Raw genomic sequence first — 72089 nt, 5'->3', positions numbered from 1 at the left:
CTGGGGGAGGGGTGGCCTGGGGCTCCCCGTGTCCTGGGGGTTTTGGGGTGCTCTGGTGACCTGGTCCTGACCTACCTGCCATCCTGGACTGGGGGTGCGATGTCCTGGCCCCCCACATCAGCTACAGCCAGCTACGCACAGCATCCAAGACAAACCGTAGCACACACACATACACATACACACGCGTATACACACATACACGCATGGAGCGCAAAACTGACCCATAAACACACACTCAGACATTTATCTTAAAATTACATTAAACCAAATGGTAAGCCTGCACCAGAAATTCTGCAACCATTGTTTTTTTTTTTCCTTTTTCTTTTGTTGTTGTTACTTTTTCTTTGTTTGTTTATTTGCTTTTTTGTTTGTTTTTATCTTTGTTTGTTTTTGTGTTTTTGTTGTTGTTGTTGTTGTTTTCTGCTATTGCTGTTGTTTTTTTTGTCTCCCCCCTCCTCCTTGTCTTCACTGTCCTGTCCCTGTTCTCTCTTCCTGTCCACTCCTGAGCCTCAGTCCGGTAGCTTCATCAATGAACCAACACCATTCCTTATAAAATTAAACATAAATGGCGATAGGAGGAGTTTATCATATTCCTCCTATGCAGAATAAAACTGCTTCAGTACAACAATGCACCAGGAACACTGATGCTGCTTGCCTCAGCTACTGAACAGGACAGGTAAAAAATAAATAAATAAATAAATAGTATTAAAATGAATAATAAATCAAACCAATCCATGTCAGAGATGTGTTCTAACACCCCTCAGTAATGGTCAGAAAACACAACAACCTTTTGTTTATTTCTATGATTTTCTTGAGGTTCATTTTACCATTTTTTTAATTGAAATCGAGGGTTTACTGATGAAAAAAAGGTCCAGAGGCCCACAACAAAATATTCAAATCAATATTTCCATGGATAAGGAAGCCTAACAAGGTAACCAAGAGATGGGAAACAACTTGGATGATAGAAAATTGTTTTTAGTTTATTTTACAGCTGATTGAAGACGTGGGTCAAAACTGACCTGTTAACATCAGAGATGGGAACAGAAAGCTAACACAAGAGGAAGGTTGAAGCTATGAAAAAGGAGTTTGATAAAAATCTTGAACTGACAGTAGAAATATCCTTTTGTATGTTTACCTTTGTTGACAGAAGTCACTTTAGCTTGGCAGTGAAAAGAATCTCAGCTAGCTTGACAAATAAGTGCACAAACTGGGTTCAAGCTGGACTTTGGACACTGGTATCTGCAACAACTCCCATCAACTCCTAATCTAGCATCTCTGCTGTGCTCAAACTATTTTACAGAACATTTGACAGACCTGTGGAGCAGTGAGGACAGACATGAGTTGATCCACATGATCCACTGAAGCGCCATTTTCCCCTGCCACTGAGGTCACCAACATGAGCTGGAGTTGGGACTCTTGAACTGAACCTGGTATCACAGCGACACCTACTGCTGCAAAATGGAACAGCAACATTGACCCCAAGTACAGGATTGGAGGGAGACTGATGGTCGCTGTTTGGGTTTTTGAAGAACAAGGAGGGTGTTGATTCAGATGTTTGAAAATGCTTGATGATTTGAAGATGAGAAAGGAAGTGAGAGACCGAAGTGAAAGGTAGGAAAGGTTTTTCCAATCTGATGGAGCTTTGAATACAACCGGTCAAAGCAGAAGGCCGTCCCCACTGATCCTGGATCTGCTCGACATTCCTGTTTGTTAAAAGGAAGGTTTTCATCGCCGCTGTTGCAGGATGTGCTTGCTGATGCAGAATTGTTGGGTGTAGATTCATTGAAGGAGTTTGGTGCTGGACCTGCTCTACTAGTAAAGAGTCATGAGAGAACTTTTGTTGTGATTTGGTTCCATACAAATAAAAATGACTTGACTTGATTTGGTGCCTCATGAGGAGAAAATTTGGGCACAAAAGTTGGACAAGAGTGTTTGTGGAGGGGTGATTTTTTTCTTTTTGCAGTGTTGTAAGTCACTGTAACTGCAGCTGAATGATTGAACTTTCTCCAAATATCCTCAAGATGGTTTCCAAATGATAAAATTGACTTTAGGAAAATATGAATGTGCAATGACCAGTTTCTTTGCTGATTCTAGGAAGATATAGAAACAAATGATCTCTACACTCTAGGTTGCATTGTGAGCTGAAAGGAATTGAAAGTTGTTTCAAGTATGAAGGGAAAATCAAGCAGACACATTTGAAAATAAATACTGATCAATGGAGTTGTCTTTGGGACTCCTACATTAAACAATGATGGGTTCAATCCAAGCACCTGAGCACAAATCTACAAAGACTATTATATCAGGCATTGAGAGGACAAAGATTGATGTCTGAATGTGTTAGGACCGGCTCAGAGGTGCAGCAAAACCTGGTAGCAGCAAATCACCATTTATTAAAGTAAATAATCAACCATGTGAGGTGTGGAAGTCAGTGTCAGCAGTGGAGGTGAGTGTGTGATGTGATGTCAATGTGTGCTGCATGTTGTTGGTGGAAAACAAGGAAAAACAAAAGGACAACAACAGCACGCCGGCTGAGCGCAGAAGGGAGACAAATGTCTGGGAAGGCGTTTGTGTCTTTGCAGGTCTGGAGCAGCCTGGTCATCAGGCTGACTGGGAGCACCAGGCCAGTGTTCCCGGTGCTCCCAGTCAGCCTGATGACCAGGCTGCTCCAGACCTGCAAAGACACAAACACACCCACCAACAGGACCCTGCACACACAACGCTGCATAGGACCCAGGCCTGGGGCCGTCACCAGTGTTCCCATAGAAACCACCAGTGTCGTCCAGTATTGGGAACATGAACTGTGTTAACATACTTTTCCAGACTTCTCATGGAAAAAGTCAACAGAAGGACAAAAGTAATTTTAGCCCACCAGATATTTGCTTGGACACTGAGTTCATGTGAAATTTAAATGACAGCTGAGAATCACGCCAGAGGCCTGGATATTCAAAGTCTTCAACTTTTGCTTTTGTTGTTCCATCAAGAAAGCCAATGAGCAGTTAGTTGACAACCAAGAATCAGGTCAAACGGAAAACAACAAACAATATGAGGTTTTTCTTGTTTCTTGATGGACAGCCAAAAATATTTTCAGCATTGGATCATTAAAGTCTGTTTCATTTCTGATGTCGTGTTCAAAAATAATTGCTCACCTAAGAGGATTCTAAAAAGTCAGACTTTCTCAGTGATATTCTCTTCTCAGGCTTTCAAATCTTTTAAATTTCCATTTTCCACAAGTGAGTAGAAAGTTGTTACTCTCTTTGAATCCAGGATTTAAATCTAGGGTTCATTTCATGAGGCTTGAACCCAGGATTAAAAGCACATCATTAAATGACTTGTAGTGATATTCTCCTGTTAACATTCCAAATTATTCATTGAGATTTGGACTTTACGGAAACATTTTTCCAGATTTTGGTGGGCCAGTACAGCAGGAACTGGGGCTCATTCATGTAGTGGTTTAAATTTGAGCCTGGGTTTCTTCCCCTGCAAGATAAATCTGGAAAGCATTTTGTTCAATTCAGAAACGGTTTTGAAGGCAATTTCTCCAGTTGGTCCTGGAACTAGAAAGAGATCTTGTGGTAGGACATTTATTTTTACTCTATCAACCCTGTGACTCAGACTCAGAAAGGAAATGGAGTTCCATCTTCTTCTATCATCTTCAAGGAGTTCTGGCCCCAATCCAGGTGGAGGGTTTCCTCCATGTGTTCTGGAGGTGAGTGATTAAAGGTCAGAACCTGTGTTTTAGAATGGAGAATTTATATCCAGCAGAGCTTCCCAGTGTTTCAAAGAGTTTTATTAATGCAGGTCCTGTGTTAGGGGGCTCACTTCAATATGTTAAAACATCATCAGCGTCCAGCGCCACCTTGTGTTCTTCTCCATTTATGTGGACACCTTTAATATTTGTGGTCTCTCTCAACCACTGTACGAGGGGTTCGATATAAAGAGCTGGAAGCAGCAGGAATTGGGGGGTCATGTCTCATGGTCTCTCTTATTTTGATATCCCATTTGTGTCCTGTTCTTCCTGTTTTAGTTTGATGTCGAACCTTCCCTCTCATTTTCAGGTTACTTCACTTCCCCTTGTCTTCTGTTTGCCTGAGTCTCTCGGTGCATCCGAATAGACGTCAGGACTCTGACAGGGAACGACCTCAGCAGAGACTCCTCTATTTAGAGGAAAGGAGAGCTCAGAGAACCCTTTTTTGACATCATTCAACATCCTCAGGGACGATCGTTTACAAAGTTCGATTCAATATAGGACACATAAAATCACACCACATGAAGCAGGCTAATGAATAATAAATCAAATATAAAAATGCTTTATTTTAAGATATAAAATATCTTGTGAATATCTGGAGCTTAATTCCAGCAGCAGACCTCCTCAGGTGATGGAATTTATATTTGACATGTTTACCATTAAATGAGACACATTTGCAGTCCATTGAAATCTACTTGTGTTCATGGTGAGTTGATTTCAAAACATGAGCTGACAGAATCTACGTTTAGGTAGGAACCACCATATCCAGGGGTCTGGACCTTTTTGTAGTCAGAGCCATCAAAGTAGCAGACTAAGCTAGCAGAAATTAGCATTGAGAAGAAACTGATACCTGGAGCCTACTTTTGGGTCTGGTCAAGTGATAACAAAATAATATGACATCATTGTCAGACTGACGCCTGCTCAACACTGACCAAACACCGCCTTATTGCATTGTGGGAAATTTCAGCTTGGTTTGTGTCCATCAGTACACGCAAGAAATTTGTCTCATGCTGCCGTGACCTGGAGCCGAACCGGGGTTGCTGCGGCCACAACACAGAGTATTAACCACTATGGGATCACGGCCTCCTCAACACCAGATTGAGCTTCCATGTCTTTGAGATCAAAGAAAGAATTCTAAAATCAAACACAAAACTCTTAGATCAAAGGTTGAAGTTCCTCAAGGTTCAATTTTAGCTCAGACACTCTTCAAGGTGGAACCAGCAGAGGAGCTCAGTAGAGACAACTGGACAGCAGCAGGACAGAACAGAGGCTCTGCACAATGGCAGGAGACAGGAAACAGGTTTGGACCATCTGGGCTTCTGTCCACTTTGATGGTTTTTAAAACATTGAAGGAAAATGTAAAAATCAACATTGTGTTTAAATCATGATTTCTAGTTGAGTGTGTTTGCTCATCTGTTACAAAAGCTTCTTCTAGAGTTGACCCTGAATGAGTGGAGGGACCTTTTTGATCATCAGGACTGGTTTTTGATGCCCTGATGGTGCATCGGGGTCATCATGGTCCTCCACCATCTGCAGGGGTTCCAGGACTGTTGTGGTGTTTGTGGGAACTGCAGGGAGAAGCTGAGACCTGGAGAGGAAGTCCTGGACAGCAGCAGACCTCTCAACACCTGCAGCATTTTTTCAGCTCCACCAAACCCAACATTCACTGCCTCCTCATCATCTGGGCATCAAAAGCAGCTCAGACCTGCTGCAGCTCAGCAGACCTCAGCCATTTTTAGGATGTCTCCATGATTCTCCTTCACAGGATTTTCATTCAGAAACAATAGAATTGTCAAATACCACAACAGTTTTCATCTTGCTGGTAAACAACACACACACACACACACACACAAATAGTTTGTGTTTGTGAGAAGATTAAAAAAATCGACTGTGCTTCGATGAAGATGAAATGTTGAATATCAATCCTCTACTTATGTTCATGGGAGTGTAGTTGTTGTGGCCGAGTGGTTAAGGCGATGGACTAGAAATCCATTGGGGTCTCCCCGCGCAGGTTCGAGTCCTGCCAACAACGTTAAACTGCTGTTCCAGAGGAGACAACATCTGCTCCTACTGTAGGTCCATGTGTCAAAGGTTTTCTTTCAAGGGCTGTAGCAGCTGATGATGAGGGAGAGAGAGAGGATTGGTAGCATGTTGTCTTGTCTCAACCATTCTGGTGTTGACCAAAATCTTTGTTGATACTCCAGTGGTGGTGAAGGTGATGGAAATGTTCCAAGTGGGACGGTTCCATGTTCAACCAGTTTCATCTGGAACTGAGGTGGAGCTTAGGGTTAAGTAGGAATTGGTTTGGTTTAGTCCCTTGGTTTGGAATCCATCTTAGTCAGGACATTTTGAGAAAATTCTATCATGTCGTTGTAGTTATTTTGATTTACAACACTGGAAAAAAAATCACCTCCCCTCCAAAAACCCTCCTCTTCAACTTTGTACCCAAGTTGTCTCCTCATCAGGCACCACAGGATTCAGTAGATTCAGTTAAAACAAGTCATTAGAGATTTAAAAAATGTCCATCAAACACAAAATAAGGCTTCAAATAGGTTTCCAATTTTATTTCATGTTGACACATTTTGTCCATTTAACATCAGGACTGCTCCCAGATCGTCTCCATGACCTCATCCCAGCACCAGAGTACCGCCCAAGTTCATCAAGGACAGCAAACATGAGCAGGTCTAGGTTCACCTCCATCTTTGGAGGTTGTTGAATTTCCTCCTGAGGACCGTCAGGCTGTTTCCTTACTTTGCTGTGACACAACAGCAGACAGCAACAAGGACTGCTGCAGTGCACTTGGTAATTGGATGCACTGAAGTCATCCATTCATGTCAGTGATGTCACTTGGCAGGACTGTCATTGCCGTCACTTTCTAGAAAAGAATCCAGACTCCACATGTGGCTCCCATGATAACTGATGGACCTCTGGTTGGGGGCTGGACGATGATGTTTGGTCTGGGGGGTTAAGATGGTGGGGGCTGTTTCAGTTCTAGTGCTGAAGGCTTTCACCATGACAGTCAGACTCTCATCTATCCTTCATGTTCCCTCAAATGTGCAGTGTGGACCTCACACTCTGAAATTTAGCCTGAAAACTCTTCATGAAAAGCAGGAGACTCAGAGTCTCTGTGGCTCAATTGGTCAGCGTGCTCGGATGTTAACCGAGAGGCTGATGGTTCGAGCCCACCCAGGGACGATGAACAGGTTCTACTGGTGCTTAGGACTCTGTTGATCAGCTGCTGAGTTGCTACTTGATGTCAACATTGGTCTGTTTCATCCTGAGTAGTTTGATCATAGCACAGTTTTTGCATCAATGATCTGAATGTGGACAGACAGATTGACCCTCCACAGCAGACGCATGTGACAGATCTCTTGATGAGACACTTTGTGGTAAAGCCAGATTCTGCCAGTCCCACAGACATATTTCAATCACACATGTTCAGAGATTTTTTTTTTCATTTATTATTTTCTGATCACCTTGTGGATTTTTCATCATTCTCCTCATTACCATACTTTAGGTTGCAGTATGTACACCTTAGTTAGTCTTGGGTTTCATAAATCACACAGCATACAAATAATAGCAGGTTGAAATATATTTATTTAAAAGAATTTAACATGGTTACACACACACACACACACACACACACACGCACACACACACAGCCTGTCTTTGTTATAAAATGGTCTGTCACGTTCTCTCACATTGCACAACAACAAAACAAACAAAGACGGCCATGTCCAGTGTGGTCCAAGAAAACTAGACCTGAGCTGCCTGCTGAAATCTTGCAGGTGAAGGACAGAGCTCCACCTCTTTGACAGACACCACCACTGTTGGCTCATGTTTTCAGTTTTTGACACACACGAATCTGAACACACACACATACACATGCATGTTCTTGCACACAGAGCCTTTTCCTCTTTTTTTGTTTTTTACTGGTTTTGGACCCAGTAGTTGGTTTCTGTTGGTTTGATTTGCTTGACTGGTTGTTGTTTGTTTGACCTTGCAAATCCATATTTTGGGTTCTGGCTTGTTCTGCTTTTCATTTTGTGTTTGTATCATGTGAAAGTGACATAATTAAGACAAAAGACACTGTTAGAACAGGGAGATCCAGAAAACCCACCAACAAGAGGTGTGTCTGGTACAGATGTGGAATTATTGGCTCACACAATGTTGAGGCATCTGGGACGAAGACAAACAAAAAAGGCTTGTGTGATTCAGACATTCATCAAAAATGGTCCTGTAGAACTGTTCAATGTGTCATGACTTCAGAAGCTCAAATCCTCTCTAAGTTCTAGTGAGAGTGGAAGAGATTATAAAATGAGAGAAGCAGGGCCCTCACTCAGAGCTGAAACAGCTCAGTTGGGAGAGCGTTAGACTGAAGATCTAAAGGTCCCTGGTCTGATCCCAGGTTTCAGCAGAGGAACAGCATTGTCTTTACTTTCCAGTGGAGGAACTGCAGACATGAAGGAAACTACCATCTTGTCCTGTGCATTCTTATGACATTCAAGACATTTTTGGAGCCTCTTGTTGGATTTTGCCACAGAGAATCAGAGCCAATCAAAAGCATGGTGGACTTTAACATGGAGGATTGAACAAGTCAAGAAAGCATCAGTTTGACCTTCACAGGTGTTTCTTTTCCTGTCTAAATGCTGTAGAAAGAGCCTGAGTAGCTCAGACGGTACAGCATCAGACTTTTAATCTGAGGGTCCAGGGTTCAGGTCCCTGTTCAGGTGCTGTGGATGTTCCAGTGGTTGACAACATGGTACTGGATTAAGTTTCGTGTTGAACAAACTGTCATCATCAAAAGTAGAAGTGTTCTTGTCTTGCTACTGTGAGACTGTTGCTAGAAAAGTGACCAAAAATAATTTCATGTGCCATGCAATTAACAAAAGACCACAAATAACACTGGTCAAGTTAATTTTATTTATTTTGCACCAAATCACAACAAAACTTATCTCATGACACCTTACAGGTAGAGCAGGTCCAGTACCAAACTCCTTCAATGAATCTACACCCAACAATTCTCCATCAGCAAGCACATTCTGCAACAGCGGCGACAAAAACCTTCCTTTTAACAGGCAGGAACATCAAGCAGATCCAGGCTCAATGGGGACGGCCTTCTGCTTTGACCGGTTGGGGGGAAAGAGAGCAGGAGAGCGGGGCTAATTCTTGCTTTTGGAGCTTCCTTCAACAACTACCAAGCCTCCTGGGTACTGTAGGAAACATGGTCAGGTTCTTCTTACTTCTCAGTAACGTCCTGCTCACATTGGTCTGTCTTCATTTTGACTCCTCCCACTGCCACAATGACCAGCCTTTATACACTTGGTGACTGGGGCCCTGGTTGCTGCAGGCCTCAACACCAGCCTGTGGTTGTGAGCAGGGCAGAACAGAACTGACAGTATCTCACATGCAGGACCTGGGTCAGATCCTGGTGCCAGCTGGGGCACCGCTTTAACCTGGACCCCCTAGAAGATCTTCTCCAGGAAGATCCTGGTTCCTGGTTCCATCAAGGCCTGTGAGGATGGTGAAGAGTGATCCACCACCAGGCAGCACAGTCAGCAGCAGCCATTTTTTTCCACTAGACCCAAATATGATAGTGCAAGACTGGTGAGTGCTTGCTAACTAACACTTCCTGTTTTTATTGCTATTCTTCCATGAATGTGCTCTTGTTGGCTTGTCCCCAACCACAGTTTCAAAGCCATGATGACATCTTTCATTAACAATCAGACTTATTTTTTCTCTATTTGGACAAATAAGGTTTCAACTGACACGGCTGGCCAACGTCCTGGAGTTAATTCAGCCTGTAGAACCAGGTGCTGGTTCCTTCTTTTACCAGGCAGGAACAGGCAGCAGATCCAAGATCAGTAGGTGCAGATGTCTGCTTTGACTGGTAGGAGGAAAGAGAGCAGGAGAGCTGGTCAGAGACAAAGACAGATAATGAAGAAGGACTGCTGTATTCTGCTAGCACATGCTAGTCACAGTCAGAGATAATGAGTCTCAGCAGGTAAAGATTCATCACTGATTTCAGAAGATAATTGGACGTTCACTGGAAGACTATGAATGTTTGTGGGTCAGAGGTGAAAAGAGTACAAGTGCACCTGTTGTGTGTGATGGGGCACCAACATGCAAGAAGTTGTCAAACATTTCCAGCATAACAGCATGAAACTTCAAGTAAAGAATTAAAATTATTGAATTCAGTGTTTAACTACCAGGCCTCTGGAATAAAACACCAGGAACAACTGATTACCTCACCATTGACTTCACACTGATAACCAGGAGGTAACGTGGTTGTCAGAGCAGTGATGCTCAGATCTGTGGACTCAGAGGAGGATTCTTCTTCTGGTCCTGGGTTTGAAGACATCAGCAGCCTTGTTTGAGTCAACTGGGATGTTCCTCTCAATAGACAGCAGCATTAAATCAGAGAGCCTGTCTGCTCCATGTCTCCTCCTGGATCAGCTTCAGTTTGGAGAGTCACCGTTACACTGAAGCAGAGGTCACTGGCAGTGTTACATAAATTGGGAGGATGTGCCCATGTTGTTGGCTTGAAGGTAGCTCAGCATTACTGCACATTGTTGTTTTGGAGAGTTCAAGATGAAGAGAACTCTTCCAGTTCAGGATATTTTCTTCCCACGAGTGAATATAGCAGCCAACACCTCCCCCACAGAGAGGCTGTGAGAGACCTGCCACACCTCTCCAGTAACCTGGGATATGATGGCAGTGGTGGGATTTGAACTCACACCTCCTCAGACACTGGAGCCTTAATCCAGCCCCTTAAACCGCTCGGCCACACTACCTCAATTTGCTCGTTAGTGAGTTGGTCTGTGAAAGGCATGTTGAAGAGGAAGTAACATAATGATATAAAACTTATTCTGAAGGGGGACCCCTTTCCTCCCGCGGTCACAGGAAGTGACGACAGCGCCGCTAGAAGCACCCAGGAAAGAAATGGTAAAAGGACTCAGTTTGTACAGCTCCTTTCTACCTCAGCACGCCATGCTAGCAAACCCCCTTTTGTTTGGTTTGGTTGTTGTTCAGTGACTGTGGATGAATACACAGGAGATGTTGAGCATGAATTTGTGTTCCCTGTTCACTTGAATATATGCAGGAGTATGAGGTGGAAATAATACTGTTTATTTTTTATTTTTTTATTTTTTTTTTAACCTGTCCTATTCAGTAGCTGAGGCAAGCAGCATCAGTGTTCCTGGTGCCTTGTTGTACTGAAGCAGTTTTATTCTGCATAGGAGGAATCTGATAAACTCCTCCTATCGCCATTTATGTTTAATTTTATTAGGAATGGTATTGGTTCATTGATAAAGCTACCGGACTGAGGCTCAGGAGTGGACAGGAAGAGAGAACAGGGACAGGACAGCAAAGACAAGGGGGAGGGGGGAGACAAAAACAACAACAGCAATAGCAGAAAACAACAATAAAAAACACAAAACAAACAAACAAACAAAAACTAACAAAAAACAAACAAAAACCAAATAAACAAACAAAGAAAAAGTAACAACAACAAAAGAAAAAGAAAGAAAAAACATTGGTTGCAGAATTTCCGGTGCAGGCTTACCATTTGGTTTAATATAATTTTAAGATAAATTTCTGAGTGTGTGTTTATGGGTCAGTTGTGCGCTCCATGCATGTATGTGTGTATACGCGTGTGTATACGCGTGTGTATGTGTATGTGTGTGTGCTACGGTTTGTCTTGGATGCTGTGCGTAGCTGGCTGTAGCTGATGTGAGGGGCCAGGACATTCGCACCCCCAGTCCAGGATAGCAGGTAGGTCAGGACCAGGTCACCAGAGCACCCAGAAACCCCCAGAACATGGGGAGCCCCCGGCCACCCCTTCCCCATGAAACAGCCACAGGCCCAACCCATGCCAGGACCCATAGGAAAGCATAGGAGCAGCAACCCCCACTCAGAAGCAACCCACAGAGAGACGGGGCAGAGATGACCCTGTTCCCGCCGGGCACCCCCCCCCACACACACACACACACAGCATGAGCAGAGCCCAGGGGCACAGGGCCCCTCTGGCCCGAGACCCGACCAGAGCCCCCCAAGAGGTCCGCCAGCGGCGAGGCCGACACCCACCCACACCCCACACCCAGGCGGGGCAGCCACAGCCCACCACAACGACCAGGCCCACCGCCTCCGAACAGAGGACCACCTCCCCCAAAGAGCCCCGGCCAGGCCCCCAGGCCTGCAATGGTGCAGTTAGCAAAGGAGGCAGCACTGGACCCACTCCCTGCCCCAGCTGCCCCCCCATCCCAACATGGTGCAGGGTGCGTGTTGTGCATGGGAATGTAGATGTGATGATGTGGATGACTAGAATGTAGTTAAAATTGGCGGAGGCACCCAGGGCATGGGAGTCCCGCCGGTTGCAGACGGCAGAGTTTCCCAGTACATCCTCATGCACTCCCCCAAGCCCTAAATGTCTACGATGTGATTAAAATTGGGGGGTCCAGCCCCTCAAGGCCTAGTGATACATAAGATGTGATGTGATGGGACAGAGAGGCAATGAGAGGAGCTGAGGAATGGGCCAGACCTGCAGGGGGCCAACTTCCAGACTGGCCCCGCTGACCACCCCGTCACCACTGCAACCAGCCGAAAGGGAGTCTAGCCTCCCTGGTCCAGGGGTCAGATAGGAGCACCAAGGGGCACTGTCCGGAGATCCGGGCAGAGGGCCCACCACCGTGCAGTGCAAGGGCAGGGAGGGCCCAGGCCCCCAGTGCACAGCTGAACCCCCAGCCAGCAGCCCGTGGTCAGGGCCCCCAGTTCGATCAGCATCAAGGAGGTCAGCCCCCATCCCTCAGATGTCCCCCAGCATCCTCCCTTTGTCCGGAGTGGCGGCAGTCCAGGACACCGCGCCAGGGCCCAGCCCGCCCGAGGATGGGCCGAGGTTAGCAAACCCCTCCCAAATGTGGGTGCGACCCCCCCCCCCCCACGGGGGAGCGGCAGGGCCCCAGGCCAGCAAGTCCCAGGCGCCAGGCAATCCACCTCTACCTCACTCTCCAGCCCCTTACCTCCCTCCCTCCCGACCCCCCTCCCCCTCCCCCCCGACCCCCCTCCCAGTCAAACCCCACCTAACCTTCCTTCCCCACCCTCCTCCCATCGTCTGGGGGCAAATATGCCCCAGCCGCCACGGCAGGCCCCAGCACGCCCCGCCAGTGCCCGGTGACCTGGCGACCACAGCCCCCCCCACCGCAGGACCCCACCGCAGGACCCCACCGGGGGACCGGCGCGAATCCCCGGCACCAGAGCCCAGGGCCCCCCCCCCCTGCAGGGTCCCAATGTCACTGGTGACAATTCTTTTACCAGCTATGACCTTGGACAAGGACTTCTCAGGAGGAAACTTTTCATGGTGGCACAGTGAAGAAAACTGGACCTGAGCTGCCTGCTGAAATCTTGCAGGTGAAGGACAGAGCATCACCTCTTTGACAGACACCACCACTGTTGGCTCATGTTGTCAAAAAAAAGTGTGTCAGGTTTTGACACACACGCATCTAAACACACACACATACACATGCATGTTCTTACACACAGAGACTTTTCCTCTGTTTTTGTTTTTTACTGGTTTTGAACCAGTAGTTGGTTTCTGTTGGTTTGATTTGCTTGACTGGTTGTTGTTTGTTTGACCTTGCAAATCCATATTTTGGGTTCTGGCCTGTTCTGCTTTTCATTTTGTGTTTGTATTAAAATTCTGTTGCTGAAAAAGACACTTTTTTTCCTTTTTGTTGAAGTAAATATATGTGGGTCAAAACTGACCCATAACACCATGGATGTCACAATAGTTAATAATATTAAAATGAAACAATAAATAAAACCAATCCATGTCAGAGATGTGTTCTAACACCCCTCAGTAATGGTCAGCAAACACAACAACATTTGTATATTTCTATTATTTTCTTGAGGTTCATTTGATCATTTTTTAACTGAAAAAACTTGGGAAAAAACTTGGATGATAGAAAATTGTTTTTAGTTTATTTGACAGCTGATTGAAGACGAGGGTCAAAACTGACCTGTTAACATAAGAGATGGGAACAGAAAGCTAACACAAGAGGAAGGTTGAAGCTATGAAAAAGGAGTTTGATAAAAATCTTGAACTGACAGTAGAAATATCCTTTTGTATGTTTACCTTTGTTGACAGAAGTCACTTTAGCTTGGCAGTGAAAAGAATCTCAGCTAGCTTGACAAATAAGTGCACAAACTGGGTTCAAGCTGGACTTTGGACACTGGTATCTGCAACAACTCCCATCAACTCCTAATCTAGCATCTCTGCTGTGCTCAAACTATTTTACAGAACATTTGACAGACCTGTGGAGCAGTGAGGACAGACATGAGTTGATCCACATGATCCACTGTAGCGCCATTTTCCCCTGCCACTGAGGTCACCAACATGAGCTGGAGTTGGGAATCTTGAACTGAACTTGGTATCACAGCGACACCTACTGCTGCAAAATGGAACAGCAACATTGAACCCAAGTACAGGATTGGAGGGAGACTGATGGTCGCTGTTTGGGTTTTTGAAGAAAAAAGAGGGCGTTGGTTCAAGCTGGATTCTCAGAGACTATTTCCCCAACCTCTACATTGGAATCTACACTGTCATCCAGTCATGTGACTGAAGTCATCCAGTCATGTCACTTGGCCACACATTCTAGAAAAGAACTCAGACTCCACATTTACTCCTATCTATTATTGTGTCCCACCCTCCTGGTCCTTACTCTGAATTCTGAAGTGGAACATCCACAGCACCTGAACAGGGACTTGAACCCTGTACCCTCAGATTAAAAGTCTGATGCTCTACCGTCTGAGCTACTCAGGCTCTTTCTACAGTATTTAGACAGGAAAAGAAACACCTGTGAAGGTCAAACTGCTGCTTTCTTGACTGCTTCAATCCTCCATGTTAAAGTCCACCATGCTTTTGATTGGCTCTGATTCTCTGTGGCAAAATCCAACAAGAGGCTCCAAAAATGTCTTGAATGTCATAAGAATACACAGGACAAGATGGTAGTTTCCTTCATGTCTGCAGTTCCTCCACTGGAAAGTAAAGTCAATGCTGTTCCTCTGCTGAAACCTGGGATCGGACCAGGGAACTTTAGATCTTCAGTCTAACGCTCTCCCAACTGAGCTATTTCAGCTCTGAGTGAGGGCCCTGCTTCTCTCATTTTATAATCTCTTCCACTCTCACTAGAACTTAGAGAGGATTTGAGCTTCTGAAGTCATGACACATTGAACAGTTCTACAGGACCAAACTGAACGAACTGAAGAAGCTTCTTGGAACTCTAAACTTCTTAACTCGCTTTCTCCAAAAACTGTGCCTGGACGAAGGCCGTTTCCAGCTGTCCTTCAAGCTGACGAGGGCCAAGTTTCATGACCTGTTTGGAGGATATCAAGGATGGACACCAACTACAGGCCCCAGGTCCGTTGACATGACTTCACTGACACCAGGGGAATGTCAACGCTGACAGGCTCTCTGGACTCATTGTCATGAGAATTTGTCACATAAGTTGAACATCTTCACATACGTGAATTCATTGAAGGAGTGTGGTTCTAGACCTGCTTTACCTGTCAAGTGTCTTGAGATAACTTTTTTTGTGATTTGGCACAATATCAATAACATTGACTCGACAATAAATCGACTCTTCCCCCCCAACCGTTTAAAGCAAACAGCCGTTCCCACTGATCCTGGATCTGCGCAACGTTCCTGCTTTTTAAAAGGAAAATTGTCATCATTGCTTTTGCAGGATGTGCTTGCTGATGGAGAATTGTTGGCTATGAACTCATTGAACTCACTCCAAGTCATTATTTTTGAGCAAACTCATGACTCCTGATGTTTAGCCACGTTACCGGTCTTCCCCATGACGGGTCGGTGGCAGCACTCGTCTACGTTCTCCCGCAGACTTTCTGCGGTTCCATCTTCCAGATTTTATTGATGAGGATTGTTGGTGGATGAGAGAATTGAAAATTTCTTACTGCAGTTTGAGGTTTGTATGATTGAAACTGTGTAGATTGGCGTGAAGAAGTTAGCTGGTTTGGATAAATTCAGGTATGAGCCACCACACTGAATCAGGCACAGGTATGACGTTCACCCTGACATAGAACATCAACAGCTTAACATTGTTGGCAGGACTCCAACCTGAGCAGGGAGACCCTAATGGATTTCTTGTCCATCGCCTTCACCACTCAGCCACAACAATCACATTGACACACATTTGTAGAGGATGGATATTCACAAAATTATCTTAATTTCTGTCACAAGCCCATTTGTGTGAGGTCCTATTTTCTCTTTTTCAGCATTCCTTTGTTTCCAGGTCTCTAATAAGTGCAGAATTACAAAGACAAGCAAGCTTGATCCATCCTGGGCAGGTGATAGGAGCCATTGACAACTGGCCAGAGACCCTGGCACAGACGTTGGGGTGGTGATAGAGAGCATTTATACAATTATATTCTATATTTATAGAATTCTAATATCCTACAATTTCATTGAGCAAATGCTTTTGTCCAAAGCATGTACGTTTCTCACATGTATAGAATATATATGTTACTCTTTTATCTACGTATTAACCACAAAATGCAGTCAAATGCCAGTAAATTCTGAGTATTTATTCATTATTTATTGTTATTTATTATTTTTGAATCCATTTTCATTGTCACTCTTCTGTTCATTTTCAGTTTGATTCATAAAAATGAACAAACTTTGACGTGTTTTCTTCTCTTGTGTGTCAACAATTTTGGATTTGGAATCTCCTGACAAACAGACCACATGACCAAGATGAAGTGTTTTTGGTGAGTTTGGCTCCTGAGCTCAAGACAGTTGTGACTAATAAAGGACAGCTTCAAATGCAGCTGTGAAGCCTCATTGTCAGCTGGGAGGAACGACAGGTGTCTCCCTCTAGTGGCTCCTCACAGCAACACGAGCCTCATTTCATTCACATGCATCCACCACCTCACTACCAAAGGCCAGTTGGGCCTCGACAGACAGGTGAGTTTCAAGTGTTGGACAAAGGTCTTTAAGATGTTCTTATTAATTCTATAAAACCTGAGATTAAAATCTATGGAATTACAACCAACAAGCAGTCAAACACCTGATTGACTGACTGATTGGATGACATGGACCCACCTGATCCATGTCAGCCTTGTTGGAGCAGAAAGAGGTGGATCAGAGGAATCAGTGGATCAAGACTCAGGTGTCAGATGAAGAATCTCTTTATTCACAATGGAGTCAGAGAAATCTTCCAACGTGAGAGAACCTGACAGACCATTTTATACCAAAGACAGGCTGTGTGTGTGTGTGTGTGGGGGGGGGGGGGGACAATGGCTTAAGGGAGCTCCAGGTAACTGGTTTGAACTGGTCCCTCATCTCTGTGAGTAGAAACCATCTGAGGTGGAGGGTGGAGATCTGCTTTGACCTCCTGATCTCCCAGTAAAGCCAGTATAGATGTTGAGCTTGGAGGAGTTGATGGCCTCCTTCATCTTCTTGTTGGAGATGTTTGCTAAACTCAGCGCCACCACAGATCAGAGGAAAGTCCACTTGTCAGCTGGACACTGGAGTTTCTAGTGACCTGCAGGATCTTAGTTGTGGTGGCAGCAGGCCTGTTCCAAGAGCTTTGCTCACATTCATGATCAGGCTTCAGAATGGTTCTGGACCACTGAGTGATAGAAGCTGATCCTGGGGCAGCAGAAGACAAATATAGAGAAGAAAAGACAAAAGACAGAGAGAAAGGAGGGAGAGAATGACAAAAAGATGGGAACAAGATGAGGGTGAAAGACAAGCAGAGAGAAAGACAGGGGGATGGAAGACAGACAGACAACCAACAACAGCAACAGCAACAGCAGCAATAATAGTATTGATATTCTCCTGTTATTGATGTTTTCATGTGAAAGTGGCATATTTAAGATAAAAGACACTGTTAGAATAGAAAGATCCAAAAAAAACCACCAACAAGAGGTGTGTCTGGTACAGATGTGGAATTATTGGCTCTCACAATGTTGAGGCAACTGGGAAGAAGACAAACAAAAAAGGCTTGTGTGATTCAGACATTCATCAAAAATGGTCCTGTAGAACTGTTCAATGTGTCATGACTTCAGAAGCTCAAATCCTCTCTAAGTTCTAGTGAGAGTGGAAGAGATTATAAAATGAGAGAAGCAGGGCCCTCACTCAGAGCTGAAATAGCTCAGTTGGGAGAGCGTTAGACTGAAGATCTAAAGGTCCCTGGTCCGATCCCAGGTTTCAGCAGAGGAACAGCATTGACTTTACTTTCCAGTGGAGGAACTGCAGACGTGAAGGAAACTACCATCTTGTCCTGTGCATTCTTATGACATTCAAGACATTTTTGGAGCCTCTTGTTGGATTTTGCCACAGAGAATCAGAGCCAATCAAAAGCATGGTGGACTTTAACATGGAGGATTGAACAAGTCAAGAAAGCAGCAGTTTGACCTTCACAGGTGTTTCTTTTCCTGTCTAAATACTGTAGAAAGAGCCTGAGTAGCTCAGACGGTAGAGCATCAGACTTTTAATCTGAGGGTCCAGGGTTCAAGTCCCTGTTCAGGTGCTGTGGATGTTCCAGTGTTTGACAACATGGTACTGGATGAAGTTTAGTGTTGAACAAACTGTCCTCATCAAAAGTAGAAGTGTTCTTGTCTTGCCACTGTGAGACTGTCGCAAGAAAAGTGACCAATAAGAATTTCATGTGGCATGAAATTAACAAAAGACCACAAATAACACTGGTCAAGTAAATTTTATTTATATTGTGCCAAATCACAACAAAAGTTATCTCATGACTCTTTACAGGTAGAGCAGGTCCAGTACCAAACTCCTTCAATGAATCTACACCCAACAATTCTCCATCAGCAAGCACATCCTGCAACAGTGGTGACAAAACCTTTTAACAGGCAGGAACATCAAGCATCAAGGTGATACCTTCCAGGGTACCGATCTCATGAGATAAACTTGTAAAGTGTCATGAGATAACTTCTGTTGTGATTTGGCACTTTATAAATAAAATTGACTTGACTTGACTTGGAAGTTAGAATTAAATTTAAAGTAGAAAAGTCTTCCCTCTTCAATCCTGTCACTAAGTGTTGTAAACTGTTTCAAACAAATTCTACTGTTCAACAGTTCAAGTGTTTCTAATGAAGCTGAATGTGCTCTCTTATACTTTCCTCAATTGTGTTTCTTTCATGTCCACCTGAGATCAAAGACAGAATTCTAGGTACTGTCAAAGCCCTGATGACATCATCAGGAATTCTGACTTTGATCTGGAGACTCTTGCTTTAACCTGAATTTGATCTGACTAATGTTTTAGTTTAGGTTGCATGATACCGACCACCTCATTTCTCCTGATGGACTGGTGACCTGTCCAGGGTGAACCCTGCCTCTTGCCCAATGTCACCTGGGACCCCCCCCCCCCTCGTGACCCTTAAAGGATAAGAATAGAAAGTGGATGGAGGGATGGACTTAACATTAAAATCAGCTGATCTGATCCACATTCTAATTCTTCCTTTCCCTCTTTAGGAGTATATACAACCTTGTAGTATCTTTCCAAAGCTTTTAGTATTTCTTCTTGTTTCTACTTGTAGTTTTATTGTCTGGATCTTTTCTTTTTATATCCTGCTGTCTGCTCTTTGCTTTTGGAGCTTCCTTCAACAACTACCAAGCCTCCTGGGTACTGTAGGAAACATGGTCAAGTTCTTCTTACTTTTGCAGTCACGTCCTGCTCACATTGGTCTGTCTTCATTTTGACTCCTCCCACTGCCACAATGACCAGCCTTTATACACTTGGTGACTGGGGCCCTGGTTGCTGCAGGCCTCAACACCAGCCTGTGGTTGTGAGCAGGGCAGAACAGAACTGACAGTATCTCACATGCAGGACCTGGGTCAGCACCTGGTGCCAGCTGGGGCACCGCTTTAACCTGGACGCCCTGGAAGATCTTCTCCAGGAACTCGCCTTTTTCAGTCGAAACAGCATGAAACTTCAAGTAAAGAATTAAAATTATTTAATTAACAATGAGGTCTCTGTAATAAAACAAAAGGGACAACTGACTACATCACCATTTCTACCTCTTTTTAACAGACTCACATTTCAAAACAATCAGGTTTATTTTGCTCCTTTCTTTCAGCAGAGGATGGTTTTGTTCCATCAACCTCTGGGTTCTGGGCCCAGCACGCTTCCTCTGCTCCACTCTGCTCTACCATTTATTGAACAGGCCTTGATTGAGGAGAGCAGGATTGTGACAAGAACAGGAATGTGAGTGTTGAAGGTTTCATAATTTTCTCTGAAGCAGGCCTCAGCAGGTAAAGATTCATCTCTTATTTCAGAGGAGGATTTGAAGAATTCATTGTTGCTGAACTGTTTATGCTTCAATTTCTGGACGTTCACTGGTGGAATGTTTGTGGGTCAGAGGTGAAAAGAGTACAAGTGCACCTGTTGTGTGTGATGGGGCACCAACATGCAAGAAGTTGTGTCTCCTCAGAGACTGGAGTCTTCATCCAGCACCTTAAAACCACACCACCTCACTGTGCTATTCAGGGAGTTGGTCTGCTAAAGGCATGTTGAAGAGGAAGTAACATAATGATATTAAACTTATTCTGAAGGGGGACCCCTTTCCTCCCACGGTCACAGGAAGTGACGACAGCACTGCCAGAAGCACCCAGGAAAGAAATGGTAAAAGGACTCAATTTGTACAGCTCCTTTCTACCTCAGCACGCCACGCTAGCAAACCCCCTTTTGTTTGGTTTGGTTGTTGTTCAGTGACTGTGGATGAACACACAGGAGAAGTTGTGCATGAATTGGTGTTCCCTGTTCACTTGAATATATGCAGGAGTATGAGGTGGAAATAATACTGTTTATTTTTGTTCTTATTTCAGAACTGTTGACACAACGGTGTCAGATTAAAGCACTTCACCTTCCAGATGCTGGTCTCCTTCTGGTGTCCTGACTGACACCCATCTTGTGTTCTGGATCCACCTGAACGAAGCAGCTCCAGATCCCTGAACTCCCTTACAGGGATAGAAAATGGATGGCTGGATGGAAGTCCCCCAACTGTGGCTGTTCTGAAACTCTTCTCCTCAATCACTCCTGAGTTGACACTCTGAGATGGGAAACTCTGAGTATCTGGTTCCAGAACAGCTGATCTGAGTTGCTTCAATCAACTGTGAGTACGTTCACCTTGAGTTGCACACGTGCACAACCACGACAAAATGCCAACATCAGTGGAGCCCCGACACCACGAGTCACCCTGACAACCACGAACAAAATAACAAGTTATTTCACACCAATTCATTGAAACAAGACCTTCCTATATTTATGGATCCATCACAAATATGAGCCTTCCCAGTCTGTCAGGTGGTAGAATTCAGTCAGCACCAATAACAGGAGAGTCAGAGTTTAGAAACCAAAGACAGACATTAAAGTCTCTCTGATAAAACAAAAATATAGTGAAGTATACTGGAAAAGAATATTGCAATATATTAAATATGATATTTCCATGGAGGGGCAGTTTTACATTTTTATTCTTGGATGCATTATATTTTAGAATCAGAAAGGCAGTTACAATGACATCATCAAGACTAAACCTGGTGCTGACAAAGGTGAGGTGAACAATTTTCACAATCAATCCCAAATTTAGGCCTGAAGTTAGAAAATAATATTAGCTAGCTAGCTAACGTTAGCTAGTTAACGTTAGCAAGCTGGCAATATTTAGCACCATCAAATAGTTCAAACAAGGTCAACAGCTGTTATAATGATGGTCACATGATTTAACCTTCCTCCTGTGTGACCTGTTTGGAGGTTTTAAATGCATCAAAGAAGCACATCAATTTGTTTATTGCATCAAGGCTTTCTGACTTTGGCAGGAACCTCTAGTTCAACAAAATAAAACAAACAAATGTTTTTCACTGAATGATAAAATAGTGAGGGTCTGTCTGGACCCAGTGATCAAAATAAGACGATAAAGCAACAATTAGAGCCAAACCTGAAGTCAGAAGTGCACTGTCAGCAACCCACTGACAGCAGCTCCTCTCCCAGTCATGGGAGCTTCAGGGGATCCTCATTTGGTTTTCCCATCGACCTGCACAACAACAAAACAAACAAAGACGGCCATGTCCAGTGTGGTCCTGGATATGACGACTGGACTGCAGGGTCCCAGTATCACTGTGACAATTCTTTTACCAGCTATGACCTTGGACAAGAACTTCTCAGGAGGAAACTTATCATGGTGGCACAGTGAAGAAAACTGGACCTGAGCTGCCTGCTGAAATCTTGCAGGTGAAGGACAGAGCTCCACCTCTTTGACAGACACCACCACTGTTGGCTCATGTTGTCAAAAAAATAAAGTGTGTCAGTTTTTGACACACACACATCTAAACACACACACATACACATGCATGTTCTTACACACAGAGACTTTTCCTCTATTTTTGTTTTTTACTGGTTTTGAACCAGTAGTTGGTTTCTGTTGGTTTGGTTTGCTTGACTGGTTGTTGTTTGTTCGACCTTGCAAATCCATATTTTGGGTTCTGGCTTGTTCTGCTTTTCATTTTGTGTTTGTATTAAAGTTCTGTTGCTGAAAAAGATACTTTTTTCCTTTTTCTTGAAGTAAATATATGAGGGTCGAAACTGACCCATAACACCATGGATGTTACAATAGTTAATAATATTAAAATGAATAATAAATAAAACCAATCCATGTCAGAGATGTGTTCTAACACCCCTCAGTAATGGTCAGAAAACACAACAACCTTTTGTTTATTTCTATGATTTTCTTGAGGTTCATTTGATCATTTTTTAACTGAAATCGAGGGTTTACTGACTAAAAAAAGGTCCAGAGGCCCACAACAAAATATTCCAATCAATATTTCCATGGATAAGGAAGCCTAACAAGGAAACCAAGAGATGGAAACAATTTGGATGATAGAAAATTGTTTTTAGTTTATTTGACAGCTGATTGAAGACGTGGGTCAAAACCGACCTGTTAACATCAGAGATGGGAACAGAAAGCTAACACAAGAGGAAGGTTGAAGCTATGAAAAAGGAGTTTGATAAAAATCTTGAACTGACAGTAGAAATATCCTTTTGTATGTTTACCTTTGTTGACAGAAGTCACTTTAGCTTGGCAGCAGTGTTAATTTTGAAAGGAAAATTTTTCATTGACTACACTTTATTTAACTTAAATACTATACTATACTAATAAGTACTGACAACGAAAATTAAAACAAAATCGCTGTTCACTATAAGCTGACGAGTAAAAACGTGATGAAAAGGATGACGGCGGCCGGTCGGACTCTCAGGGTTACAACCATCCTTAATGCCTTGATTTCTTTTCTTTTTAACCAATTAATCATCTCAAAACTAATTTGACCTCTCAGTCCGACTTTTTGATTGGCGGCCCCGACCCCACACCCGCCCCGCCCTCCGCGGTGTGTCAGTGCACGTTGCAGAGACGCTGTGTAGACGAGCAGCAGACCTTCACCTGTGGCGGCAGCGTGGAAAGTTGGAAGAAAAAGACGAGCGGATTTATGGACGCATTTCTGTTATCATCCTGCTGAACAGAAGACGGAGTGTGTTGTTCCTGACAAGGATGGGGAGCGTTGTGGATCTTAGATTAGTGGAAAAAACACGACCAGTTTGAAAAGACACCTGAAGGCCCGCCATCCCGCAGCTGGAGCTTTACTCTTGTGGCTTGTCAGTCAAATACAGAAAATAAACAAGAACTTGCACTTTTTCTAACAGGCTTCTGACGTTTCATTATTATGATCATGATCCTTATTGACAAGAGCAATGTGCTTCAATCTCAGTTTAAATGACAGTTTCATGTTTGCTTTGTATGGAGGTTTATAGAACATCACATATCCCTTTGCAACATCTCAGGAAAATAAAACATTGCTTCAGACTAAAATGAGACTAAAACTTAAGACAAAAGACTAAATTTAAACTAAAACTTTTCTAAACTAAAAGGCTAAGATGGGAATTTAACTGAATCCAGTCTTTGATGACTGACGATAACTAAGACGAAAGTAAAAATTCTTGTCAAAAAGAATCTCTGCTTGCTTGACCAATAACTGCACAAACTGGGTTCAAGCTGGACTTTGGACACTGGTATCTGCAACAACTCCCATCAACTCCTAATCTAGCATCTCTGCTGTGCTCAAACTATTTTACAGAACATTTGACAGACCTGTGGAGCAGTGAGGACAGACATGAGTTGATCCACATGATCCACTGAAGCGCCATTTTCCCCTGCCACTGAGGTCACCAACATGAGCTGGAGTTGGGACTCTTGAACTGAACCTGGTATCACAGCGACACCTACTGCTGCTAAATGGAACAGCAACATTGAACCCAAGTACAGGATTGGAGGGAGACTGATGGTCGCTGTTTGGGTTTTTGAAAAACAAGGAGGGCGTTGGTTCAAGCTGGATTCTCAGAGACTGTTTCCCCAACCTCTACATTGGCATCTACACTGTCATCCAGTCATGTGACTGAAGTCATCCAGTCATGTGACTGAAGTCATCCAGTCATGTGACTGAAGTCATCCATTCATGTCAGTGATGTCACTTGGCAGGACTGTCATTGCCGTCACATTCTAGAAAAGAATCCAGACTCCACATGTGGCTCCCATGATAACTGATGGACCTCTGGTTGGAGGCTGGACGATGATGTTTGGACTTGAAGGAAAACTTGTCCAAATTCCATTGTGTTCAAATTTAAAGTCCCACAATAAGAAGTAGCTGAATCTGACAGGTGAAGGTTTGGAACTACAAGATGGTTGATGTTTTCTTGACTTGATGCTCTGACTGTCAGGGTAGATGACAGCTTCTTTCTGCTGCTGTATCTGAGTGGCTATGATGTGAGGTTTTACCTTCCAAGGTTGTCTGGTTCCAGGGGAAATTTTAAAATTCCAGTCCCCAATCTTGGCTGTTCTGAAACTTTTCTCCTGAATCACTCCTGAGCTGCAGCAAGAAAAAATACCAGTGCCCAACCAGATCAACTTCATGGCTGCTGACAGCCTCAGACACTTGATTTCCATCAATCTGGAGCCAAGAAGGCCCTCACCTGTGGTTCTCCTCCAGGAGGGTCCAGGTTCTGCCATTGTGGCTCCTTGTGCCACTGCCAGAGAGCCTCAGCTGCACACTGCAACATTTCAACAGGAGATTTACATTCCTTCAAATGTCCTGACATCTTATTCCAATGGTTCTGTTCCATATTTATATTTCAAAATAAATCACACAATGAAAGCTGCCACAGCTGGTTTAAGAGAGAGAACACGCTAAGAGATTTGAAACCAGTAAAATATGCTTTTCTGTGTGCAAACTAGTGAGGGGCATGGAAGGATATTTTACCACCAATACAGAACCCAAACTTTAGTCATGTGATGAGATGGTGACTCTGATTATGAAATTAATGGACAAAATGTGAAGTCAAAGAAAATGCATTTCTTCAGTAGACTTTGATCCAACATTTGTAGTTAGATTTTGGTGGCTGCTCCATGTTGGAGGAAACCAGGCTGATGTTGGAATGTCACAGGGAAACTCGTTTGCCTCCTCTGCTGCCAGTTCAACCCACTTTGGCAGACGACCACTCACTCCCATCAGTGGAGAGCAGCTTCAACTTGGTTTGGAAGTTTCCATTGTGGATGCATAGGAATGTGGAGAAAACATCCTTTGTCAGAAGTGGGATTTGAACCCACGCCTCCAGGAGAGACTGCGACCTGAACGCAGCGCCTTAGACAGCTCGGCCATCCTGACAGAAACTTAAAGTCGCAGACTGCAATATGAAATGAATTAATTCATTGACAAAGTAGAATTTTTTCCACACGAGCGACTGGCTCCTGAGTTGTTGCATTTATTGTTAACATTAAACACACAGTCTGTGTTCATGGCAGTAAGAAATGAATTTCATTTTTCTAAAGGAAAAGAAATGAACCAGAACATTAGAACCACATAATATCTCTTTATCAGTTTGTTCCATGGGACACATTCCAGACAGGAAGGTCCCCCTGAGACTTGAACTCTGATCACTGATTCAGAGTCCAGAGTGCTCACCATTACACCATGGAGCCAAACACAAGGAGGAGTTTCCTCAAAATACAACTTGACATCACCTGCAATCCAAACTGTTGCTATTTGGAGGTTCATCTTGCTCTTGTTCCAGACTACATTGCCAAAAGGAACATGAACCACAAGGAAATCATGGAACTCCAGATTAATTCAGGACTTTCTAACGACATCGTATGACCTGTGAGCAAAGACTGGCCAGGCCTTCCTTAATTTATCAGCTAATTACTGCTTACTTACTTGACTGTGATGATCCCTGAGATCCAAGGAGGACAGAGGAAAGAAGGATCCCGTTGGAGATCTCCTACCTTCTTCCTACACTTCACTAACTACTTTGATGTCAGGAATATGATGTACTTTACTCAAATGACTTATGAGTTTTCTGTTTGACAAGAAGGAAGTCAGAGGTTCATAACCTCCCTTGTTGGTGGTGCCCTCAACCTGCTGAGAGCATCACTTTGTTAACTACAGAGAAACATAGCAGCTCTTCTGAAGGCTGCAGGAAACCTGCTGGAACTGAGACTTGGACTCAGGTCACTGGATTCAAAGTCCAGGGTGCTATCAGGTCCACCATGGCATCTGGGCTTTACTTACCGTGTAAACAGGACCACAGTGGTCGTCTGGTTTTAATTTTCACAAACAAATACGGTTTAAAACTTGTAGACAGTGACACAGGGCTCGTATTTGAAGGGCCATGGGATGTGAAATATCCCAAACCTCTGAGATCAGAGCGATCACTTTGATCTCAGGGTCCTGACCTTGGGGGTTCTTCCTTTGGTCTTCAAATACTTGTGGTTTTTATTGGCATAACTTTCAACTTGCATGCAAAAAGAGAATCACAGTCAACTTAAACCCAGCAGACAGTGTTTATTTCTAATGAACCAGACAATCGCACAAATGAGAATTAAAGGGAAAACAAAAAAAAAAGGTTAAAAAAAAATCATTCTCCACTCTGAAGCTTTTGAAAGTTCATTTGAAGGTTTAAAGGTGGTGGTGAGGAGGACACCCTGATCCTCCCTGTCGTCACTGCCAGGATTCTTTCTTCTGGTGCTGTGGTTCTTCTGATGAAGGGCGGCATGATGTTTGCTGTCTCAGGCTCCACCAAATGTCCTCTTCAGGACGCCACAATGTGGCCTCTTCAGTGCTCCATCTTCCCTGCATCGGAGACACAAGGGTTTCTCCTGGTGCCGACCCTATCATCCTTCTACCGAATGGTGCGGCGATGGATCCTCAGAGGACGCTGGGATCCTTCTTCTCATCAGTGCCACAGTTTTTCATGGAGGGAAAGACAGGAGCTTTTTAGTCATGTTTTGCTTGGTGTTTCCTGCTCAGAGCATCAGGATCTGTGACGCCATCTTGTGATAGTGGATTCATTCATCTGCTATTTCAACACATTCAAGTTCATTATCCCTACATGTCAAAATACATTTCGTGTGGAGTTTTACTTTCTGGCCTCAATCATAATGTGTGCATTTATTCTTCATGAACATTTCTCAGCTTAGTAAGTTTATGATATTTTGTCTTCCTCTGTTTTCTATTCCATTGTTGTTGATGATTCTATTGCAGGTTTGAGTTCCCTGTTGACTGAAGCAGAAACAGGAACAAAAAGCTGGAGGTGGTCAGAGCTCCAAGTTGGGACGCTGATATTAAAGTAGGAGATGAACACATCCAGGTTAGCCATCACTCTCAGAACCTGCTACTTTACCTCTTCAGAATGTAGCAGCATAGCATAGCTTCATCTCACCAGTTAGTGGCCCACTTTGATGTCTGGGATATGAGGTTAAAGGTTCTTTACAGCTCTGAATGAAGGGTTTATAAAGTGTTTACAATGCCATGAATAACACAAGCATTCAGTAATCCTTGATAAAAGGAGACTCACCATCAAGTTGGACCAGCTGAAGAACAAAAGGACTTCTCCACGATCACATTTATCCTCTCTCTCTCTCTGCGTGGACACAACAAATGAGCTGGTTCAGAGACACGAGGCAAAAAAAGCTGGATGAACTCTTCTTCATTCCAAAAATGACTTCACCCTTGAACACTGACGTCAGGTCATTTTATAGGGTCCTCCATTTTTTCATTTATGTGACGTTGCATATTGGGAAATAATTAATTATAAAACAAATACTATATTTTGATGAAAACTATATTTGATCAGGAAAACTACATTGGGTCAAATAAATCCATCGTTCGTGACGGTGTTACTAATTTTAACTTTAGTGCTCTGGTGCTGATTGCCTCATTAAGATCTTCATGAAGAAATAAACTGAGATTTGTAAAAATGTTTTTTTTTTTTCTTTTACAGAGTTGGCAGTTTGAGCATTGAATCTTTCTTTGTGTTGAGAACAAACCCTCAAAGCCTTCATGTTTCAGTTTGCTTCACAGCTAACAGACAAACACCTCTTAGCCTGGTTCTGGTAGTCCAGGTTTAAACACCAACACAAGGATTTTATGCTCATTTCTTCACATGCAGCTGAAATCTAGACTTCAAGTGTTCATGTGAGGTTACAGCTTCACGCCTATTTAGTTTTCAACAAATATTACGTCACTTTAATGCATTGAGCTCAATAACGAACTTTAGTCTCAGTAGCTGAATCTGTTAGGGGGAAGGCAGTGTGGACCGGCAGGAGCCTCCTACAAAATGCAATGGAGAGAAGAAGAAATCCTGAGGAGTCGCTATGAGATTGAAGTGTTAAAGACGTGGCTCCTTTGGTGGTGATAGGATTTGAGCTATTGACTCTATTTTTAGTTTATTTCAATGTTATTGCAAACATCAGCTGCTCACTTATCAGCTAGCAAGTAAACAACAGTATTGTTCAGTGTGCGAGCTGAAGTAGACCGAGCGGTCAGTTGAGTCTTTATTTCCATGTGTGCTCATGGTAGCAGGGGTTTAGATTTCTAAATGTAACCCTTTTACCACCGGCTCCAATATTAAAACCCACCTTAGGCTTACAGGGAACACTTTAACTCATTTCAAATATCTTGTATGGTAAAAGTCCCATCTGGAATAATTAATATCAATCTATGGCAATGTATGATTCTCACTCTTAAATATTCAACTGGAGGCTATGGGGAGAACACTTGACCTTTAAACTCTGCTGTAAAGCTTCAGTAACAACACACAAATTCAATGAAACAACACAAGATTTCAGTTTAGAAAATGTATTAAAAGCTTGCAGAAAAACACATTCAAACCTTGAATAAACAAGACTATAGAAAATAATAAAGAACCCCGGGGTATATTGTTTGTCTTTTTTTCAACTGTCTAATTTTATTCCGAGAGCACTCATGTTTACTTTCGTTGGCCCGCTTTAGTTGGAGCTCATGATGGAAACCTTTACCAGATCCCCCCCGTGTGTCGGTGAAGTCAACAATACCGGACCGCAGCCGATGAATCCCTCGCTCGTTGTGGCAGCAACCGTCCCGCTCGCAGCAGCCCGCAGCAACAGACCTCCGTGACTCGGCAGCAGCGGCACATCCTCCGGCTCCGTCGGCAACCACGACCCGTTCTCCGACTCCGTCGGCAGCAGTGACGCGTCCGCCGTTAACGACTCTCCCGAGGCGACTATCCGAAGCTCCTGTCCCGTCCTTGCAGCGGCGTCTCCCTTCGGCGTGGACAGCGTTAGCCTAGCTCCCGCTAGCTTCTGTAACTGGACTTGCCTGGTGCTCAAAACACAATCGGTGGCGGAGAATCCGACTCACGCACTCCGATCACGTCGGTCAATTACAGTTCACAGTCCGTTACCGATAAAAACTCCTCTCCGACGACACACAGTCTCCAAACTCCGATAACGTTACGCCATTCACACGATGCTCCTTCTTCCTCGCGCGCGTTTCTCCCGGAAGTGTAAACACTAAAGGTCATGAACTCACGCACGTAACCGAACGTAATAGAATTACTTTAACATTTTTTAAAGACATTCACACCCCATGAAATGATGTTTTTTTTAAAGTTACTAATTTTAAACAAATTGTATACATTTTAATATCTTCTTCATAATACTAATTTATGTAAATTTTAGCTTAACCATGAACTGGCATTTTATTCTTAACTTATTCCGATGAAAATCATGAAATAAATACCACTGATTTATCAGAGTATTACATAAACCTAGGATTAAATTAAAGCTGCAGTCAGCGTTGTTTGGGCCTGAGCCTCCTCCCGCCCACCGGGGCTGAGCAGCAGGGGTCGTCCTGAATCCAGTGATGAATTTTATGAAAGTCTTGGGACTTGTACACTGCAAGCAATTGCTGTATGTTGGCCCTGCGATGGACTGTCGAACTGTCCAGGGTGAACCCCGCCTCTCGCCCGTTGATGCTGGGATAGTCTCCAGCCCCCCCGCGACCCTTAATAGTAAGGAATAAGCGGAAGACAACGATGGACGATAAAGCCTTAAGTAGCGAGTAAGGCGATTGTTAAAGGTACCTGAAGCTGGTAGACTTTAGCTGAAGTTAATGCTAATGCTACCTGACATTCTTGCTAGTTTATGAACTTTAATGGCAGGAGAATGAAGGGAACTATGTTCTTTTTCTGTACTGCATCAAACATGGAGGTGAGTTTAGTGTCATTTTGTGTATAAAATACTATCACAACATACAGACACAAGGTTTGATGAAACTTCACTATTTGAGGACATTTTTTAAAATATATTTTTTCTTTTTTTTTTGGGGGGGGGGTGAATGTCCTGTATTATTTTGTTTAATTGTTGCTTTTCTTTTCCTGATAGTTCATGGTAGCATTATCAGCTTTAGTCAGTAGAGGGCAGTATGCCCCCTATTGTTGTTTAGTTTGATGTGTCAAATTAATTTGACCTTGTCTGCTGCCTCTTGCAGGTTTCAACTTGAATGAGAAAGTTTTTTATTATCCACCAGTAGCGGCTGGCTCATAGGGGGCGCTGTGGCACCGCCCCACCAGATGTGGAGAGGAAAATCTCTACATGTATTTATACATATATATGTGCATATGTTTACAATTTTTAGCGTCAATGTCAGCCTTACTTAATTGTGTGTGTCTACATGCAATATGGGTCATTTAAACAACATTTACGCCAACTGACTCATTCAATTAATAGTGAATTTACTCTGATAGACTGTATCATTTGTCTTTAGGGGCGCTCGTCAAAGCGCCCCAGACCTGCAATTAATTAGCCAATCCTGTATGGTTGCTAGGGAAAAATAATGAATAATTGGCCAATCAACATCGCCAAATTTAAGGCGTAGGGGCGCTGGAAAAGTCGCCCCTACGTCAACGTAAAAATGCGTGAAGGTTTGGATTGCTAAAGCTAGCTGAGGAGCCCGCGATATTCTTTTTGCGTAGTTAGATTCCCAGATTTCCGATGCCCTACGAAAAAAACTACCGCGAAAAGTGAGTGAGAGAGAAAATGGCGACAACAACGATCGAAGTTCAAGAGCAGCAGTTTCCACCGATTTCGGTGAGATCCCTTTTAAATTTCCCTTTTGCGAGGAGGACCATGGTGGAAAAAATCCGCGTTAAGGAGCTGGGACCGGACAAGCCTGAAATCAACATCCAGCAGCAGTCCAAGGAAAAGGCTAAATCCTACAACAGGACTTTTTGCCGGAGCTGGTTTCAGCGCAAGCCGTGGCTGACGGGTTGTGGAGCAGCCAACGCACTTTTTTGCTTCCCCTGCATCCCTTTCAGGAGTGACCGGTGTGATTCAGCATGGACACAGACAGGAATCACTGACCTGAAGCACCTCTCCGAGCGGATTAAGAAACACGAAACAGCGAAAATTCACATGGAAAACTGCGTGAAGCTAGCGGTTCTTGGGAAGATTAGCATAGCAACGCAGCTCGATGACAGTCACCGCATCGCTGTAAGGAAGCACAATGATGACGTAGATAAGAACCGTAACATCTTATCTAAGATAATTAACTGTTAAATTCTGTGGTGCTTTTGAACTGGCTCTGCGGGGACATGACGAAAGTGATTCCTCTGACAACGCTGGAATATTCAGAGGTCCAGTTGACTTGATGGCATCCATTGATCGGGACTTGAGGGAGCACCTTGAAAATGCAACCGTTTTTAAAGGCACCTCGAAGACAGTACAGAACGAGCTCCTGGACTGTATGCTGGCAGTTTTGAGAGAACAGATCCTGGATGAAGTTAAATCGGCAGACTTTTTAGCGATCCAGGCTGATGAAACTACTGACGTTTCAACACAGTGTCAGTTAGTCTTAGTTCTGAGATACATTGACGACCGCCACAATATTCAAGAGCGGTTCTTTGAATTTTTGAAACTGCCCAACACCTGTGCAGATGCAATAGCCAGTGCCTTATTGGAGAGGCTGCACAGCATCCTTTCTGAGGGACAAGAAAAGAAGCTGATTGCCCAGGCCTGTGATGGGGCAGCTGTGATGAGGGGTGCCAAAGGAGGAGTGCAGCGAAAGGTACAAGACATCTATCCAAACGCTCACTATGTTCACTGCTATGCCCATCAGTTAAACCTGATACTGCAGCAAGCAACCTCCCACATCCCTCAGATCAGTCACTTTTTTTCTGACATGGGGGGATTTGCTTCTCTTTTCTCTAAGTCAAGCAAGAGAACTGCAGTGCTTGATGAGAAGTTTGCGCACCGACTTCCAAGTGCATCATCAACACGTTGGAACTTCAACAGTCGTGTTAACACAGTTTATGAGCACAAGAAGGATCTGGTGAATTGCTTTCAGGCTATCAGGAACAGTGAAGGGTTTGATAGCCAGACAAAGAGAGAAGCTGGTGGCTATGTGAGAATGCTGGAAGATGAAACTTTTTGTTTTTTACTGGCCCTGTTCCACAAAATCATGCCACATGTGGACATCCTTTACAACCAGCTGCAGAAGAGAAACATTGATGCTGTCTACATGGGAGGAGTCACCCAGACATTCATTGACCACATGCAGGCTATCAGGTATGCTAAATTAATTAATTTGTAGCCTAACCTCAATTTCTCTGTATATGTAGACTTAAATGCTTATATATCATCTTATTTAAAGCATTGATTTATCTGTATAATATAATTGAAAGTAATGATATCCACCTTTGGTTTTGTTCATGTATCCCTAACCAGTTTTTAGAACTTACTCATGAAGCTTATGTGTTGGGTCAGGGAGGATGTGCCTACTCTGGCTGAGGATGAGGAGTTCAGGGGACCTGCTCAGGAGCCACCCGCAAAGAGACGCAGAACCTTGGGAGAAGACACACTGCACCATTTGGCACTGGAGGTAAGAACTTGCTTCTTAGTGTGATTTGAATCACATTATTAAATAAAATCAAAATAAGATGTTGGCCATATGATACAGTGGTCCAGACTTAAATGTATATTCTTTTATGATGATGTGAATCATTACAGTATGTTTATTACATAATATAGGCTAGCTCATCAGGTCAATGTATTAAGACAAGTGAAGATGCAATAATTCCTATTTTGTATAATTATATCATTGCACAGGTATGTGACACCATTGTGAGCCATGCCAAGGAGAGATTTAGTTTCACCAAGCATCTTGTCAGCGCCACACTCCTGCAAGGAGACCTGTTCCCACAGCACAGCCGAAAGTTCCCAGATTCATCACTGAAAACCACAGTGGAAGCCTATCCCTCATTGGACAAGGCCAGACTTCAAACAGAGCTGTCTCTGATCTACGGGAACGAAGAGTTTCAGAGTTGCAGTGGTGCACTGGCTCTCTATCAGGTTTTGATGGAAAATAACCTTCAAGACACGTTCACTGAAACTGTAAGTCTGCTCAACATCCTCATCACCACACCAATGACAACGTCAGAATCTGAGAGGTGCTTCTCCACTTTGAAGAGGATAAAAACTTTTCTTACAAATACCATGGCACAAGATCGGCTCAACGCTCTGGCTATGCTCTCCATTGAGAAAAAACTGACACGAAACATTCCTGGTTTCAACACCAGGGTCATTGAGAAATTTGCCTCCCAGAAAGAGAGACGAGCAAAGTTCCTGTACAAATAACTGCTGAATTCAAACACACACCCAGAAAGACTGAAACAAATAGACAGAGAGACAGAGGGAGAGAGACAGGTAGACGAAGAGAGAAAGAGAGACGGACACAAAGAGAGAGAGACAGAGAGAGACACACACACTAAGAGACAGACAAACAGAGATAGAGACACAGAGAAAAGGACACAAAGACGGAGACACAGAGAAGGAGACAGAGACAGACACAGATGAACAAAGAGAGAGACAGAGAGAGAGAGACACACACATTGTTGATTTGTATTGTATAGATTAAGCTCAAATCACCTTCTGTAAAGTTAACATCATTGTATAATATTTGATCGCATAAAATTTACTGTAGTTGTAAATTGTTGTTGTTTTTTTTGTCTTTGAAACTGTCAATTTTAAGAAGGAAAGTAAATACTATTTTAAAACATTTAATAATTGTCCGGCTGCTCTTTTTGAATGATTATACTAGACTAGGCACGGAAATGTTTTTGGCACACCAGCCCCACCAAGAATTTTTTTCACCAGCCACCACTGGCTTCTGTCATTTAGTTTACAGGAAATGTTGATGACACACTGGGATTTTTTGTTCTCCTGCTGTCACTGTCAAGTGCCAGCTTAACATGTGAGAGGTAGCAGGATCCATGCATGTGTTCATGTTTACAGCAGACAAGGAGGAAACCTTGGAGGATTTCAGTGACTTTTAGCAGTGGTTCACACTTCAGGCGTGAAAGCTTCTGAGTATAAAATTTTAAGTGAGCGAGCCAGGAGTTGAACCTAGAATCTTCTGACAGTAGTCAGTCATGCTATCCATTGCACCACCAGCCCTGAGAAAACCGCTTCATGTTCATGTGTACTTGATTTTATAGACAATCCAAACGATCTGGTGGCATTTTCAGGGGACACAATGGTGCAGTGGTCAGCACTGTTGCCTCACAGCAAGAAGGATCTGGGTTAGAGTACCGGCTCGGGCATGGGATGTTTCAGAGTCTGCATGTTCTTCCTGTTCCTGTGTGGGTTCTCTCTGGTACTCCAGCTTCCTCCTACAGTCCAAAGACATCAAGAGGGGACGAGGCTGATTGATACTCTAAATTGACTGTAGGTGTGACTGTGAGTGTGAATGGTTGTCTGTCTCTATGTGTTGGCCCTGTGATGGACTGGTGACATGTCCAGGATGAACCCCGCCTCATGTCCGAAGGCTGCTGGGATAGGCTCCACCCCCACACACAAACCTTGACATATAATCAGTGGAGAAAAGGAAATTTATCAACACTCATGACTGAATCTGTTTTGAGGACTGAACTGGATATAAACTCTGAGAATTCAGAGTAAGGACCAGGAGGGTGGGACACAATAATAGATAGGAGGAAATGTGGAGTCTGGGTTCTTTTCTAGAATGTGATGGCAATGACAGTCCTGCCAAGTGACATCACTGACATGAATGGATGACTTCAGTCACATGACTGGATGACTTCAGTCACATGACTGGATGACAGTGTAGATGCCAATGTAGAGGTTAGGGAAACAGTCTCTGAGAATCCAGCTTGAACCAAAGCCCTCCTTGTTCTTCAAAAACCCAAACAGCGACCATCAGTCTCCCTCCAATCCTGTACTTGGGTTCAATGTTGCTGTTCCATTTTGCAGCAGTAGGTGTCGCTGTGATACCAGGTTCAGTTCAAGATTCCCAACTCCAGCTCATGTTGGTGACCTCAGTGGCAGGGGAAAATGGCGCTTCAGTGGATCATGTGGATCAACTCATGTCTATCCTCACTGCTCCACAGGTCTGTCAAATGTTCTGTAAAATAGTTTGAGCACAGCAGAGATGCTAGATTAGGAGTTGATGGGAGTTGTTGCAGATACCAGTGTCCAAAGTCCAGCTTGAACCCAGTTTGTGCCACTTATTTGTCAAGCTAGCAGAGATTCTTTTCACTGCCAAGCTAAAGTGACTTCTGTCAACAAAGGTAAACATACAAAAGGATATTTCTACTGTCAGTTCAAGATTTTTATCAAACTCCTTTTTCATAGCTTCAACCTTCCTCTTGTGTTAGCTTTCTGTTCCCATCTCTTATGTTAACAGGTCAGTTTTGACCCACGTCTTCAATCAGCTGTAAAATAAACTAAAAACAATTTTCTATCATCCAAGTTGTTTCCCATCTCTTGGTTTCCTTGTTAGGCTTCCTTGTCCATGGAAATATTGATTTGAATATTTTGTTGTGGGCCTCTGGACCTTTTTTTAGTCAGTAAACCCTCGATTTCAGTTGAAAAATGATCAAATGAACCTCAAGAAAATCATAGAAATAAACAAAAGGTTGTTGTGTTTCCTGACCATTACTGAGGGGTGTTAGAACAAATCTCTGACATGGATTGGTTTTATTAGGGCCTGAGCCAGTCCCTGGCGAAGACCCTATTATGTTTCGAAGTCACACTCGTTTATTCTTCATTTTAACATTATTAACTATTGTAACATCCATGGTGTTATGGGTCAATTTCGACCCTCACATATTTACTTCAAGAAAAAGGAAAAAAAGTTTTTTTTTCAGCAATAGAACTTTAATACAAACACAAAATGAAAAGCAGAAATGGAGTGACTGCAGGAACAGGAGCTCCATGGAGCTCAAAGGAGTGATCACTCTCAACTTTGAGCAGTCCTGTTCAGAGTTTTCCAACAGGGCTTTGAGAGACCAAGAGTTCCCCAGAGCTGCAAGGAGGAACAAGAAGGAGACTTGGAAAAAGAAGGGAGGGAAACCTGCTGATGTGTTATGAACTTAAGTCACATAAAGTTCTCCATTTATTGAGTTTGTATTTTAAAACTTAATTGTGCATTTCAGTGTTGAACAATAAAGAATGTGTTTATTGGTGATAAAGCATTTCAAGCTTTAAGTAGGAGGAAATGCTTTCTTGATCACCCCTTGACTAAAATCACCTACAAAATAAAACACACCACTGCTGTGGGCACCCACCTCATGGGAGTCAGGCCCCTGGTGGTCATGGCCCCCAGGAGCCGTGGTGGGCGTCCCTGATTTTCATTTCTGAAAGGTGGCAACCTGACAGCAAACAAACCCATCCTCTGAACCAGGAGTCTCAGTTGAGGCTGCATCTGAAACCAAAGACTTTGTATGAATAACTGTCAACCCACATTCTTTGTCTGGACTGAAAGTTAATTAGTTAACAGTTAGCTAAGCTACCTGTGGTCAACTACTGATTTAAAAAAGGTCCAGAGGCCCACAACAAAATTTTCAAATCATCCAGTCATGTGACTGAAGTCATCCTGTCACGTGACTGAAGCCATCCAGTCATGTGACTGAAGTCATCCATTCATGTCAGTGATGTCACTTGGCAGGACTGTCATTGCCGTCACATTCTAGAAAAGAACCCAGACTCCACATGTGGCTCCCATGATAACAGATGGACCTCTGGTTGGAGGCTGGACGATGATGTTTGGACTTGAAGGAAAACTCCTTGTCCAAATTCCATTGTGTTCAAATTTAAAGTCCCACAATAAGAAGTAGCTGAATCTGACAGGTGAAGGTTTGGAACTACAAGATGGTTGATGTTTTCTTGACTTGATGCTCTGACTGTCAGGGTAGATGACAGCTTCTTTCTGCTGCTGCATCTGAGTGGCTATGATGTGAGGTTTTACCTCCCAAGGTTGTCTGGTTCCAGGGGAAATTTTAAAATTCCAGTCCCCAACCTTGACTGTTCTGAAACTCTTCTCCTGAATCACTCCTGAGCTGCAGAAAGAAAAAATACCAGTGCCCAACCAGATCAACTTAATGGCTGCTAACAGCCTCAGACACTTGATTTCCATCAATCTGGAGCCAAGAAGGCCCTCACCTGTGGTTCTCCTCCAGGAGGGTCCAGGTTCTGCCATTGTGGCTCCTTGTGCCACTGCCAGAGAGTCTCAGCTGCACACTGCAACATTTCAAAGGGAGATTTACATTCCTTCAAATGTCCTGACATCTTATTCCAATGATTCTGTTCTATCTTTATATTTTAAAATCAATCACACAATGAAAGCTGCCACAGCTGGTTTAAGTGAGAGAACATGCTAAGAGATTTGAAACCAGTAAAATATGCTTTTCTGTGTGCAAACTAGTGAGGGGCATGGAAGGATATTTTCCCACCAATACAGAACCCAAACTTTAGTCATGTGATGAGATGGCGACTGTGAAGAGTGATTATGAAGTTAATGGACAAAATGTGAATTGAAAGAAAATACTAAATAAGCAAATAAATAAAAGAAGGAGCACAAATGACATTTTTCTGCACAAATTTACTGGTATTAGACTGCATTTTTGGTTCATGAGTAGATGAAAGAGTATCACATATACATTATATACATATGATACATGCACGTGGCTTTGGACAAAAGCTGAAAGAAATTGTAGAATTATTTAAACATACCAAGTGAACTGTTTCAGGTTTCTTGAAGACGCTTCAGCTCTCATCCAAGACGTGTCTTGGATGAGAGACGTCACTGATGGGAGGATTTATAGCTCTGTGGGGGCGGGACCTTCTCCAGAGGTGATTGACATATGTGAGCTCTGGGTGTCAGAGTTGTTTTGGTCAGGTTGTGAAAGGGAAGTTGACTCAACTGGTATCTGTGTCAGTTAAAAGCCTCACAGATATTCCATAATCTAGGAGTAGAAACCAGAGTCACTTGCGACGAGGACGGGATTCGAACCCATGCGTGCAGAGCACAATGGATTAGCAGTCCATCGCCTTAACCACTCGGCCACATCGTTTTGACAGCAAAACACCGCTTTTAAACACCTGAACTCTTTGGAGCCTATTTGTCAGAAATGGACCCAGCAGGAGCCACTGAACACAACTCTGACATAATCAGGCTTCTTCCCAGCAGCATCGTGCTACAGAAGGCAGAATACAGACCATCGATACATCATCAGAGTGAACACCAGCTGATGTTTACAAGTTTAATTCACCTTTTACTACAAAATGACATCCAAGCTCAGATTCTCTTGTCCTGACTGAGCAAGTAAATGTTTAAGAAGATGAGAGTACCAGACTTTTTCATCCAAGGAAACAAGCATCCTATCACTGTCCTATGCAGAGTTTCTTTAAAAGAAAGTGAGACAACCTCAAGATTTTCTTTTTCCTCTTGTTGGATTTTGCCACAGAGAATCAGAGCCAATCAAAAGCTTGTTGGACTTTAATGTTGGAGGACTGAACAAGTCATGACATCATCAGTTTTACCTTCACAGGTGCTTCATTTACTTTACTTTCAATTTTACAGAGGTAGAACCTGAAATCAAAGCTGTCCATCAAAAGAAGTGAAAGCTTCCCAGGCTGTGATGTTCTTGTCTACAAACTCTGTCTTGTATGGAGCTTCAATCTTTAATAAAAAGAATAAAAAGAAGATAACATTTGTTGTGATTTGACGCTTTAAAAATAAAACTTACGACTTACATGGAAACTGTCTGGGGGGGGGGGGGTGGAGCCTCCATCAGGTATGTGTTTGATGTCTGAATTCTGTCTCTGATGTCTGAATTCTGTCTTTGATCTCTGGGTTCTGAGCATTGATCTCCTGCTTCAGTCTTTGATCTCTGACTGATCCTAAACTAATCAAAGGATCACATCAGCATATTGGTCCAGTCTACAGATGGTGATTTTACCTATTTGAAGCCTTATTTTGTGTTTGATGGACATTTTTAAAATCATTAATGACTTTTTGACTGAACATCCTGGACACTGTGGTGCCTGATGAGGAGACAACTTGGGTACAAAGTTGAAGAGGAGGGTTTTTGGAGAAGGGATATTTTTGCAGTGTTCCAAGTCAATAATAACTGTGGAAAAATGTCATCATTTTTCAAAATGTCCTCAGGAAGATGGTTTGTAATTCTGTCTCTCCCTCATCCTCAGCTGCTGCAGCACTTTAAAGAAAACCTTTGACTCGTGGATCTAAAAAGATCAGATGTTGTCTCCTCCAGAACATCAACACTTTAACGTTGTTGGCAGGACTCCAACCTGAGCAGGGAGACCCCAATGGATTTCTAGTCCATCGCCTTCACCACTCGGACACAAAAACCACATTCACACACACATTTGTAAAAGATTCACATTTACACAATTCTTTAAAATTGTGTCACAAGCCCATTTGTGTGAGGTCCTATTTTCTCTTTTTCAGCATTCCTTTGTTTCCAGGTCTCTAATAAGTGCAGAATTACAAAGACAAGCAAGCTTGATCCATCCTGGGCAGGTGATAGGAGCCATTGACCACTGGCCAGAGACCCTGGCACAGACGTTGGGGGTGGTGATAGAGAGCATTTCTACAATTATATTCTACATTTATAGAATTCTACAATCCTACAATTTCATTGAGCAGACGCTTTTGTCCAGAGCCACTTGCATATTTTTTCGGTGAGTTTGGCTCCTGAGCTCAAGACAGTTGTGACTCATAAAGGACAGCTTCAAATGCAGCTGTGAAGCCTCATTGTAAGCTGGGAGGAAAGACAGGTGTCTCCCTCTAGTGGCTCCTCACAGCAACACGAGCCTCATTTCATACACATGCATCCACCACCTCACTACAAAAGGCCAGTTGGGCCTCGACAGACAGGTGAGTTTCAAGTGTTGGACAAAGGTCTTTAAGATGTTCTTATTAATTCTATAACATCTGAGATTAAAATCTATGGAATTACAACCAACAAGCAGTCAAACACCTGATCAGATGCTCCTTCATGAGGCTGAGAAGAATCAATCTAAACTGGGATGAAGAAAATTAATTGAGAAGAGAAACCTACTGATTGGATGACATGGACCCACCTGATCCATGTCAGCCTTGCTGGAGCAGAAAGAGGTGGATCAGAGGAATCAGTGGATCAAGACTCAGGTGTAAGATGAAGAATCTCTTTATTCACAATGGAGTCAGAGAAATCTTCCAACGTGAACGTGAAAGACCATTTTTTACCAAAGACAGGCTGTGTTTGTGTGTGTGTGTGTGTGTGTGTGTGTGTGTGTGTGTGTGTGTGTGTGCGTGTGTGTGTGTCCCTACTGACTGTCTGGGTGACTCACTAAATTCAAAACTGAAGTGATTATTTAATTAATAAACAAAACATTTGTCCAAAAGTCATGATCAAATTCATGTAAAATCTGAGCAACGAGGGTTTGAAAATGTTCAAATGAGCCAAAACAATGTCCTGGGATCCAACCAGGGACCTTTAGATCCACACCAATCTTCCCTGACCTCATAGAAACTGGAACATTTCAACAAATAAATTCAAATTCAACTCAGCAGCAACTCTAGAACAGTCAGAGCACTTGCTAATTCCCCTGTTAGCTCCAGATCAGACAATGCAGGCTCACCTTCACGCTTGGTTGTACAACCGTCACCAGTTGAAGCTTCTCTGGTTCAACAAACTCTGGGGACTCAAGACACAAGTCAGCACCGGTGCAGGTCCAGATCCAGATGTTAGCTGATGGGGACAATGGCTTAAGGGAGCTCCAGGTAGCTGGTTTGAACTGGTCCCTCATCTCTGTGAGTAGAAACCATCTGAGGTGGAGGGTGAAGATCTGCTTTGACCTCCTGATCTCCCAGTAAAGCCAGTATAGATGTTGAGCTTGGAGGAGTTGATGGCCTCCTTCATCTTCTTGTTGGAGATGTTTGCTAAACTCAACACCACCACAGATCAGAGGAAAGTCCACTTGTCAGCTGGACATTGGAGTTTCTAGTGACCTGCAGGATCTTAGTTGTGGTGGCAGCAGGCCTGTTCCAAGAGCTGGGCTCACATTCATGATCAGGCTTCAGAATGGTTCTGGACCACTGAGTGATAGAAGCTGATCCTGGAGCAGCAGAAGACAAATATAGAGAAGAAAAGACAAAAGACAGAGAGAAAGGAGGGAGAGAATGACAAAAAGATGGGAACAAGATGAGGGTGAAAGACAAGCAGAGAGAAAGACAGAGGGACAGGGGGATGGAAGACAGACACACAACCAACAACAGCAACAGCAGCAATAATAGTTTTGATATTGTCCTGTTATTGATGTTTTCATGTGAAAGTGTGAACTGTTCAATGTGTCATGACTTCAGAAGCTCAAATCCTCTCGAAGTTCTAGTGAGAGTGGAAGAGATTATAAAATGAGAGAGGCAGGGCCTTCACTCAGAGCTGAAACAGCTCAGTTGGGAGAGCGTTAGAGTGAAGATCTAAAGGTTCCTCGTTCGATCCCAGGTTTCAGCAGAGGAACAGCATTGACTTTACTTTCCAGTGGAGGAACTGCAGACATGAAGGAAACTAACATCTTGTCCTGTGCATTCTTATGACATTCAAGACATTTTTGGAGCCTCTTGTTGGATTTTGCCACAGAGAATCAGAGCCAATCAAAAGCATGGTGGACTTTCACATGGAGTATTGAACAAGTCAAGAAAGCAGCAGTTTGACCTTCACAGGCATTTCTTTTCCTGTCTAAATGCTATAGAAAGAGCCTGAGTAGCTCAGACGGTAGAGCATCAGACTTTTAATCTGAGGGTCCAGGGTTCAAGTCCCTGTTCAGGCGCTGTGCTGGTGTTCCAGTGTTTGACAACATGGTACTGGATGAAGTTCAGTGTTGAACAAACTGGTATCATCAGAAGTAGAAGTGTCCTTGTCTTGCCACTGCGAGACTGTAGCTGCAGGTCAAATGTGAGATAAAAGTGACTAATAATAATTTCATGTGGCATGCAATTAACAAAACACCACAAATAACACTGGTCAAATTAATTTTATTTATATTGCACCAAATCAAAACAAAACTTATCTCATGACACTTTACAGGTAGAGCAGGTCCAGTACCAAACTCCTTCAATGAATCTACACCCAACAATTCTCCATCAGCAAGCCAAATAGGTGTCCTGTCAATACAACGAAAAGAATGTTGATGTCATCGAGAGAAAAGTACTGCATCTGCCAAAACAAAAAAGCTTACAGCACCTGGTATTCCCAGGCAGTCTCCCATCCAAGTACTAACCAGGCCCGACCCTGCTTGGCTTCCGAGATCAGACGAGATCGGGCATGTTCAGAGTGGTATGGCCGTAAGCCCTTGATTCTGACACACATGGGCTCTATTATCCATTTCACTCACTTTACAACCTCAGAAAAAAAGTGACGTGCAACAGCCTCACGGTCTTTTCAAACACCAAATAGGTGTCCTGTCAATACAAAGAAAAGAATGTTGATGTCATCTAGAGAAAAGTACTGCATCTGCCATCTGTCTACTTCAAATTACACGCTGCATGACATTCCATTTCAAAGCTGCAGAAAGGCGCTTCAAGAAAAGGTGTGTGAGGGAAGCTCGCTCATGCTGGTCCCCAAAGACTCAAAGCTGCCCTTTCCTCACAATGAAACAAAAAAGCTTACAGCACCTGGTATTTCCAGGCGGTCTCCCATCCAGGTACTAACCAGGCCCGACCCTGCTTAGCTTCCGAGATCAGACGAGATCAGGCGTGTTCAGAGTGGTATGGCCGTAAGCCCTTGCCTCTTAAACACATGGGCTCTATATCCATTTCACTCACTTCACAACCTCAGAAAAAAGGTGATGTGCAACTGCCTCACGGTCTTTTCACACGCCAAATAGGTGTCCTGTCAATAAAAGAAAAGAATGTTGATGTCATCTAGAGAAAAGTACTGCATCTGCCATCTGTCTACTTCAAATTACACGCTGCATGACATTCAATTTCAAAGCTGCGGAAAGGCGCTTCAAGAAAAGGTGTGTGAGGGAAGCTCGCTCATGCTGGTCCCCAAAGACTCAAAGCTGCCCTTTCTTCACAAAGAAAAAAAAAAGCTTACAGCACCTGGTATTCCCATGCGGTCTCCGATCAAAGTACTAACAAGGCCCGACCCTGCTTAGCTTCCGAGATCAGACGAGATTGGGCGTGTTCAGAGTGGTATGGCCGTAAGCCCTGGACTCTGACACACATGGGCTCTATATCCATTTCACAAACCTTACAATCTCAGAAAAAAAGTGATGCGCAACAGCCTCAGGGTCTTTTCACACGCCAAATAGGTGTCCTGTCAATACAAAGAAAAGAATGTTGATGTCATCTAGAGAAAAGTACTGCATCTGCCATCTGTCGACTTCAAATTACACGCTGCATGACATTCAATTTCAAAGCTGCAGAAAGGCGCTTCAAGAAAAGGTGTGTGAAGGAAGCTAGGTCATGCTGGTCCCCAAAGACTCAAAGCTGCCCTTTCCTCACAAAGAAACAAAAAAGCTTACAGCACTTGGTATTCCCAGGCGGTCTCCCATCCAAGCACTAACCAGGTCCAACCCTGCTTAGCTTCCGAGATCAGACGAGATCGGGCGTGTTCAGAGTGGTAAGGCCGTAAGCTCTTGACTCTGACACACATGGGCTCTATATCCATTTCACAAACCTTACAACCTCAGAAAAAAAGTGATGCGCAACAGCCTCAGGGTCTTTTCACACGCCAAATAGGTGTCCTGTCAATACAAAGAAAAGAATGTTGATGTCATCGAGAGAAAAGTACTGTATCTGCTATCTGTCTACTTCAAATTACACGCTGCATGACATTCAATTTCAAAGCTTCAGAAAGGCGCGTCAAGAAAAGGTGTGTGAGGGAAGCTCGCTCATGCTGGTCCCCAAAGACTCAAAGCTGCCCTTTCCTCACAAAGAAACAAAAAAGCTTACAGCACCTGGTATTCCCAGGCGGTCTCCCATCCAAGTACTAAGCAGGACCGACCCTGCTCAGCTTCCGAGATTAGACGAGATCGGGCGTGTTCAGAGTGGTATGGCCGTAAGCCCTTGACTCTTACACACATGGGCTCTATATCCATTTCACTCACTTTACAACCTCAGAAAAAAAGTGAAGCACAACAGCCTCAGGGTCTTTTCACACGCCAAATAGGTTTCCTGTCAATAAAAGAAAAGAATGTTAATGTCATCTAGAGAAAAGTATTGCATCTGCCATCTGTCTACTTCAAATTAACCACTGCATGACATTCCATTCCAAAGCTGTGGAGGGCGCTTCAAGAAAAGGTGTGTGAGGGAAGCTCGCTCATGCTGGTCCCCAAACACTCAAAGCGGCCCTTTCCTCACAATGAAACAAAAAAGTTTACAGCACCTGGTATTCCCAGGCGATCTCCCATCCAAGTACTAACCAGGCCCGACCCTGCTTAGCTTCCGCGATCAGACGAGTTCAGAATGGTATGGCCGTAAGCCCCTGACTCTGACACACATGGGCTCTATATCCATTTCACTCACTTTACAACCTCAGAAAAAAAGTGATGCGCAACAGCCTCAGGGTCTTTTCACACGTCAAATAGGTGTCCTGTCAATACAACGAAAAGAATGTTGATGTCATCTTGAGAAAAGTACTGCATCTGCCATCTGTCTTCTTCAAATTACACGCTGCATGACATTCCATTCCAAAGCTGCGGAGGGCGCTTCAAGAAAAGGTGTGTGAGGGAAGCTCGCTCATGCTGGTCCCCAAAGACTCAAAGCTGCCCTTTCCTCACAATGAAAAAAAAAAGCTTACAGCACCTGGTATTCCCAGGCGGTCTCCCATCCAAGTACTAACCAGGCCCGACCCTGCTTAGCTTCCGAGATCAGACGAGATCGGGCGTGTTCAGAGTGGTATGGCCGTAAGCCCTTGACTCTTACACACATGGTCTCTATATCCATTTCACTCACTTTACAACCTCAGAAAAAAAGTGAAGCGCAACAGCCTCACGGTCTTTTCACACGCCAAATAGGTGTCCTGTCAATAAAAGAAAAGAATGTTGATGTCATCTAGAGAAAAGTACTGCATCTGCCATCTGTCTACTTCAAATTACACGCTGCATGACATTCAATTTCAAAGCTGCGGAAAGGCGCTTCAAGAAGAAGTGCCTGAGGGAAGCTCGCTCATGCTGGTCCCCAAAGACTCAAAGCTGCCCTTTCCTCAAGCTGAAGTTAAAAGAATTGCAAATTAATCCTTCACAGGTACTTGTTCACAGAGATGGATGAAATAAAAATTGAATATAGTCTTGTATTATAAAAATACAATGAACAAAATTATTAACAATGAGTAAGAGGATTTTCAAAACAAAACAAACAGTGTTTTTCTTGGTTCTGAACTTTCGTTTCACTGAAAATAAAAATCTTTTTTAGTTCGATAGTTTAACATAAAATACCCTCAAGTCATCCTTTACACCTCAATTGTAAGGAAAAAAAGTTTCCTCTACAAAAGATAACCCTTTTGTTTTTTTAAAATATACATCATATTTAATCCCTTTCAGAATCCTTAAGTTACCTTTTAAAACGGTATTCCTTAATTTACAACAACTAAAACTCAATATTTTACCTGTGGGCACACACACATTCATATGAAACACCTCAAATTTAATTTTTACCTGTTTCAGGCCTGTTTATTGAAGCTCGTGTGCGGTCGGGGCTTCACAACTGTAATGGCCGCTTCACTCGCAGCTGAGCACACAATAAAAGCAAGTGCATGTGTATGTTAGTCCTCACAAATCCAGGGTTTTATTAGAAGGGGGAGAACGGGAATGGAGGATGAGAGTCTGAATGGTAATGGCAATGGCGGTGGAAGTCACAATCCAAACACTCACATGCAATGGCGGGACAGCGAAAGTCACGAAGAAGAAAACACAGCAGGACAGGGCACAGCAGAACAGCAGAGCCATCGGATGGAAACCCGTCTCTCTCTCTCCAATGTCCGTCTCCTTCAAGCATATTATCTTAATTTAGTCACAATTATCAAACATTATCTCGTGTCGAATTCGCATTACCTTTACTTTCGCTCCAAAAATATTACAACGCTAAAGCTACGATCTGCAGGCACATTAGCACGGAATGCTATCCCTAGCTAGCACGTCGCTAACCATGTACACATCCAGTCTCTTTTCACCATAACAGTTAGATAAAGCGCAAATACAGGCATAAATATTCACCTCTCGAAGGTCACACAGAAGTTTACATCAGGACCACCAGTCGTCGACCTCCAAAATAAACTTAAATGCTCTCCACACAAATGATGCCTCCCCTCTTAACTCTCTGATCATTGCCTCTGTTTCTCTCCCCATGCGCGCTAACTACTCACCTCACAAACCTGCGCCACTAGTCCCACCCCTTACACAGTAACTTTCCTCTGATTGGCTTTTGCGGTCTTAATACACCCAAAGATCAAACAGGAATGAAATGATTGACAGGTAACAATTGAGGTTACATATAAACACGGCTTCTTCCCCTCTCCTTATTCTCAGATCACTGATCTTTTACAGACTCAGAGAACTTAAAGACCTTTATATGAATTTATTTTTTAACTGTAAATAGTTTTACTTTTTAAATGTTACATATTATATTTATGCTTTTAACCTGCTCACATTATAACCAATTTTAAAGATCATGAACTCTATTTATTTTTGAACTTTTTAACACATCTTTTTATGCTTTTTATGCGATGTAATTTATTAGATTTTTGTACAGGGCTACGTGTTGTATGATAACAAGAGTGTATATTGTTTACAATGTGTTACAGTCAATGGGTGGCACGGTGGTATCGTGGTTAACAGTGTCGCCTCAAAGCAAGTTCAAGTCCTGGCTCGAGCACAGGTTCTTTCTGTGTGGTGTGTGCATGTTCTCTCCGTGCCTGCGTGGGTATTCTGTCTGCAATGGACTGGCTACCTGTCCAGGGTGAAACCTGCCTCTCACCTGAAAGCCACTGGGAAAGGCTCCAGCCTCCCCCTGCAACCCTTAACAGAAATAAGCTGGGATGCATGGAAGTATAGAAAGCGGATACAATGAAGCGCATACAAATTTTTCGAATGCATGAAAAAGTCTCACCTTTTGTTTTTTTCATATTGGTTAGTTTGGAAGCATGGAATTTCTGACAAAGCCTAAGTTTGTATTGTTTATTCACTGATTTTTCTGACAATTTACAAACAAAGCTTTCAAAACTGAGAGAACAAGCAGTGGTGTTTAACATCAACACCCAACATGGGGCTTGAACCAACAACCCTGAGACTAAGAGTCTCATGCTCGACTGACTGAGCTAATCAGGTTACGTCAGTGTAAGTCCCATAGAATGAAGTGGTCAGAGTGAGAGACTCACAGTCCTGTGAGTGATCACCCACCCATCCATCCATCCATCCATCCGTCAATCCATCCATCCATTTTTCCGCTTATCCTGTTAAGGGTCACAGGGTGGGGCTGGAGCCTATCCCAGAGGGGACATTACCTTGGACAGGTCAGTGGTCCATCGCAGTCCACCGCAGCCAACAAATATTGACAGACAACCATTCACACTCACAGCCATACCTACGGTCAATTTAGAGTTGCATTTCCATTTGCATGTCTTTGGACTGTGGAAGGAAGCTGGAGTACCTGGAGAGAACCAGCACAGGGAAAACATGCAGACACTCTCAGGATTTATTCCAATGAAGCGCCTAAAAAAGGAGTGTTGGAACTCACTCAGATGAATGAGACATTATAAGCCATCAAATACATACATGTAGATGTAGTGTTGGAGATCCAAGAAAACAGGGAGAAAAGAGAAGAGAAGAAGAAGAGAAAAAAAAAAACAGCTTCTTTGACCAGATAACATAGTTGTCTATTTCAATGTTTGAGGTCTGAAAAAATAACTGATTAACTGTGAAATGTGATGGACAGGCAAGTACTTACTAGGATCAGGGCAGCTGGAAAATAGGCTCCTGCATCTGTAGGCAATATCAGAGACAAAGAAAAATCAACACAAATGAGCAGGCACTTGAACGATGCTAAAACCACTCTTTTTTAAACAAATACAACCACAGCTTCTGATCTATGGCCTTAAGTACACTGTAATCATGCCATCAGACAGACTCATGCCAGAGCAGTAGCCTAGCACAAGATGGAGGAACGTAATTGCATGTAAACACAGTCAGTGTGCACTCATCTTAATATGAACCGACTTAACTGTTGTGTGACACGTATATTGTGTGTACTGTAAAATGGTTCAGACTATCAGAAAGCTTCATGAATTCACAGGCAAAATACAGATGTCGCACACATTAATTTGTGGAGGCTCGAGATGTAAAAAGTAAAGTCAACTCTCTGTTTTTTGGATTAATTTGCAAGCATTTTCAACATTTTGGCAAGCTGCTAAATCTGGCTAGCATGATGTGCACCGAGTGTAATTATCAATGCAAATGTGGCAGGATGAGAGGTCCCATCCTAGCAGTGAGACTGGTTGGTGATGCCTGACTTGGCTTGTCCCATCATTAGCCAACCAGTGTGTGGCGCTGCTCTATAAATAGGGGCAGCATCTACCAGGTCAATCTCTTGCTCTTGGGGTCCGGGGTCCTCCCACTTCCTGGTCACCTCGCTTCCGCCTCTGATCGCCTCACGTCTGCCTTCTCGCCAACGTCTGTGTTGGTATGTAGCAGTAGCTCCCTGTAGCTCGTGTTGCATGCTGATCATGCACGTTTTTCATATTCACGTGTTTAATTGTAGGCGTCCGGCTTTTGGGACACGGTCCCTTAATCGCCGCGAGTGGGGAAACACCCCCCCCCCCCCGATCTGACGTGCAGAGGCTGTTTGCCACAGCATACTAGCTGTGAAACCCTTTGCTCTGCATGCGTGCGATCTACACCTGATTGGCACAGCTGGTGAGCCGTGACACTGAGGAAGAACTAGCTGCTGCTTTGCTACCGGGCGCTGTCTTGCCAGACTATCCTGCTTTGCTAGATGCTCCTGCTTTGCTGTGGCTGCTGTTTTGCTACAGACTACCCTGCTTTGCTCTGGCTGCTGTTTGCTACAGACTACCCTGCTTTGCTCTGGCTGCTGTTTTGCTACAGACTACCCTGCTTTGCTCTGGCTGTTTTGCTACAGACTACCCTGCTTTGCTCTGGCTGTTTTGCTACAGACTACCCTGCTTTGCTCTGGCTGTTTTGCTACAGACTACCCTGCTTTGCTCTGGCTGTTTTGCTACAGACTACCCTGCTTTGCTCTGGCTGTTTTCCTACAGACTACCCTGCTTTGCTCTGGCTGTTTTGCTGCAGACTATCCTGCTTTGCTCTGGCTGTTTTGTTAAAGACTATCCTGCTTTGCTCTGGCTGCTGTTTTGCTACAGACTACCCTGCTTTGCTCTGGCTGCTGTTTTGCTACAGACTACCCTGCTTTGCTCTGGCTGCTGTTTTGCTACAGACTACCCTGCTTTGCTCTGGCTGCTGTTTTGCTACAGACTACCCTGCTTTGCTCTGGCTGCTGTTTTGCTACAGACTACCCTGCTTTGCTCTGGCTGTTTTGCTACAGACTACCCTGCTTTGCTCTGGCTGTTTTGCTACAGACTACCCTGCTTTGCTCTGGCTTTTTTGCTGCAGACTATCCTGCTTTGCTCTGGCTGTTTTGTTAAAGACTATCCTGCTTTGCTCTGGCTGCTGTTTTGCTACAGACTACCCTGCTTTGCTCTGGCTGCTGTTTTGCTACAGACAACCCTGCTTTGCTCTGGCTGCTGTTTTGCTACAGACTACCCTGCTTTGCTCTGGCTGCTGTTTTGCTACAGACTACCCTGCTTTGCTCTGGCTACTGTCTTGCTACAGACTACCCTGCTTTGTTACAGGCTCCCTCTCTATTAGCCTGCTCTGCTACTAGCCTGTTCTGCGACCTACTGGCCATCTACACGTTTTGCTTGTTTGTTCACTGTTTACTGTGTTCACTGGAGTGCTCTGCTTCTGTGTTAACGAAGTGGAATCCGCTGTGTGTTGAACTGGAGGTTGTTTCAGTAAGTCACCTTGTTTAACCAGAGTCTGCCAGATCCTGATGTCCACCGTGTGGCGCCACTAAACTGTACTTCATGGTGCTCTGAAGGTTTGGATCTGCATTGTTTCCCATTCCTCCGCTTGGGCTTCAGGGTGCAGCAAGCTGCTGGACGGCTATCCGTTAGCTCCCTGGTCTAGCAATGGAGAAATGAACTCGTTTCTGGTTATTTTGGATTGTATTATTTTTCCTTGCTAATTTGTGTTTAATAATTAAATCTTGTTTCTCAAATTAATTTGTAAATTGTGGTTTGAGTTTGGTTTTTTTTAGTTTTGGAGTTAAATTAATTCTTGTCATTTCGTTTCAGGTACTGGAAGCTCACGGTCCTGGCGGCGCTTTGCCTCTTGTGTGCTGTGCACCCCTGTTTTGCTTTAATCATGTGTTTTTTAAATGTGATGTCCCAATTGATCAGGGTGTCTTCTGCCTTGGGATCCCTCACCCCCACTGGTAAGCTCCAGACTTGTTTAGATTCATTCTTGTTCTCTTTTTAATCTGTTGGCCTGTTTACAATAAAATATTTTTGTCATGGAACCACGTCTCCTGCCAATTAGTAAATGAACCTGTGAGTGCCTTTTGGTCGGTACGTTAACTATTTCCTTGGGCAAAATTCCCAAGGTGCCGTTGTCCGGCTTTGGTCACTATTATATTTTAATAAGTGCTCCCCCCACTCGTGTGTCGCCACACAAACTGGAAACTTCACTTAGCCTCCACTGGCCTACAGACTTTGCGCCAGTGTCTACAATAAATGCAATCGCTACTCACCAAATGACTGTGATTGAGATGGATGACGAAAACCAAGGCTCTGGCCTCACATGTGCAGCTCAGGAGATTCTCCTTCCGTCCATAAGGCAAAGATACTGCATGATACTCTTAATTTATTTACAGTGAAGTACTGTATTTTAGCATTACAGCATAGTTCTGTTAAACAGTCATGGGGTGTAATTTAACATTCCTATTAGAATTAACGGCAAAGTACTGTATTTTTATAAACAGGGTGATACTGTTGAAATCTTGTAGTACACTGCAAGCAATTGCTGTAAATGTACAAGTCCCACAACTTTCATAAAATTCATCACTGGATTCAGGACGACCCCTGCTACTCGGCCCCGGTGGGCGGGAGGAGGCTCAGGCCCAAACAACGCTGACTGCAGCTTTAATTTAATCCTAGGTTTATGTAATACTCTGATAAATCAGTGGTATTTATTTCATGATTTTCATACGAATAAGTTAAGAACAAAATGCCAGTTCATGGTTAAGCTAAAATTTACATAAATAAGTATTTGTTATGAAGATATTAAAATGTATAAAATTTGTTTAAAATTAGTAACTTTCAAAAAAAACATCATTTCATGGGGTGTGACTGTCTTTAAAAAATGTTAAATTAATTCTATTAAGTTAGGTTATGTGCGTGAGTTCATGACCTTTAGTGTTTACACTTCCGGGAGAAACGCGCGCGAGGAATCGTGTGAATTGCGTAACGTTATCGGAGTTTCGAGACTGTGTGTCGTCGGAGAGGAGTTTTTATCGGTAACGGACTGTGAACTGTAATTGACCGACGTGATCGGAGTGCGTGAGTCGGATTCTCCGCCACCGATTGTGTTTTGAGCACCAGGCAAGTCCAGTTACAGAAGCTAGCGGGAGCTAGGCTAACGCTGTCCACGCTGAAGGGAGACGCCGCTGCACGGACGGGACAGGAGCTTCGGATAGTCGCCTCGGGAGAGAGTCGTTAATGGAGGACGCGTCACTGCTGCCGATGGAGTCGGAGGACGGGTCGTGGTTGCCGACGGAGCCGGAGGATGTGCCGCTGCTGCCGAGTCACGGAGGTCTGTTGCTGCGGGCTGCTGTGAGCGGGACGGTTGCTGCCACAACGAGCGAGGGATTCATCGGCTGCGGTCCGGTATTGTTGACGTCACCGACACACGGGGGGATCTGGTAAAGGTTTCCATCATGAGCTCCAACTAAAGCGCGCCAACGAAAGTAAACAGACTGCACTCGAAATAAAATTAGACAGTTGAAAGAGACAAAAACAATATACCCCGGGGTTCTTCTTTATTATTTTCTATAGTCTTGTTTATTCAAGATTTGAATGTGTTTTTCTGCAAGCCTTTAATACATTTTCTAAACTGAAATCTTATGTTGTTTCATTGAATTTGTGTGTTGTTACTGAAGCTTTACAGCAGAGTTTAAAGGTCAAGTGTACTCCCCATAGCCTCCAGTTGAATATTTAAGAGTGAGAATCATACATTGCCCTAGATTGATATTAATTATTCCAGATGGGACTTTTACCATACAAGATATTTGAAATGAGTTAAAGTGTTCCCTGTAAGCCTAAGGTGGGTTTTAATATTGGAGCCGGTGGTAAAAGGGTTACATTTAGAAATCTAAACCCCTGCTACCATGAGCACACATGGAAATAAAGACTCAACTGACCGCTCGGTCTACTTCAGCTAGCACACTGAACAATACTGTTGTTTACTTGCTAGCTGATAAGTGAGCAGCTGATGTTTGCAATAACATTGAAATAAACTAAAAATAGAGTCAATAGCTCAAATCCTATCACCACTAAAGGAGCCACGTCTTTAACACTTCAATCTCATAGCGACTCCTCAGGATTTCTTCTTCTCTCCATTGCATTTTGTAGGAGGCTCCTGCCGGTCCACACTGCCTTCCCCCTAACAGATTCAGCTACTGAGACTAAAGTTCGTTAGTGAGCTCAATGCATAAAAGTGACTTAATATTTGTTGAAAACTAAATAGGCGTGAAGCTGTAACCTCACATGAACACTTGAAGTCTAGATTTCAGCTGCATGTGAAGAAATCAGCATAAAATCCTTGTGTTGGTGTTTAAACCTGGACTACCAGAACCAGGCTAAGAGGTGTTTGTCTGTTAGCTGTGAAGCAAACTGAAACATGAAGGCTTTGAGGGTTTGTTCTCAACACAAAGAAAGATTCAATGCTCAAACTGCCAACTCTGTAAAAAATTTTTTTTTTTTACAAATCTCAGTTTATTTCTTCATGAAGATCTTAATGAGGCAATCAGCACCAGAGCACTAAAGTTAAAATTAGTAACACTGTCACTAACGATGGATTTATTTGACCCAATGTAGTTTTCCTGATCAAATATAGTTTTCATCAAAATATATATATTTTTTTATAATTATTTCCCAATATGCAACGTCACATAAATGAAAAAATGGAGGACCCTATAAAATGACCTGACGTCAGTGTTCAAGGGTGAAGTCATTTTTGGAATGAAGAAGAGTTCATCCAGCTTTTTTTGCCTCGTGTCTCTGAACCAGCTCATTTGTTGTGTCCACGCCGTTCCGTGTTTAACATGTTTTATGTAACATGAATAACATATTAATATACAAATATATACATGACATAAATTATATATAGACACAGATAAACATCAATAACCAGTGAGAGAAGTCATGTGATTCTCCGACCTCTCTAAGCTGCATCGCAGTGCTGGAGGAGTGCTGACATCATCATTTATGGTTCCTTGCTGGATGAAGGCCTAAACTATGGAGTGAAATCTACTGCCTTGAACTCACTCTTCATTTCTGCTCAGGCTTTTCCTGCCAGCAAGGCAGTGGCAAGAAAAGCAGTCAGCTGATGTCCACAGCTCAACATGAGAAGGACACATTTCTTTTGAAGAAAAAACATTTCAAGGAGTTTTTCCTGCCAATACAGGACAACACCCACTCACAAACCAGTGCTGGACAAGTTCCTTCAAAGCTGTAATGCCTTATTTCTTACTTGTTACTGTCATTTTAAAATAATTGGTTCCATCACGATAGTGTCTGCCAGCGCTTGGTGACTGTACAGGAGGTCTGTGGACCGCAGGGCCACAACAAGCCCATTTCCTCAACTCTCCATTGAGTGCAGAGGTCCCCAAGTACGGACCAGTGAGGATAAATGTGATCGTGGAGAAGTCCTTTTGTTCTTCGACTTGTCCAACTTGATGGTGAGTCTCCTTTTATCAAGGATTACTGAATGCTTGTGTTATTCATGGCATTGTTAACACTTTATAAACCCTTCATTCAGAGCTGTAAAGAACCTTTAACCTCATATCCCAGACATCAAAGTGGGCCACTAACCGGTGAGAGGAAGCTATGCTATGCTGCTACATTCTGAAGAGGTAAAGTAGCAGGTTCTGAGAGTGATGGCTAACCTGGATGTGTTCATCTCCTACTTTAATATCAGCGTCCCAACTTGGAGCTCTGACCACCTCCAGCTTTTTGTTCCTGTTTCTGCTTCAGTCAACAGGGAACTCAAACCTGTAATAGAATCATCAACAACAATGGAATAGAAAACAGAGGAAGACAAAATATCATAAACTTACAAAGCTGAGAAATGTTCATGAAGAATAAATGCACACATTATGATTGAGGCCAGAAAGTAAAACTCCACACCAAATGTATTTTGACATGTAGGGATAATGAACTTGAATGTGTTGAAATAGCAGATGAATGAATCCACTATCACAAGATGGCGTTACAGATCTCACCATCAAGTTGGACCAGTTGAAGAACAAACAGACTTCTCCACGATCACATTTATCCTCACTGGTCCGTACTTGGGGACCTCTGTACTAAATGGAGAGTTGAGGAAATGGGCTTGTTGTGGCCCTGCGGTCCCCAGACCTCCTGTACAGTCACCAAGCGCTGGCAGACACAATCGTAATGGAACCAATTATTTTAAAATGACAGTAACAAGTAAGAAATAAGGCATGACAGCTTTGAAGGAACTTGTCCAGCACTGGTTTGTGAGTGGGTGTTGTCCTGTATTGGCAGGAAAAACTCCTTGAAATGTCATGCAAGTTTTTTCTTCAAAAGAAATGTGTAAAACATTCATTAACATCCAGGCCCAAAGACAAGAGAGGGCAACGCTCCAGGAGTCTTTGATCTCTGAATTCTGAGCATTGATCTCCTGCTTCAGTCTTTGATCTCTGACTGATCCGAAACTAATCAAAGGATCACATCAGCATATTGGTCCAGTCTACAGATGGTGATTTTACCAAGTGCACTGCAGCAGTCCTTGTTGCTGTCTGCTGTTGTGTCACAGCAAAGTAAGGAAACAGCCTGACGGTCCTCAGGAGGAAATTCAACAACCTCCAAAGATGGAGGTGAATCTAGACCTTCTCATGTTTACTGTCCTTGATGAACTTGACAAACACACCACATGTCACACACTCTACAGTTTCAATCTGTTGAGAACATGAAACGTGTGGCCCCAGTGACCCTGCATGAAATTTTTGTCCAATTCAAATTTTGATTCATGACCCAGAACCACTCAAAACCCCTGAAAAATAAAGGTTTGGGTGCATTAAAGACATAAATAATAACATCATCATGTTTCAAGGGGGCTGCAGGATGGTGCAGTGGTTAGCACTGTGGCCTCACAGCAAGAAAGTTCTGGGTTCAAGTACCGGCTCAGGCGCAGTATCTTCTTGTGTAGAGTCTGCAAGTTCTCCCCGTGCCTGTGTGGGTTCTCTCTGGTACTCCGGCTTCCTCCCACAGTCTAAAGACATGCAATTTGGGGACAAGGCTGATTGGATTCTCTAAATTGACTGTAGGTATGAATGTGAGTGTGAATGGTTGTTTGTCCCTGTATGTTGGCCCTGTGATGGACTGGTGACTGGTCCAGGGTGAACGCTGCCTTTTGCCCGTAGACACTGGGATAGGCTCCAGCTCCCCCCGAGACTCTGAACAGGAATAAGTGGAAGAAGATGAATGAATGTTTCAAGGTTTTCTTCCCTCAAATCTGAAGGTCAAGCTGCATTATTTGCAGTGCTCATTAGCAGGGGAATTAGCTCCAATGGTAGAGGGCTAGCTTAGCATGTGAGAGGTAGAGGGATCCATGCCCTCATTCTCCAGAATACTTCAGCTTGTTCTGTTGATCAGAGGAGCTGCTGTGTGATGAATGCTGATGTTTGTCCACTGCTGTGATAAAGTGTCACCCTGTTACTGATACTGACCATTTCAGCTAATTCCCCTGCTAATGAGCACAGCAGATAATGCAGCTTGACCTTCATGCATGGTTGGATGAGCGTCACCAGGTGAAGCTTCTCTGGTTGACCAACATGTGGAATCTCTTTCAATACTCCAGTGGTGGTTTAAGTGATGAAAATATGGATTAGTCACTGGAAGTGTGTGTGTGTGTGTGTGTTTAAAAAGGCAAAAAAACCTTTTTTCAGCAATAGAACTTTAATACAAACGCAAAATGAAAAGCAGAACAAGCCAGAATCCAAAATATGGATTTACAGAGGAAGCGTGCTGGGCCCAGAACCCAGAGGTTGATGGATCAAAACCATCCTCTATTAAAAGAAGGGAACAAAATAAACTTGGTTGTTTTGAAATGTGAATCTGTTAAAGAGCGGTGGAAATGGTGAGGTAGTCAGTTGTCCCTTTTGTTTTATTATAGAGACCTCATTGTTACTTAAATAATTTTAATTCTTTACTTGAAGATTCACGCTTTTTCGCTCAAAATGTATAAAACTTCTTGCATGTTGGTGCCCCATCACACACAACAGGTGCACTTGTACTCTTTTCACCTCTGACCCACAAACATTCATAGTCTTCCAGTGAACATCCAATTATCTTCTGAAATCAGTGATGAATCTTTACCTGCTGAGACTCATTATCTCTGACTGTGACTAGCATGTGCTAGCAGAATACAGCACTCCTTCTTCATTATCTGTCTTTGTCTCTGACCAGCTCTCCTGCTCTCTTTCCTCCTACCAATCAAAGCAGACATCTTTTCCTACTGATCTTGGATCTGCTGCCTGTTCCTGCCTAGTAAAAGAAGGAACCAGCACCTGGTTCTACAGGCTGAATTAACTCCAGGACGTTGGCCAGCCGTGTCAGTTGAAACCTTATTTGTCCAAATAGAGAAAAAATAAGTCTGATTGTTAATGAAAGATGACATCATGGCTTTGAAACTGTGGTTGGGGACAAACCAACATGAGCACATTCATGGAAGAATAGGAATAAAAACAGGAAGTGTTAGTTAGCAAGAACTCACCAGTCTTTCACTATCATACTTGATTCTAGTGGAACAAAATGGCTGCTGCTGACTGTGCTGCCTGGTGGTGGATCACTCTTCACCATCCTCACAGGCCTTGATGGAACCAAAAAGGCGAGTTCCTGGAGAAGATCTTCCAGGGCGTCCAGGTTAAAGCGGTGCCCCAGCTGGCACCAGGCGCTGACCCAGGTCCTGCATGTGAGATACTGTCAGTTCTGTTCTGCCCTGCTCACAACCACAGGCTGGTGTTGAGGCCTGCAGCAACCAGGGCCCCAGTCACCAAGTGTATAAAGGCTGGTCATTGTGGCAGTGGGAGGAGTCAAAATGAAGACAGACCAATGTGAGCAGGACGTTACTGCAAAAGTAATAAGAACTTGACCATGTTTCCTACAGTACCCAGGAGGCTTGGTAGTTGTTGAAGGAAGCTCCAAAAGCAAAGAGCAGACAGCAGGATATAAAAAGAAAAGATCCAGACACTAAAACTACAAGTAGAAACAAGATGAAATACTCAAAGCTTTGGAAAGATACTCCAAGGTTGTATATACATAATTATATACACTACTATTCTCATTGACTCCTAAAGAGGGAAAGGAAAAATTAGAATGTGGATCAGATCAGCTGATTTCAGTGTTAAGTCCATCCCTCCATCCACTTTCTATTCTTATCCTTTAAGGGTCACGGGGGGGGGGGGGGGGCATCAGTCTCATGCAACCTAAACTAAAACTTCAGTCAGATCAAATTCAGATTAAAGCAAGAGTTTCCAGATCAAAGTCAGAATTCCTGATGATGTCATCAGGGCTTTGACAGTACCTAGAATTCTGTCTTTGATCTCAGGAGGACATGAAAGAAACACAATTGAGGAAAGTATAAGAGAGCACATTCAGCTTCATTAGAAACACTTGAACTGTTGAACAGTAGAATTTGTTTGAAACAGTTTACAACACTGAGTGACAGGATTGAAGAGCGAAGATTTTTCTACTTAACATTTAATTCTAACTTAAAACTGGGGATGAACATTCTCAGTAGTTCATATACTAATATACAGAGTAAGTCATGTCATTCCCTTTTGGAAAAAAAAACAAGAGAAAAAACATGTGAAGCTCCTCCCCCCAGCTCCAGATGGTACAGACAGATATGAGAGTGGCAAGGAAGCAAAGAAGTGTTGTGCTCCTCTCCAGTGCTCTTGTGTTGTTGTGTTCTTCTCAGCTCCATCATGAAGACGTGCTGGCAGTGGGCGCTGGTGGAAGTTTGCAGCTCTCACTGGAAAGTCCTGAGGCTCCTCCCATTCTGAAGCAGGCAGTTGCTCCTAGCCAGCCGACACTTTCCCTCTCTTGTGTAGGAGTGAAGAACAAAATCAAAATAAAGAATCATCACTCTTTCATTGGGGGACATTTTTTCTCATTCTAAAAATTCAACAGCTTCTATCATTTCTTTTACAGAATATGTCAGTGATATACTAGGATTTTCTGTTGTGCTGTCAAATTAACTTTTATCGATGCTTCACACTTCAGGTGTGAAAGTTTTTCAGTGGGAAAGACATGAGAATGAGGACGAGGCTGATTGATACTCTAAACTGACTCTAGGTGTGACTGTGAGTGTGAATGGTTGTCTGTCTTTATGTGTTGGCCCTGCAATGGACTGGCGACCCCTCCAGGGTGAACCCACTTCACGCTGAAAGCTGGGGAGACAGGTCCCCCCACCCCACAACCCTTAACAGGATAAGTGGAAGAAAATGAATGGATGAATGAATGAATGGATGGATGGATGGATGGATGGATGGATGGATGGATGGGCTACAGTTCAGTCACTGTGTCTCTTGTTCCCACAGTGATTTGATGCATCCTACCAACACAGCAGGACTCACCAGGAGACAATGGATTGTCAGTCATTTTTCACTGACAGCGCTGGAGCCGGAGCCCACAAGGTCACAACTGGCATTGGTGGACTCCAGGATATGTTTGGACCTACAGAAATGCACAACCTGTTAATGACAACACTTTCATATATTTAGCCCTGCTCACAGATCTCTGATACAATTTTCAAGTCATACAACAGGTTCAATGTTGACCCTTCGACCACCGTTACACTGAAGCAGAGTTCAATGGCAGTGTTGCATATGTTGGGAGGAGCCTGTGGCTCTCGGTTCAGAGGATGATTTGAAGAATTTGTTGTTGCTGAACTGTTTATGCTTCAATTTCTGGACGTTCACTGGTGGAATGTTTGTGGGTCAGAGGTGAAAAGAGTACAACTGCACCTTTTTTGTGTGATGGGGCACCAACATGCAAGAAGTTGTCAAACATTTCCAGCAAAACAGCATGAAAATTCAAGTTAAGAATTAAAATTATTTAATTCAGCGTTTAACTACCAGGCCTCTGGAATAAAACACAAGGAACCACTGACTACCTCACCATTGACTTCACACTGATAACCAGGAGGTAACGTGGTAGTCAGAGCAGCGATGCTCAGGTCTGTGGACTGAACAATGTCCTCTCATTCACACACACACCACTCTTTCATTGGGGCTCCTTTCTCCTTGTTCTGACACAGAAATTCAACAGCTTCTGTCATTTAGTTTACAGGAAATGTTGATGACACTCTGGGATTTTTTGTTCTCCTGCTGTCACTGTCAAGTGCCAGCTTAACATGTGAGAGGTAGCAGGATCCATGCATGTGTTCATGTTTACAGCAGACAAGGAGGAAACCTTGGAGGATTTCAGTGACTTTTAGCAGTGGTTCTCACTTCATCTTCTCAGTATAAAGTTTAAAGCGAGCTGGCCAGGAGTTGAACCTAGAATCTTCTGATCCGTAGTCAGACGCGTTATCCATTGCACCACCAGCCCTGTGAAGAAGCTGCTATGTTCATGTGTGCTTGCTTTTACAGAAAATCCCAACAACGTGGTGGCATTTTCAGGGGACACAATGGTGCAGTGGTCAGCACTCAGTCCACCAACATCAAAGCAGAGGAACTGAGTTCATCGAACAAAATGGATTCATATCATCTCCACTTGGAATGCTCTGGAACTACAAGTACACTTAAAATGGCCGACTTAAGACAACAGAAGGAACTATGAAGTAGATTTGATTTATTTAAGTCAGTGACAGTCATTTTTTTCAAGAATTTAGTTCAGGTAACTTCATTGTTTTACTAAGATGAGCGTAATGTTATAACATTGAAACAAGATCTTCATGTGTTGATGGATCCATCACAAATATGAGCCTTCCCAGTCTGTCAGGTGGTAGAATTCAGTCAGCACCAATAACAGGAGAGTCAGAGTTTAGAAACCAAAGACAGACATTAAAGTCTCACATTAAAGTGTTATATCTTTGAAAATATACTGCAATACATGAAATATTATATTTCCATGGATGGAAACCTCGTTCTTATATTCTTTAATATACTGCAATAGTAATGGACCCTCTATGACCCTGTAGTGATGAATCTATCAAGGAGTACAAATTATTATAATCAGAGAATTTTGAAGTCAAGTTTGAGATCAGTTTGATCCTCTCTCTCTCTCTCTCTCTTTCTCTCTCTCTCTCTCAGGAGCTTTTAAATGAATATTTTAATAAAACAGAACAGGAGACTGAAGAGTGATCACTAAAACCCACAGGCTGAATGGGACATCTTTTAAAAATATTGAACCACTGAGTAAAACCATAGAAGCGCTCCTGTCTCGTCGGTGCTAACAAGTTAGCTGTTGAGTGAGTCCAGCTGTGCTGTCTAGGAATCCTGGTAAAAAGCCTCCACACATCAAACAGCTGGTGTGTTGGTGGATCTGTGGATCCTGCTGGAAGAAGCAGGATGGAGCTCTGAATGGTTCCTGTCTAAAAGAGCTTCTCTGTGCAGCTCCCATCAGCTCCTAAAAACAGGAAACCAGCAGATTCAGTGTTGAACAGTGGCATGAAAATGTTTCAAAAGCTGTCCTGTCCACCATTTGTTGGTGCAAAGACATTTAAAAACACCAGTTGAACATTTTCCAAAGTTTTCTGTGTAGGTTCTCATTCATCCAGATCATCGTAGATCGAAGCGAAGTAAAATCTGGTCAACTGGACGTAAGTTTACGTACCGTAGTTTAAAACTTACGTCCAGTTGACCAGATTTTACTTCGCTTCGATTTTCCAAAGTTGCTCTCACCTTCTTTCAAACACCTGGAACAATTTCCTCAAAACCAAAAGAAACTGGTGAAAAAACAACAACAAAAAACTCCTGGAGAATCAAACTCCACCCTCTGCTCCAACTGGACTTGGGACTTCAAATGACCTCCATTAAAAGCCTGCCTGCATCCCCATTCACTGACTGTTGTGCTGTGGGTCTCCTGGACAAACATGGCAGGGATCCTCTAGATCTCCAGGAGTTTAAAAAGAGCAACTCTTTTAAAATGGGTTCTGGCTCCATTCAGGCTTAGAGAGCTGAGATTAAAATCACACATGAATAAAAGAGGGAACCCAAGAAAACAAGTCAGCGTGAAAGAGGAGCAGATTTTAAAACTCCTCATCATTTCCACCTCCAGGAGTGAAGCCTCCCGGGACCCAAGAGGCTCCAGCTGGCAGAGTTCTCACTCATTTCTCCACCACCTCGCTAACCTGAGCTGTAGCATCTGAGAACAAATCAGTGACCCCCTTCAGTCCAGAGCCGACTCCACAAACTCTGAGCCCCACTTTACCCACAGCCAGCCGGCCTCCTCAACACTGCATGACACACGACGACTAAATTGAAGACTGAGGAGTCTCATCAAGAGATCTGTCACATGCGTCTGCTGTGGAGGGTCAATCTGTCCGTCCACATTCAGATCATTGATACAACAACTCTGCTATGATCAAACTACTCAGGATGAAACAGACCAATGTTGACATCAAGTAGCAACTCAGCAGCTGATCAACAGAGTCCTAAGCACCAGTAGAGCCTGTTCATCATCCCTGGGTGATCTTAGAATTCTTTCTTTGATCTCACCTTGATTTCTCAATGATTTTTTTGTACACACAAATTAGGAGTTGATGGGAGTTGTTGCAGATACCAGTGTCTAAAGTCCAGCTTGAACCCAATTTGTGCCACTTATTTGTCAAGCTAGCAGAGATTCTTTTCACTGCCAAGCTAAAGTGACTTCTGTCAACAAAGGTAAACATACAAAAGGATATTTCTACTGTCAGTTCAAGATTTTTATCAAACTCCTTTTTCATAGCTTCAACCTTCCTCTTGTGTTTGCTTTCTGTTCCCATCTCTGATGTTAACAGGTCAGTTTTGACCCACGTCTTCAATCAGCTGTAAAATAAACTAAAAACAATTTTCTATCATCCAAGTTGTTTCCATCTCTTGGTTTCCTTGTTAGGCTTCCTTATCCATGGAAATATTGATTTGAATATTTTGTTGTGGGCCTCTGGACCTTTTCTAGTCAGTAAACCCTCGATTTCAGTTTAAAAAATTATCAAATGAACCTCAAGAAAATAATATAAATATACAAATGTTGTTGTGTTTCCTGACCATTACTGAGGGGTGTTAGAACACATCTCTGACATGGATTGGTTTTATTTATTGTTTCATTTTAATATTATTAACTATTGTAACATCCATGGTGTTATGGATCAGTGTGACAGTCTAGACCCCACTGTCACTGTTTGTCCCTGGCCCACCTCAATGAGTGCACAGTTGTTTGGTGGGATAGCATGGACAAACCCGGAGACGGCCAGCAACGTTGAAGGACATTTGTTCGGCAAGGCCATGCATCAAACAGGTTACGGCCTTCTCCCTCACCAGGGCTCTGAACTGGATCCTAAAAGAGTCAGGGTGGGGCTGGAGCCTTTAAGTAGGCGTCGAAGGCTACGCCCAAATTGGGGCGAACCATTCCCTGTCCGGAGACAGGGGAACTCGAACAGTACATGGACATGTGAATGGGTTTGGTCAATGAAGGACACTGGACATTTGTTTATTGCAAAGTAGCAGATATATATGGTCACTGAAGGACATGGTGTTTCTTTGCTGTATGTTAAGGTACACAGAACAATTTGGGAAAACAATACAACTCCCCTTAACTGGTCTTTGGTCTGTCTGGTGGGAGGGGCCATGAGAGTATATAAGGGGTGAGAGTGGGCTTACAAGGCAGTCTGCCGTTAACTCTGCTAGGTTAGGGACCTCATTGCTGAGGTCCAGAGGTGAATATTGTTTCTCAAAAGTTCTATTGTTTCCCAGTTATGATGTTCTTTCTATTGATTAAGCTAAGAGTAAACCATGGTTGATATGTGCATTGACTTATTCTTGTTGAAAGTATACTGCTAAAACATAGAATGTATGCGTTTGATCAACGTTAAATATTTTGATTTGCATTTTGCTAAATTACTTTGTATCTGAGTTATGCTTTTGTTTTGAGCTCGTTATTTAGTTTTGATGATTTTTATTACAGACCTCTGGTCCCTTCTGTATATAGCTGCTTTATTATATTTGTGTATCACAACTGGGGAAATAAATATTGTTACAACTTATGCAACTCTGTCGTGTTTTGCCATCAATGGTTTAATGTCTGGGTCTCACACTACCCATACCCGTGTCCGGGGTGTGACAGTCAGTTTCCACCCTCATATATTTACTTCAAGAAAAAGACAAATATTTTTTTCAGCAACAGAACGTTAATACAAACACAACATGAAAAGCAGAACAAGCCAGAACCCAAAATATGGATTTGCAAGGTCAAACAACCAGTCAAGCAAATCAAACCAACTACTGGTTCAAAACCAGTAAAAAACAAACTGAGGAAAAGTCTCTTGGTGCAAAAACGTGTGCGTTTGCAGTTGAACCACAATCCGTTTGTCCTGCTGTCCTGACTGCTTGGGCAGACCTGACTCCTACTTTCTTCTGGAATCTGGTGGGTTGTGGCTGTGGCTGTTCTGGTTGGTGTTGAGGCATGGCTGCTGAGGAGGATGCTGGCGTGGATGCTCTCTGTGTTGCTGATGGCATGGATGGAGTGCTGGGTGAGCTCTGCAGCTGTCTGAGCAAGGCTGCAGCGTCTGGGTCTCAGGGCATCCGTTCCCTTCCCTCGATGTGTGGCTTGACCAGGGAATTTCCCAGCTGCTCCAGAAACATTCTCCACTTGCATTTTTGGTTCCACTCTTGGTGGATGTGGGTCCACAACACCAATGTTTCTATGCAGACACATCAAGGATGCTGCAAAACACAAGAATCCACCCTGAGACTTTCTCTTCAACCGTGTTGAGGTCTTCATGACTGTGATGATGCAGGTTGTCTTTCTTATTTTCGTCTTACAAATATTTATAAATGTTATATTTAGAAAATCAGACAGCACAAAAACCGAAAATGGCGCCATATCATTTACATTTTCTGTCATACATCTGAATGTGTAGACTCTTTTTGTCCTGTCCTGACTGGCAATCAAAGTAGGCTCCAGTGGTGAATGCTGTCAACAATGTTCCCCAAAGCCACCATCCAGCATTATACAAAGTATGATCAGAGATCCCATTGCAAAGTACAGTCTTCACATACTCATACATTTAAACACCCATCTAAATAAATTCTGCTTCTATGCACCATTAAAGTACACAATGCATATTCATACACAAATATCCACATATGTACAGTACAGAGAACAAACAAGAACAAGTACAGAGTGAATCCTGGAGAGAAAAGGTGAGGTGCATCAGAAACAAGAGCAGATGTTTGAAAATGCTTGATGATTTGAAGATGAGAAAGGAAGTGAGAGACCGAAGTGAGGAGGAAAGGTTGTTCCAATCTGATGGAGCTTTAAATACAACCAGACAAAGCAGAAGGCCGTCCCCACTGATCCTGGATCTGCTCGACATTCCTGTTTGTTAAAAGGAAGGTTTTCATCGCCGCTGTTGCAGGATGTGCTTGTTGATGGAGAATTGTTGGGTGTAGATTCATTGAAGGAGTTTGGTGCTGGACCTGCTCTACTAGTAAAGAGTCATGAGAGAACTTTTGTTGTGATTTGGTTCCATACAAATAAAAATGACTTGACTTGATCTGGTGCCTCATGAGGAGAAAATTTGGGCACAAAAGTTGGACAAGAGTGTTTGTGGAGGGGTGATTTTTTTTTTTTTGCAGTGTTGTAAGTCACTGTAACTGCAGCTGAATGATTGAACTTTCTCCAAATATCCTCAAGATGGTTTCCAAATGGGGCTGCACGGTGGTGCAGTGGTTAGCACTGTGGCCTCACAGCAAGAAGGTTCCGGGTTTGAGTCCTGGCTCGGGCGCGGGATCTTTCTGTGTGGAGTTTGCATGTTCTCCCCGTGCCTGCGTGGGTTCTCTCCGGGTACCCCGCTTTCCTCCCACAGTCCAAAGACATGCAATTTGGGGACTAGCCTGATTGGACACTCTAAATTGACTGTAGGTATGAATGTGAGTGTGAATGGTTGTTCGACTCTGTATGTTGGCCCTGCGATGGACTGGCGACCTGTCCAGGGTGAACCCCGCCTCTCGCCCGTAGATGCTGGGACAGGCTCCAGCCCCCCGCGACCCTTACTAGTAAGGAATAAGCAGAAGACAATGATGGATGGATGGTTTCCAAATGATAAAATTGACTTGAGAAAAATATGAATGTGCGATGACCAGTTTCTTTGCTGATTCTAGGCAGACATAGAAACAAATGATCTCTACACTCTAGGTTGCATTGTGAGCTGAAAGGAATTGAAAGTTGTTTCAAGTATGAAGGGAAAATCAAGTAGACACATTTGAAAATAAATACTGACCAATGGAGTTGGCTTTGGGACTCCTACATTAAATAATGATGGGTTCAATCCAAGCACCTGAGCACAAATCTACAAAGACTATTATATCAGGCATTGAGAGGACAAAGATTGATGTCTGAATGTGTTAGGACCGGCTCAGAGGTGCAGCAAAACCTGGTAGCAGCAAACCAGCATTTATTAAAGTAAATAATCAACCATGTGAGGTGTGGAAGTCAGTGTCAGCAGTGGAGGTGAGTGTGTGATGTGATGTCAGTGTGTGCTGCATGTTGTTGGTGGAAAACAAGGAAAAACAAAAGGACAACAACAGCACGCCGGCTGAGCGCAGAAGGGAGACAAATGTCTGGGAAGGCGGGGTTAAACAGGCCTAACTGGGAACACTGGCCCGGTGCTCCCAGTCAGCTTGATGACCAGGCTGCTCCAGACCTGCAAAGACACAAACACACCCACCAACAGGACCCTGCACACACAACGCTGCATAGGACCCAGGCCTGGGGCCGTCACCAGTGTTCCCATAGAAACCACCAGTGTCGTCCAGTATTGGGAACATGAACTGTGTCATAATACTTTTCCAGACTTCTCATGGAAAAAGTCAACAGAAGGACAAAAGTGATTTTAGCCCACCAGATATTTGCTTGGACACTGAGTTCATGTGAAATTTAAATGACAGCTGAGAATCAGGCCAGAGGCCTGGATATTCAAAGTCTTCAACTTTTGCTTTTGTTGTTCCATCAAGAAAGCCAATGAGCAGTTAGTTGACAACCAAGAATCAGGTCAAACGGAAAACAACAAACAATATGAGGTTTTTCTTGTTTCTTGATGGGCAGCCAAAAATATTTTCAGCATTGGATCATTAAAGTCTGTTTCATTTCTGATGTCGTGTTCTAAAATAATTGCTCACCTAAGAGGATTCTAAAAAGTCAGACTTTCTCAGTGATATTCTCTTCTCAGGCTTTCAAATCTTTTACATTTCCATTTTCCACAAGTGAGTAGAAAGTTGTTACTCTCTTTGAATCCAGGATTTAAATCTAGGGTTCATTTCATGAGGCTTGAACCCAGGATTAAAAGCACATCATTAAATGACTTGTAGTGATATTCTCCTGTTAACATTCCAAATTATTCATTAAGATTTGGACTTTATGGAAACATTTTTCCAGGTTTTGATGGGCCAGTACAGCAGGAACTGCGGCTCATTCATGTCGTGGTTTAAATTTGAGCCTGGGTTTCTTCCCCTGCAAGATAAATCTGGAAAGCATTTTGTTCAATTCAGAAACGGTTTTGAAGGCAATTTCTCCAGTTGGTCCTGGAACTAGAAAGAGATCTTGTGGTAGGACATTTATTTTTACTCTATCAACCCTGTGACTCAGACTCAGAAAGGAAATGGAGTTCCATCTTCTTCTATCATCTTCAAGGAGTTCTGGCCCCAATCCAGGTGGAGGGTTTCCTCCATGTGTTCTGGAGGTGAGTGATTAAAGGTCAGAACCTGTGTTTTAGAATGGAGAATTTATATCCAGCAGAGCTTCCCAGTGTTTCAGAGTTTTATTAATGCAGGTCCTGTGTTAGGGGGCTCACTTCAATATGTTAAAACATCATCAGCGTCCAGCGCCACCTTGTGTTCTTCTCCATTTATGTAGACACCTTTAATATTTGTGGTCTCTCTCAACCACTGTACGAGGGGCTCGATATAAAGAGTTGGAAGCAGCAGGAACTGGAGGGTAATGTCTCATGGTCTCTCTTATTTTGATATCCCATTTGTGTCCTGTTCTTCCTGTTTTAGTTTGATGTCGAACCTCCCCTCTCATTTTCAGGTTACTTCACTTGCCCTTGTCTTCTGTTTGCCTGAGTCTCTCGGTGCATCCGAATAGACGTCAGGACTCTGACAGGGAACGACCTCAGCAGAGACTCCTCTATTTAGAGGAAAGGAGAGCTGAGAGAACACTTTTTTGACATCATTCAACATCCTCAGGGACGATCGTTTACAAAGTTCGATTCAATATAGGACACATAAAATCACACCACATGAAGCAGGCTAATGAACAATAAATCAAATATAAAAATGCTTTATTTTAAGATATAAAATATCTTGTGAATATCTGGAGCTTAATTCCAGCAGCAGACCTCCTCAGGTGATGGAATTTATATTTGACATGTTTACCATTAAATGAGACACATTTGCAGTCCATTGAAATCTACTTGTGTTCATGGTGAGTTGATTTCAAAACATGAGCTGACAGAATCTACGTTTAGGGAGGAACCACCATATCCAGGTGTCTGGACCTTTTTGTAGTCAGAGCCATCAAAGTAGCAGACTAAGCTAGCAGACATTAGCATTGAGAAGAAACTGACCAAACACCACCCTATTGCATTGTGGGAAATTTCAGCTTGGTTTGTGTCCATCGGTACACACCAGAAATTTGTCTCATGCTGCCGGGACCCGGATTTGAACCAGGGTTGCTGAGGCCACAACACAGAGTACTAACCACTATACAATCACGGCCTCCTCAACAGCAGTTTGAGCTTCCGTGTCTTTGTCTCAGGTGAGATCAAAGACAGATTTCTAAGATCAAACACAAAACTCTGAGATCAAAGGTTGAAGTTTCCCAAGGTTCAGTTTTAGCTCAGACACTCTTCAAGGTGGAACCAGCAGAGGAGCTCAGTAGAGACAACTGGACAGCAGCAGGACAGAACAGAGGCTCTCCACAATGGCAGGAGACAGGAAACAGGTTTGGACCATCTGGGCTTCTGTCCACTTTAATGGTTTTTGAAACATTGAAGGAAATTGTAAAAATCAACATTGCGTTTTAATCATGATTTCTAGTTGAGAGTGTTTGCTCATCTGTTACAGAAGCTTCTTCTAGAGTTGACCCTGGATGAGTGGAGGGACCTTTTTGATCATCAGGACTGGTTTTTGATGCCCTGATGGTGCATCGTGTCATCATGGTCCTCCACCATCTGCAGGGGTTCCAGGACTGTTGTGGTGTTTGTGGGAACTGCAGGGAGAAGCTGAGACCTGGAGAGGAAGTCCTGGACTCCAGCAGACCTCTCAACACCTGCAGCATTTTTTCAGCTCCACCAAACCCAACATTCACTGCCTCCTCATCATCTGGGCATCAAAAGCAGCTCAGACCTGCTGCAGCTCAGCAGACCTCAGCCATTTTTAGGATGTCTCAATGATTCTCCTTCACAGGATTTTCATTCAGAAACAATAGAATTGTCAAATATCACAACAGTTTTCAGCTTGCTGGTAAACAGTATTTCAACTTCCATTCCACTGTGTAATGGCAGTGACTGATGTGTACTATATGCAGTACTAATCAAGTACAGCCCTGACTGATACTTTATCTCCAATGCTAGGAAGGATAAGAATGTTGAAATGGACCAAGCAGGAATAGAATCTCAAGTCATGTCTACTTTACTGAGCAGCACTCAGTTAATTTCAGGAAACACAAGACATTTTGACCACATGTCAATGAAGTAGTCAGCAAAATAAATATGACACTAAACAGTAGTTGAGGGAGAGCAGAGCTGGAAATAAGACATTACTGGGAGGGGAATAAATCTGAAACATGCAGAACCAGAACACAGCCACAGCTTTCTGTCATTTTCTGTCTCAAATACTTCACAAGTTTCAACTTGGTCCAAAACCTGCTCACCTCTCTGGGTGTCAAGTGTGTCTGCACCGTCTGACCAAACTTCATCAAATGTGTGAGTCTTATTTCCTGCAGATGAACTCTGGGCAGTGTTGACTGCAAGAACTAAAAAAAGTGGAAAAAATAATGGAGTCTTTGCCAGAAGTTCCTTCTGGCTCAGGCCCTAAAAAGTTCTGTCAAGTCACGTTAGAACCAAGCTCTGGACCAAAGTCTGGTGCTTTTTCAATTTTCAGTCAGTGAGTAATGTTCTATTCATTTATGTAACTCTATCTCACATTGATACAGAGAGTTGTTTTTAATCTTTTAAATCATGTGACCATCATTATAACAGCTGTTGACCTTGTTTCAACTATTTGATGGTGCTTAATATCCAGCTTGCTAACATTTTCGAGTTAACGTTAGCTAGCTAGCTAATATTATTTTCTAACTTCAGGCCTTAAATTTGGGATTGATTGTGGAAATTGTTCACTTCATCTTTGTGAACACAAGGTTCTGTATTGATGATGTCATTGTAACTGCCTTTCTGATTCTTTGCATACATGAAATTCAAATACAAATGTTAGCCTCCTCTTGTTTGTACCCTCAGCTGCAGGTTTGACCACTGGTAGCTTAGCTAACTGTTAACCAATGAATGTTTAATTGTGTGAGTTTTTCCTTTTAGTTTTCCATGATGGAAGACAACTCAACACAGGTGGTTTCATCACTTTCAGTTGTCTGAAGATTGGAGCACCATGAACCCAGAGGCTGATTCCTGAAACCATCAATAAAACTCTGCATTCACTTCTTCTGAATGTTAAATGATGATGTTTTGATTTCTTCTTCTAGAATAATCTGAACAAACCCTCCCTCAACACAGTGAAGCAAAACTCTTTGGCCTTCATCTGACAGGATGAGTTTCTTTTCCCAGTGATTCCATTGATAAAGTGAAAGCTTTGCAGCTCTCACTGGAAAGTCCTGAGGCTCGTCCCATTCTGAAGCAGGCAGTTGCTCCCAGCCAGCCGACACTTTCCCTCTCTTGTGTAGGAGTGAAGAACAAAATCAAAATAAAGAATCATCACTCTTTCATTGGGGCTCCTTTCTCCTTGTTCTGATACAGAAATTCAACAGCTTCGATCATTTAGTTTCCAGGAAATGTTGATGACACTCTGGGATTTTTTGTTCTCCTGCTGTCACTGTCAAGTGCCAGCTTAACATGTGAGAGGTAGCAGGATCCATGCATGTGTTCGTGTTTACAGCAGACAAGGAGGAAACCTTGGAGGATTTCAGGGACTTTTAGCAGTGGTTCACACTTCAGGTGTGACAGCTTCTCAGTATAAAATTTTATGTGAGCGAGCCAGGAGTTGAACCTAGAATCTTCTGACAGTAGTCAGTCATGCTATCCATTGCACCACCAGCCCTGTGAAGACCGCCTCATGTTCATGTGTACTTGATTTTATAGAAAATCCAAATGATCTGGTGGCATTTTCAGGGGACACAATGGTGCAGTGGTCAGCACTGTGGCCTCACAGCAAGAAGGTTCCAGATTCGAGCCCCAGCTGTGTGAGTCTGCATGTTCTCCCTGTGTCTGTGTGGGTTCTCTCTGGTACTCCAGCTTCCTCCCACAGTCCAAAGACATCAAGAGGGGACGAGGCTGATTGATCCTCTAAATTGACTGTAGGTGTGACTGTGAGTGTGAATGGTTGTCTGCCTGTATGTGTTGGCCCTGTGATGGACTGGTGACTCATCCAGGGTGAACCGCGCCTCTTGTCCGAAGGCTGCTGGGATAGGCTCCACCCCCACACACAAACCTTGACATATAATCAGTGGAGAAAAGGAAATTTATCTACACTCATGACTGAATCTGTTTTGAGAATTGAACTGGATATAAACTCTGAGAATTCAGAGTAAGGACCAGGAGGATGGGACACAATAATAGATAGGAGTCAATGTGGAGTCTGGTTTCTTTTCTAGAATGTGATGGCAATGACAGTCCTGCCAAGTGACATCACTGACATAAATGGATGACTTCAGTCACATGACTGGATGACTTCAGTCACATGACTGGATGACAGTGTAGATGCCAATGTAGAGGTTGGGGAAATAGTCTCTGAGAATCCAGCTTGAACCAAAGCCCTCCTTGTTTTTCAAAAACCCAAACAGCGACCATCAGTCTCCCTCCAATCCTGCACTTGGGTTCAATGTTGCTGTTCCATTTAGCAGCA

At 43.3% G+C, this 72089-nt stretch overlaps 9 non-coding genes and 4 pseudogenes across 9 annotated transcripts; 4 read left to right on the top strand and 9 right to left on the bottom strand.

Annotated features, from left to right (window-relative positions):
• The first annotated feature begins 5695 nt into the window (after positions 1-5695).
• Positions 5696-5777, top strand: trnas-aga (transfer RNA serine (anticodon AGA)). The gene has a single exon. It is a non-coding gene; the product is annotated as a tRNA-Ser (tRNA).
• Positions 5778-14804: 9027 nt separating this feature from the next.
• trnaf-gaa (transfer RNA phenylalanine (anticodon GAA)) lies at positions 14805-14877 on the bottom strand. Its single transcript has one exon. It is a non-coding gene; the product is annotated as a tRNA-Phe (tRNA).
• Positions 14878-17902: 3025 nt separating this feature from the next.
• On the top strand, positions 17903-17975 carry trnaf-gaa (transfer RNA phenylalanine (anticodon GAA)). Its single transcript has one exon. It is a non-coding gene; the product is annotated as a tRNA-Phe (tRNA).
• Positions 17976-18218: 243 nt separating this feature from the next.
• trnak-uuu (transfer RNA lysine (anticodon UUU)) lies at positions 18219-18291 on the top strand. The gene has a single exon. It is a non-coding gene; the product is annotated as a tRNA-Lys (tRNA).
• Positions 18292-42195: 23904 nt separating this feature from the next.
• Positions 42196-42268, top strand: trnak-uuu (transfer RNA lysine (anticodon UUU)). Its single transcript has one exon. It is a non-coding gene; the product is annotated as a tRNA-Lys (tRNA).
• A 401-nt stretch (positions 42269-42669) lies between these two features.
• On the bottom strand, positions 42670-42788 carry LOC147267131 (5S ribosomal RNA). Its single transcript, XR_015113580.1, has one exon. It is a non-coding gene; the product is annotated as a 5S ribosomal RNA (ribosomal RNA).
• Positions 42789-43100: 312 nt separating this feature from the next.
• On the bottom strand, positions 43101-43219 carry LOC147267130 (5S ribosomal RNA). Its single transcript, XR_015113550.1, has one exon. It is a non-coding gene; the product is annotated as a 5S ribosomal RNA (ribosomal RNA).
• A 310-nt stretch (positions 43220-43529) lies between these two features.
• LOC147267129 (5S ribosomal RNA) lies at positions 43530-43648 on the bottom strand (annotated as a pseudogene).
• A 311-nt stretch (positions 43649-43959) lies between these two features.
• On the bottom strand, positions 43960-44078 carry LOC147267128 (5S ribosomal RNA; annotated as a pseudogene).
• A 311-nt stretch (positions 44079-44389) lies between these two features.
• Positions 44390-44508, bottom strand: LOC147267127 (5S ribosomal RNA; annotated as a pseudogene).
• Positions 44509-44817: 309 nt separating this feature from the next.
• On the bottom strand, positions 44818-44926 carry LOC147267126 (5S ribosomal RNA; annotated as a pseudogene).
• A 310-nt stretch (positions 44927-45236) lies between these two features.
• LOC147267125 (5S ribosomal RNA) lies at positions 45237-45355 on the bottom strand. Its single transcript, XR_015114727.1, has one exon. It is a non-coding gene; the product is annotated as a 5S ribosomal RNA (ribosomal RNA).
• A 14941-nt stretch (positions 45356-60296) lies between these two features.
• On the bottom strand, positions 60297-60369 carry trnar-acg (transfer RNA arginine (anticodon ACG)). Its single transcript has one exon. It is a non-coding gene; the product is annotated as a tRNA-Arg (tRNA).
• Positions 60370-72089: the final 11720 nt, after the last annotated feature.

The sequence above is a fragment of the Aulostomus chinensis genome, chromosome 4 (assembly GCF_037954235.1).
Source record: "Aulostomus chinensis isolate RoL2024-O1b breed Wild chromosome 4, RoL_Achi_v1.0, whole genome shotgun sequence".
NCBI classification, from domain to species: Eukaryota; Metazoa; Chordata; class Actinopteri; order Syngnathiformes; family Aulostomidae; genus Aulostomus; species Aulostomus chinensis.
This window is presented reverse-complemented; position numbering and strand designations above follow the sequence as displayed.